This window comes from Triticum urartu, chromosome 7A (genome assembly GCF_056163025.1).
Source record: "Triticum urartu cultivar PI428250 chromosome 7A, HENAU_Tu73, whole genome shotgun sequence".
In the NCBI taxonomy this organism is placed as follows: domain Eukaryota; kingdom Viridiplantae; phylum Streptophyta; class Magnoliopsida; order Poales; family Poaceae; genus Triticum; species Triticum urartu.
In genome coordinates this window covers 195,790,312-195,862,400 of record NC_141879.1, presented here as the reverse complement: position 1 = coordinate 195,862,400, position 72,089 = coordinate 195,790,312, and the positions used below count along the sequence as shown (strand labels likewise).

General features: G+C 45.2%; 2 protein-coding genes, 1 long non-coding RNA gene and 2 pseudogenes across 5 annotated transcripts; 2 read left to right on the top strand and 3 right to left on the bottom strand.

Annotated features, from left to right (window-relative positions):
• The first annotated feature begins 34,310 nt into the window (after positions 1–34,310).
• On the top strand, positions 34,311–36,163 carry LOC125523739 (flavonol 3-O-glucosyltransferase UGT89B1 pseudogene; annotated as a pseudogene).
• A 3,888-nt stretch (positions 36,164–40,051) lies between these two features.
• LOC125524397 (uncharacterized) lies at positions 40,052–42,697 on the bottom strand. Of its 3 annotated transcripts, none has more exons than XR_015611849.1 (5): positions 42,325–42,695; positions 41,994–42,232; positions 41,260–41,422; positions 40,505–41,114; positions 40,052–40,394 (listed from the first exon to the last, which is right to left on the bottom strand). It is a non-coding gene; the product is annotated as an uncharacterized LOC125524397 (long non-coding RNA). The 3 variants fall into 3 exon arrangements; XR_015611850.1 differs by having other exon boundaries at positions 40,505–40,753; positions 42,325–42,685; XR_007290729.2 differs by having other exon boundaries at positions 40,505–41,422; positions 42,325–42,697.
• Positions 42,698–45,098: 2,401 nt separating this feature from the next.
• Positions 45,099–45,743, bottom strand: LOC147958962 (uncharacterized). Its single transcript, XM_087532389.1, has one exon. It carries the CDS (start codon positions 45,672–45,674, stop codon positions 45,099–45,101), a length of 576 nt encoding a protein of 191 aa, XP_087388515.1. The 5' UTR covers positions 45,675–45,743.
• Positions 45,744–47,481: 1,738 nt separating this feature from the next.
• LOC125524689 (BTB/POZ and MATH domain-containing protein 2 pseudogene) lies at positions 47,482–48,854 on the bottom strand (annotated as a pseudogene).
• Positions 48,855–51,161: 2,307 nt separating this feature from the next.
• Positions 51,162–68,643, top strand: LOC125521562 (uncharacterized). Its single transcript, XM_048686627.2, has 21 exons — positions 51,162–51,378; positions 51,932–52,980; positions 53,784–54,438; positions 54,544–54,630; positions 55,838–55,884; positions 56,446–56,555; positions 57,615–57,715; positions 58,920–59,012; positions 60,729–60,812; positions 60,895–60,978; positions 61,115–61,183; positions 61,757–61,816; positions 62,327–62,398; positions 63,080–63,187; positions 66,200–66,276; positions 66,486–66,569; positions 67,132–67,243; positions 67,322–67,411; positions 67,484–67,549; positions 67,622–67,717; positions 67,913–68,643. Exons 1-21 carry the CDS (start codon positions 51,286–51,288, stop codon positions 68,036–68,038), a joined length of 3,363 nt encoding a protein of 1,120 aa, XP_048542584.2. The 5' UTR covers positions 51,162–51,285; the 3' UTR covers positions 68,039–68,643.
• Positions 68,644–72,089: the final 3,446 nt, after the last annotated feature.

Here is a 72,089-nt window from a genome sequence, read left to right as displayed (position 1 = left end):
AAGATTTGAGAACACTTGATGTATGTCTTGCCGTACGTATCTGTGGTGACAATGGGATATCATGTGATTCACTTGATGTATGTTTTGGTGATCAACTTGCGGGTTCCGCCCATGAACCTATGCATAGGGGTTGGCACACGTTTTCGTCGTGATTCTCCGGTAGGAACTTTGGGGCACTCTTTGAGGTTCTATGTGTTAGTTGAATAGATGAATCTGAGATTGTGTGATGCATATCGTATAATCATACCCACGGATACTTGAGGTGACATTGGAGTATCTAGGTGACATTAGGGTTTTGGTTGATTTGTGTCTTAATGTGTTATTCTAGTACGAACTCTAGGGCTGTTTGTGACACTTATAGGAATAGCCCACCGGATTGATTGGAAAGAATAACTTTGAGGTGGTTTCGTACCCTACCATAATCTCTTTGTTTGTTCTCCGCTATTAGTGACTTTGGAGTGACTCTTTGTTGCATGTTGAGGGATAGTTATGTGATCCAATTATGTTATTATTGTTGAGAGGACTTGCACTAGTGAAAGTATGAACCCTAGGCCTTGTTTCAACGCATTGCAATACCGTTTGTGCTCACTTTTACCATTAGTTACCTTGCTGTTTTTATATTTTCAGATTACAAAAACCTATATCCACTATCCATATTGCAATTCTATCACCATCTCTTCGCCGAACTAGTGCACCTATACAATTTACCATTGTATTGGGTGTGTTGGGGACACAAGAGACTCTTTGTTATTTGGTTGCAGGGTTGCTTGAGAGATACCATCTTCATCCTACGCCTCCTACGGATTGATAAACCTTAGGTCATCCACTTGAGGGAAATTTGCTACTGTCCTACAAACCTCTGCACTTGGAGGCCCAACAACGTCTACAAGAAGAAGGTTGTGTAGTAGACATCAACCCTCGTAGACCGAAAGCGGAAGCGTTATATCAACGCGGTTGATGTAGTTGTACATCTTCACAATCCGACCGATCTAAGTACCGAAAGCACGGCACCTCCGATTTATGCACACGTTCAGCTCAGTGACGTCCTCGCCTTCTCGATCCAGCAAGAGGGGCGAAGTAGTAGATGAGTTCCGGCAGCACGACGGCGTGGTGACGGTGTTGGTGAATAACAATCTCCGCAGGGCTTCGCCTAAGCACTACGAAAACTATGACCGAGGATAAACTAGAGGGGACGGGGTAGCCAGCACACGGCTTGGTGTTTCTTGATGTGTCCTGGGTGCTAGCCCTACCCCTCTATTTATATGTTGACCCTTGGGGTCGAAACTTGGAGTAAAAGCCTCCACAAAGTCGGTTTGACCCGAAAGGCAAGAGTCCTTCTCGGACTCCAGGGCCAGACGCCAGGGTTCTCGGCGTCTGGACCCAGACGCCAGGGACCCTGGCGTCTGGCCCCTGGACTCCGCAAAACTTCCTTTTGCGCTTTCCAAAAACCTTGTGGGCTTTCCCCTTTGGCCCAAATAAAGTGTTCTCATACCCAAACATTTCGGGAAACATCTGGAACCCCTTCCGGTGAATTCCAGAACCCTTCCAGTGACCAAACACTATTATCCCATATATCAAACTTTATCTCCGGACCATTCCGGAGTTCCTCATCATGTCCGTGATCTCATCCCGGACTCCGAACAACATTCGGTCACCAACATACATAACTCATATAATACTATATCGTCAACGAACGTTAAGCGTGCGGACCCTATGGGTTCGAGAACTATGTAGACATGGCCAAGACACCTCTCTGGTCAATAACCAATAGCGGGACCTGGATGCCCATATTGGCTCCTACATATTCTACGAAGATCTTTATCGGCCAAACTGCATAACAACATACGTTGTTCCCTTTGTCATCGGTATGTTACTTGCCCGAGATTCGATCATCGGTATCTTAATACCTAGTTTAATCCCGTTACCGGCAAGTCTCTTTACTCGTTCTGTAATACATCATCCCGCAACTAACTCATTAGTTACAATGCTTGCAAGGCTTATAGTGATGTGCATTACCGAGTGTGCCCAGAGATACCTCTCCGATAATCGGAGTGACAAATCCTAATCTCGAAATACGCCAACCCAACAAGTACCTTCGGAGACACCTATAGAGTACCTTTATAATCACCCAGTTACGTTGTGTCGTTTGGTAGCACACAAAGTGTTCCTCCGGTAAATGGGAGTTGTATAATCTCATAGTCATAGGAACATGTATAAGTCATGAAGAAAGCAATAATAGAATACTAAACAATCGTGTGCTAAGCTAACGGAATAGGTCAAGTCAATCACATCATTCTCCTAATGATGTGATCCCCTTAATCAAATGACAACTCATGTCTCTGGCTAGGAAATATAACCATCTTTGATTAACGAGCTAGTCTAGTAGAGGCATACTAGTGACACTCTATTTGTCTATGTATTCACACATGTATTATGTTTCCGGTTAATACAATTCTAGCATGAATAATAAACATTTATCATGAAATAAGGAAATAAATAATAACTTTATTATTTCCTCTAGGGCATATTTCCTTCACAATGAACTAATCATATTTACAAAAACAAGAGAGGTCGATTTCATACCAGCTTTTCTCATCTCAGTCAGTCCATCATATATCGTCATAATTGCCTTTCACTTGCACGACCGAACGATGTTAATAATAATAATAATAATAATAATAATAATAATAATAGTGCGCGTGCATTGGACTAAGCTGGAATCTGCAAGCATTCAATAAACAGGAGAAGAAAAGGCAATATGGGCTCTTTTGTCAGATCAACCATAATGCATATAAGAGCCACTTCAACAATTTAATTATGGTCTTCTCCTATCGACCCCCAAAGAAAAGAAAAGAAATAAAACTATTTACACGGGAAAGCTCCCAACAAGCAAAAGAAGAACAGGAAATCTTGTTGGGTTTTCTTTTTAATTACTACTACAAGCATGGAAATTAAAACTAGCTAAAAGTTACAACTATTTTTTTTTGTTTTTCTTAAGGTTTATTAAACACACAAGAAGAAAGCATAAAAAGGAAAATAAACTAGCATGGATGATACAATGAAAAAGTATGAGCACCGACATCTAGCAATGAGTGTGTGAACATGAATGTAATGTCGGTGAGAAATACGTACTCCCCCAAGCTTAGGCTTTTGGCCTAAGTTGTTCTAGGGCCACGATTGGCCTAGCGGATATCCATAGTAATAGTTGGGGTCGTACTGCGAATAAGAAGACTCTGATTGCCACTGGTTGGCAATCATCTCCGGATCTCACTGGTAATTAGACTGTCATGGAGGATCAACTTGTAGTTCCGACTCTGGCTCTGTGGCTGATGTAGGGTTCCGATAGGCGTGAATAGCCTCTAACGGAACAAGGTACTTGCCTGCAGATAAATCAAATAAGGAAGGAGCAGGCAGGGTAATAGTCTCAGGATGATATTTATCAAAGAACAATTTGTATTTAAGCTCCCCTTCCCTATTCTTAACAATAAAATCGTGTGCCACCATACTCTTATAATCTAAATAAACAAGAGGCAGCATTTTTTCTTCCTTCTCATAATGCCAAATAGGTATGTTAAAATGTGCGGCTAGGCGTGAAGCATAGATGCCTCCAAAGATGGGGCCCTTTGTACGGTTCAGACTTAACTGTTTAGCAATAATACCGCCCATACTAACAGAGTTATCACAGAATAAACTGTGCAACAAAATAATAATATTAGGAACACTAAGGTTTCCACAGTTTCCGCGACCAATTAAGCAATGACTAGCAAATATTGCAAAGTAGCGTAAAACAGGAAAATGTATGCTAGTGATTCGTGCATCGAAACCTTCCTCGTTTCCCCTACAGTGATGGTATCAATAAACCCATCCACATCGCCGCGATATGGTTCCTCTATTGTGCCCTCGAAAGAGATCAAACAAACCCGACAAAAATCATAAAGTGACATCTCCTTATGCTCATCATATAAAGAAAACTCCACCGTAGGTGGTGAACTCCTAGCATGGAAATGAAAGTTTTGCACAAAGATATTGGTGAGTAAGATATACTGTTCGCTTTGGTCGTGGAGGAAGGCGGCGAGGCCTGCATTCTCAGCCAATTCATAAAAATCATCATAAATCCCGGCTGCTCTCAAGAAATCATTGGAAGGCCATTCACACGGCCGAACCTCCGCGGTGCGAGGCAGATTATATTTGGGCCTCTCTGCTTTTTCATTTTGCTTTTCCTTCGAGCTTTGGCTCGATGAGCCCCTCAAAATCTCTTCATTCTTTTCTGAAAAATTCTAAAAATTTTAGTAACTTCAAATAAAAGTGAGCCAAGCTTAACAAAATTGATAGCAACTACTCCTACAAGTGCCTAGAGCCTATATCATGCATCAAAACTACTTGGAACCACATAAATTTGACATGCAAGCTCAATAACAGGGTCACCTAAGCAGCAAAAATATGCAATGAATAAAGCACTAGAACAAAAACTAATTGGACCAATGGAGGAGTCACATACCAAGGAACAATCCCCCCAAGCAGTTTTGTGAGAGGTGCTTTGAGCAAGGAGATCGAAAATGGCAGCAAAATGAGCTTGGACTCGGGTTTGAGCTGGATAATCATGTTTGTGGGAGGAAGAAGGAGTGTGTGGGTGCAGGAATAAGTGGAGGAGGGCCACCGTGGGCCCAAGAGGCAGGGGCGCCCAGGGGGGTTGGGCGCGCCCTCCACCCTCGTGGCCAGGTGGATGCCCCCCGTGCTGTGTTCTCAGTGCCAAATATTCTCAAATATTCTCAAATATTCTCAAATCATATTTAAATTTCAGGGCATTTGAAGAACTTTTATTTTCGGGGTATTTTTATATTGCATGGATAATTCAGATAACAGACAGAAAATACTATTTTTATTTTATTTAATATAAATAACAGAAAGTAAAAGGAGGGTACAGAGAGTTTTGTTTTCTAAATTCATCCATCTCATGATCATCAAAAGGAATCTATTAACAAGGTTGATCAAGTCTTGTTAACAAACTCATTCCAAATAACATGGAACCAAAGAATTTTCGAATAACACTAGGTTACCTCAACGGGGATATGCACATCCCCAACAATAAGAATATCATATCTCTTCTTGACAGTAGGAAGAGGAAATTCAAAACCTCCAAAAATAATCGATGGAATTTTTCCAATAGAATTGATACTCTGGACTTGAGGTTGTTTCCTTGGAAAGTGTACCGTATGCTCATTACCATTAACATGAAAAGTGACATTGCCTTTGTTGCAATCCATAACAGCCCCTACAGTATTCAAAAAGGGTCTTCCAAGAATAATAGATATACTATCGTCCTCGGGAATATCAAGAATAACAAAGTCCGTTAAAATAGTAACTTTTGCAACCACAACAGGCACATCCTCACAAATACCGACAGGTATAGCAGTTGATTTATCAGCCATTTGCAAAGATATTTCAGTAGGTGTCAACTTATTCAAATCAAGTCTACGATATAAAGAGAGAGGCATAACACTAACACCGGCTCCAAGATCACATAAAGCAGTTTTAACATAGTTTCTTTTAATGGAGTATGGTATAGTGGGTACTCCCGGATCTCCAAGTTTCTTTGGTATTCCACCCTTAAAAGTATAATTAGCAAGCATGGTGGAAATTTCAGCTTTCGGTATCTTTCTCTTATTAGTAACAATATCTTTCATATACTTAGCATAAGGATTCATTTTGATCATATCAGTTAATCGCATACGCAAAAAGATAGGTCTAATCATTTCAACAAAGCACTCAAAATCCTCATCATCCTTTTTATTGGATGGTTTGGGAGGAAAAGGCATGGGTTTCTGAACCCAAGGCTCTCTTTCCTTTCCGTGATTCCTAGCAACAAAGTCTTTCTTATCATAACGTTGATTCTTTGATTGTGGGTTATCGAGATCAACAACAGGTTCAATTTATGTATCATTATCATTGCTAGGTGAGCATCAACATGAACATTATCATTAACATTATCACTAGTTTCAGGTTCATTACCAGATTGTGTTTCAGCATCAGAAATAGAAATATCATTTGGATTCTCAGGTGTTTCAGTAATAGGTTCACTAGAAGCATGCAAAGTCCTATCATTTTTCTTTTTCTTCCTTTTAGAAGGACTAGGTGCATCTATATTATTTCTCTGAGAATCTTGCTCAATTCTCTTAGGGTGGCCTTCAGGATACAAAGGTTCCTGAGTCATCTTACCAGTTCTATTAGCCACTCTAACAGCATAATCATTATTCTTACTATTCAATTCATCAAGAAAATCATTTTGAGCTTTAAGTACTTGTTCTACTTGAGTGGTAACCATAGAAGCATGTTTACTAATAAGTTTAAGTTCACCTTTGACATTAGCCATATAGTCACCCAAGTGTTCAAGCATACCAACACTTCGTTTTAATTCTCTACCAAAATAAGCATTGAAGTCTTCTTGCTTAACCATAAATTTATCAAACTCATCTAAGCATGGGCTAGCAAACTTAGTAAATGGGATTTCAGCTTTATCATATCTATAGAGAGAATTTACCTTTACTACCTGTGTCGGGTTATCAAGACCATGTATTTCTTCAATAGGAGATGGATTAAAATTATGCATTTCTTCAACAGGCGGTAAATTAAGACCATGTATTTCTTCAATAGGAGGTAAATTCTTAACATCTTCAGTTTTAATACCCTTTTCTTTCATGGATTTCTTTGCCTCTTGCATATCTTCAGGACTGAGAAATAGAACACCTCTCTTCTTCGGAGTTGGTTTAGGAATAGGCTCAGGAAGTGTCCAATTATTTTCATTTTTCAACATATTATTCAATAGAATTTCAGCTTCATCCGGTGTTCTTTCCCTGAAAACAGAACCAACACAACTATCCAGGTAATCTCTGGAAGCATCGGTTAGTCCATTATAAAAGATATCAAGTATTTCATTTTTCTTAAGAGGATGATCAGGAAAAGCATTAAGTAATTGGAGAGGCCTCCCCCAAGCTTGTGGGAGACTCTCTTCTTCAATTTGCACAAAATTATATATATCCCTTAAGGCAGCTTGTTTCTTATGAGCAGGGAAATGTTTAGCAGACAAGTAATAAATCATATCTTGTGGACTACACACACAACCAGGATCAAGAGAATTAAATCATATCTTAGCATCACCCTTTATTGAGAACGGAAATATTTTAAGGATATAAAAGTAGTGAGTTCTCTCGTCATTAGTGAATAGGGTAGCTATATCATTTAATTTAGTAAGATGTGCCACAACAGTCTCAGATTCATAGCCATAAAAAGGATCAGATTCAACCAAAGTAATTATATCAGGATCAACAGAGAATTCATAATCCTTATCAGTAACACAGATAGGTGAACTAGCAAAAGTAGGGTCGGGTTTCATTCTAGCATTAAGGGATTGCTGCTTCCATTTAGCTAATAACCTCTTTAGATCATATCTATCATTGCAAGCTAAAATAGCTCTAGCAGATTCTTCATCCAGAACATAACCCTCAGGAACAACAGAAAATTCATATTTATTAAGGGGAGAGTCTTCATCATCACTTTCATCAATATTATCAGTTTCAATAATTTCATTCTCTCTAACCCTATCAAGTTGTTCATCAAGAAATTCACCAAGTGGCACAGTAGTATCAAACATAGAAGCAGTTTCATCATAAGTATCATGCATAGCAGAAGTGGCATCATCAATAACATGCGACATATCAGAATCAATAGCAGAAGCAGGTTTAGGTGTCGCAAGCTTACTCAAAACAGAAGGTGAATCAAGTGCAGAACTAGATGGCAGTTCCTTACCTCCCCTCATAGTTGAGAGATAAATCTTGGTTTTTGGATCTCTCAAGTTCTTTATAATGATAAGCAGATATAAATCCCAAGTGACTCAAAGAATAGAGCTATGCTCCCCGACAACGGCGCCAGAAAATAGTCTTGATAACCCACAAGTATAGGGGATCGCAACAGTTTTCGACGGTAGAGTATTCAACCCAAATTTATTGATTCAACACAAGGGGAGCCAAAGAATATTCTCAACTATTAGCAGCCGAATTGTTAATTCAACCACACCTAGAAACTTAATATCTGCAGCAAAGTATTTAGTAGCAAAGTAATATGATAGTAGTGGTAACGGTAGGAAAAGGTAATGATAGCAAAAGTAATGTTTTTGGTATTTTGTAGTGATTGTAACAATAGTAACGGAAAAGTAAATAAGCGAAGAACAATATATGTAAAGCTCGTAGGCAATGGATCTGTAACACCCCCAGTGTCATGCTATAGTAACCCTCTATGATTAAACTAATCATTTTTCCAAACAGTGCTTCATCACCTTTGATCAATATCCCATTTGAAATTCCAGTCAATTCAAATTCAAGTGACGTTTCAAGTTGCTCAAAAGTTTCTGGAAAAATTTTCATCATTTGTCAAAAATTCCATAACAATTATTTGTTAAGGAACACAACATCACTTTTGTGCAAAGATGAGCATTAGCAATTATAACAGCACCAATTCAGCATTTTTAAATGTTATCCTATTTATGAAAAAATACCAAATGAATTCTTCTGGTCTCCAAAATATTTGTGGCACTGTCTATAATCACCAGGGATTTAATGGGACACATCCCAAATTTTTCTTAAGTGAATCAGTTGACCAAATAATTCCCTTTCTCTCTGTGTTAATAAATTAAGGCAGAATATAAAAATATAAAAAAGGCCTACCTAGCCTCTGGCCTAAGACCCAGCGCGGCCCAGCCCACTAGGTGCCCCTGTCTCCCTCCTCTGTTCACACGGGTGCCATGGATGCCCTGCGGCCGCACATGGCCGGGATGGCCACGTGCCGGCCATCCGCTGCCGTCCCGCGCGGATAAGGTCGCCGGCGACGCCCCTGCCAACCCTAGATCGGCTACTTCCCCTTCGCGCCCCCTCCCTGGTCCTCTCCGCCTCGCCCCCCTCACCAGATCCCTCCTCCCGTGCGCGCCCATGGCCGCGGCACCGTGCTGACCGCGGCCACCGCTGTCCCCGCCCCTCTCTGACGAGTCCCCGGGCGAGCCACCACTACCTCCTCGATGCGCCTCGACACGCTCGTCTGTTCGGCCCCAAACACACAGCGAACGAAGCCCCGTTGCGCAATCCCCATCTGTGCCCGAACCCCGTCGGCGCCTCCACTCGTCGTCGGCGCAGTTTCGGCCAGCCGCAAGCCCAACCGACCTCACCACGCGACGCGGCGAGCTCTCCTCGTTCGAAGGCGCCAAGTCCCGCGCCTAAAGACCGCCCTGTGGCGCGATTCCGGTGAAGTCCGGCGAGCCCCACCGTTGTTTTGGTCGCCGGCGGCGAAACCCCGACGCTGCCGACGTGGCGCACCTAGGCCCGCCTCTGGGTCACTGCCCGTGGGCCCCATGGCCCCAGTTGACCATGTTGACCGTGGTCAACTATGGTGACTGGGCACACGGTGTCACTGACACGCGGGCCCCACCGCGTAATTAAACTAATTAAAACATTTTCATAATTAAAACTAATTAGTTAAGCTAATCAGTCACTAGCATGTGGATCCCTACTGCTAATTAACTCTGTTTAATTAAAATAACCCACTGTTAGCCCTCTGTGTGTGACATGTGGGACCCACAGGTCAGTTTGACCTGGTCAGCAGTCCTGTTGACTGTTGACATCATCAACTGTTGGGTAACGTAGTAATTTCAAAAAAAATCCTACGCACACGCAAGATCATGGTGATGCATAGCAACGAGAGGGGACAGTGTTGTCTACGTACCCTCATAGACCGGCAACGGAAGCGTTGACACAACATAGAGGAAGTAGTCGTACATATTCCCGATCCGACCGATCCAAGTACCGAACGTACGGCACCTTCGAGTTCTGCACACGTTCAACTCGGTGACGTCCCTCGAGCTCCGATCCAGCAAAACATTGAGGGAGAGTTTCGTCAGCACGACGGCGTGATGACGGTGATGATGTTCTACCGACGCAGGGCTTCGCCTAAGCACCGCTACGATATGACCGAGGTGGAATATGGTGGAAGGGGGCACCACACACGGCTAAGGAACGATCACGAGGATCAACTTGTGTGTCCTGGGGTGCCCCCTTGCCTCAGTATATAAAGGAGGGAGAGGGGGAGGTGCGGCCGGCCCTAGGGGTGCGCCTGGAGGAGTCCTACTCCAACCGGGAGTAGGACTCCCCCTTCTTGCCTTGTTGGAAAAGGAAGGAGGAAGGGAGAAAGAGGAAAGCCCCCCCCCCTTCCTTGTCCTATTCGGACTAGGGGGGAGGGGGTGCGCGGCCGGCCCTGGCCGGCCCTCCTCTTCTCCCTTATGGCCCATGTAGGCCCAATAACCCCTGGGGGGGTTCTGGTAACCCCCTCGTACTCCGGTAAAATCCCGATTTCACCCGGAACATTTCCGATATCCAAATATAGGCTTCCAATATATCAATCTTTATGTCTCGACCATTTCTAGACTCCTCGTCATGTCCGTGATCACATCCGGGACTCTGAACAACCTTCGGTACATCAAAACACAAAAACCCTAATTACGACCGTCACCGAACTTTAAGCGTGCGGACCCTACGGGTTCGAGAACTATGTAGACATGACCGAGACATGTCTCCGGTCAATAACCAATAGCGGAACCTGGATGCTCATATTGGCTCCCACATATTCTACGAAGATCTTTATCGGTCAGACCGCATAACAACATACGTTGTTCCCTTTGTCATCGGTATGTTACTTTCCCGAGATTCGATCGTCGGTATCTCAATACCTAGTTCAATCTCGTTACCGGCAAGTCTCTTTACTCGTTCCGTAATACATCATCCCGCAACTAACTTATTAGTTTCAATGCTTGCAAGGCTTGAGTGATGTGCATTACCGAGAGGGCCCAGAGATACCTCTTCGACAATCGGAGTGACAAATCCTAATCTCGAAATACGCCAACCCAACAAGTACCTTCGGAGACACCTGTAGAGCACCTTTATAATCACCCAGTTACGTTGTGACATTTGGTAGCACACAAAGTGTTCCTCCGGTAAACAGGAGTTGCATAATCTCATAGTCATAGGAACATGTATAAGTCATGAAGAAAGCAATAGCAACAAACTAAACGATCAAGTGCTATGCTAACAGAATGGGTCAAGTCAATCACATCATTCTCCTAATTATGTGATCCCGTTAATCAAATGACAACTCTTTGTCTATGGCTAGGAAACATAACCATCTTTGATCAACGAGCTAGTCGAGTAGAGGCATACTAGTGACACTCTGTTTGTCTATGTATTCACACATGTATCATGTTTCCGGTTAATACAATTCTAGCATGAATAATAAACATTTATCATGATATAAGGAAATAAATAATAACTTTATTATTGCCTCTAGGGCATATTTCCTTCAGTCTCCCACTTGCACTAGAGTCAATAATCTAGTTCACATCTCCATGTGATTTAACACCAATAGTTCACATCACCATGTGATTAACACCCATAGTTCACATCGTCATGTGACCAACACCCAAAGGGTTTACTAGAGTCAATAATCTAGTTCACATCGCTATGTGATTAACACCCAAAGGGTACTAAGGTGTGATCATGTTTTGCTTGTGAGAGAAGTTTAGTCAACGGGTCTGCCACATTCAGATCCGTAAGTATTTTGCAAATTTCTATGTCAACAATGCTCTGCATGGAGCTACTCTAGCTAATTGCTCCCACTTTCAATATGTATCCAGATTGAGATTTAGAGTCATCTGGATCAGTGTCAAAATTTGCATCGATGTAACCCTTAACGACAAACCTTTTTGTCACCTCCATAATCGAGAAACATATCCTTATTCCACTAAGGATAATTTTGACCGCTGTCCAGTGATCTACTCCTAGATCACTATTGTACTCCCTTGCCAAAAACAGGGTAGGGTATACAATAGATCTGGTACACAGCATGGCATATTTTATAGAACCTATGGCCAAGGCATAGGGAATGAGTTTCATTCTCTTTCTATCTTCTGCCGTGGTCTGGCTTTGAGTCTTACTCAGTTTCACACCTTGTAACACAGGCAAGAACTCTTTCTTTGACTGTTCCATTTTGAACTACTTCAAAATCTTGTCAAGGTATGTACTCATTGAAAAACTTATCAAGCGTCTTGATCTATCTCTATAGATCTTGATGCTCAATATGTAAGCAGCTTCACCGAGGTCTTTCTTTGAAAAACTCCTTTCAAACACTCCTTTATGCTTTGCAGAATAATTCTACATTATCTCCGATCAACAATATGTCATTCACATATACTTATCAGAAATGATGTAGTGCTCCCACTCACTTTCTTGTAAATGCAGGCTTCACCTCAAGTCTGTATAAAACTATATGCTTTGATCAACTTATCAAAGCATATATTCCAACTCTGAGATGCTTGCACCAGTCCATAGATGGATCGATGGAGCTTGCATATTTTGTTAGCACCTTTAGGATTGACAAAACTTTCTGGTTGCATCATATACAACTCTTCTTTAATAAATCCATTAAGGAATGCAATTTTGTTTATCCATTTGCCAGATTTCATAAAATGTGGCAATTTCTAACATGATTCGGACAGACTTAAGCATAGATACGAGTGAGAAACTCTCATCGTAGTCAACACCTTGAACTTGTCGAAAACCTTTTGCGACAATTCTAGCTTTGTAGATAGTAACACTACTATCAACGTCCGTCTTCCTCTTGCAGATCCATTTAATCTCAATGGCTCGCCGATCTTTGGGCAAGTCAATCAAAGTCCATACTTTGTTCTCATACATGGATCTCATCTCAGATTTCATGGCCTCAAGCCATTTCGTGGAATCTGGGCTCATCATCGCTTCCTCATAGTTCGTAGGCTCGTCATGGCCAAGTAACATGACCTCCAGAACAGGACTATCGTACCACTCTGGTGCGGATCTCACTCTAGTTTACCTACGAGGTTCGGTAGTAACTTGATCTGAAGTTACATGATCATCATCATTAGCTTCCTCACTAATTGGTGTAGTAGTCACAGGAACAGATTTCTATGATGAACTACTTTCCAATAAGGGAGCAGGTACAGTTACCTCATCAAGTTCTACTTTCCTCCCACTCACTTCTTTCGAGAGAAACTCCTTCTCTAGAAAGGATCCATTCTCAGCAACGAATATCTTGCCTTCGGATCTGTGATAGAAGGTGTACCCAACATTTTCTTTTGGGTATCCTATGAAGACGCACTTCTCCGATTTGGGTTTGAGCTTATCAGGTTGAAACTTTTTCACATAAGCATTGCAACCTCAAACTTTAAGAAACGACAGCTTAGGTTTCTTGCCAAACCATAGTTCATACGGTGTCATCTCAACGGATTTAGATGGTGCCCTATTTAACGTGAATGCAGCTGTCTCTAATGCATAACCCCAAAACGATAGTGGTAGATCGGTAAGAGACATCATAGATCGCACCATATCTAATAAAGTACAGTTATGACGTTCGGACAAACCATCACACTGTGGTGTTCTAGGTGGCGTGAGTAGTGAAACTATTTCACATTGTTTTAACTGAAGGCCAAACTCTTAACTCAAATATTTTACCTCTGCGATCATATCGTAGAAACTTTTATTTTCTTGTTACGATGATTCTCCACTTCACTCTGAAATTCTTTGAACTTTTCAAATGTTTCAGACTTGTGTTTCATTAAGTAGATATACCCATATCTGCTCAAATCATCTGTGAAGGTCAGAAAATAATGATACTTGCCGTGAGCCTTAACACTCATTGGACCGCATACATCAGTATGTATTATTTCCAATAAGTCAGTTGCTCGCTCCATTGTTCCGGAGAACGGAGTCTTAGTCATCTTGCCCATGAGGCATGGTTCGCAAGCATCAAGTGATTCATAATCAAGTGATTCCAAAAGTCCATCAGCATGGAGTTTCTTCATGCGCTTTACACCAATATGACCTAAACGGTAGTGCCACAAATAAGTTGCACTATCATTATTAACTTTGCATCTTTTGGTTTCAATATTATGAATATGTGTATCACTATGATCGAGATCCAACGAACCATTTTCATTGGGTGTGTAACCATATAAGGTTTTATTCATGTAAACAGAACAACAATTTATTCTCTTACTTAAATGAATAACCGTATTGCAATAAACATGATAAAATCATATTCATGCTCAACGCAAACACCAAATAACACTTATTTAGGTTCAACACTAATCCCGAAAGTATAGGGAGTGTGCGATGATGATCATATCAATCTTGGAACCACTTCCAACACACATCGTCACTTCACCCTTAACTAGTCTTTGTTCATTCTGCAACTCCCGTTTCGAGTTACTACTCTTAGCAACTGAATCAGTATCAAATACCGAGGGGTTGCTATGAACATTAGTAAAATACACATCAATAATCTGTATATCAAATATACCTTTGTTCACTTTGCCATCCTTCTTATCCGCCAAATACTTGGGGCAGTTCCGCTTCCAGTGATCAGTCCATTTGTAGTAGAATCACTTAGTATCGGGCTTAGGACCAGACTTGGGCTTCTTCACTTGAGCAGCAACTTGCTTGTCGTTCTTCTTGAAGTTCCCCTTCTTCCCTTTGCCCTTTTCTTGAAACTAGTGGTCTTGTCTACCATCAACACTTGATATTTTCTTGATTTCTACCTTTGTTGATTTCAGCATTACGAAGAGCTTGGGAATCGTTTCCGTTATCCCTTGCATATCATAGTTCATCATGAAGTTCTACTAACTTGGTGATGATGACTAGAGAGTTCTGTCAATCACTATCTTATCTGGAAGATTAACTCCCACTTGATTCAAGCAATTGTAGTACCCAGACAATCTGAGCACATGCTCACTGCTTGAGCTATTCTCCTCCATCTTTTTAGCTATAGAACTTGTTGGAGACTTCATATCTCTCAACTCGGGTGTCGGTGTCAAAACCGGCGGATCTCGGGTAGGGGGTCCCGAACTGTGCGTCTAGGCCGGATGGTAACAGGAGGCAAGGAACACGATGTTTTACCCAGGTTCGGGCCCTCTTGATGGAGGTAAAACCCTACGTCCTGCTTGATTAATATTGATGATATGGGTAGTACAAGAGTAGATCTACCACGAGATCAAGGAGGCTAAACCCTAAAAGCTAGCCTATGGTATGATTGTTGTATGATGAAGTTGTCCTACGGACTAAAACCCTCCGGTTTATATAGACACCGGTGAGGGTTAGGGTTACACAAAGTCGGTTACAATGGTAGGAGATCTTGAATATCCGCGTCGCCAAGCTTGCCTTCCACGCCAAGGAAAGTCCCATCTGGACACGGGACGAAGTCTTCAATCTTGTATCTTCATAGTCCTGGAGTCTGGCTGAAGGTATAGTCCAGCTACCCGAACACCCCCTAATCCAGGACTCCCTCAGTAGCCCCTGAACCAGGCTTCAATGACGACGAGTCCGGCGCGTAGATTGTCTTCGGCATTGCAAGGCGGGTTCCTCCTCCAAATTCTTCATAAAAGTTTGTAAACACCAAGAGTAGTGTCCGGCTCTGCAAAATAAGTTTCCACGTATTGCCACAGAGAGAATAATATTAACACAAATCTAATCCACTGACGTATTCCGCAGCGTGACATCACACTACGGCCAAGCCTTTATTCGAATCGTTTTCACTTTTCCACCTCAGCGTGTTTTGCGAGGCGGTTTCCTTGGCACGTCTTGTCAAAGCAGAGATCGTGTCCCCTTTATTTACGGGATTCTCATCAATACGGACGTGGGTAACCCAATCGTGCCTGTTAGCATGTCTTCTCGATTAAAGGCGAGTCCCAAACGGTTACGGGGAGGGCTCCTGGTATTCAACCTCTTATAAAGAGACCAAGGCCTTACTCCTTTTCTCCAATCTCAAAACAAGTTCGCCTGTCGCCTCGAGTTCCAACACCCTAGGCTCCAGATTCCCGCTTCGGAACTTCGACAATGTCCGGTTCCGACCTTCAAGGCCGATGGATGCGCTCCTCCGTCCCGGAGGAGGATGTGCTAAAGTTGAGAGAGGCTAAGTTCTTGACCGCCGAAATTTTGCATAGGTTTCCTGCTCAAAGACAGGCTATTCCCAGTCCCCAGCCCGGTGAGAGCGTAGTGTTCATGTCTCACTTCCTTTGGGGGTTAGGCTTCCCGATGGATCCCTTCGTGAGGGGGCTGATGTTCTATTATGGGATGGAATTTCATGACTTAGCTCCGGAGTCCATCCTCCACATTTCCTCATTCATCGTTGTGTGCGAAGCGTTCCTCCGTGTTACTCCTCACTTCGGATTATGGCTCAAGACTTTTGGAGTGGAGCCGAAGATGATCGAGGGACGACACGCAGAGTGCGGAGGCGCTGTCATAAGTAAGAATGCTGATGCTCCATGGCCCGAGGGCTCCTTTCAAGAGGAGCTCGGCTTGTGGCAACGAGAGTGGTTCTATATCACCGCTCCCAGGAGCGCCAAGTGGGTGGCGCCTCCTGCCTTTCGCTCGGGTCCCCCACCACGGCTAGCGTCATGGGTCAACAAAGGATTAGATTGGGGGTTATCCAAAGACGTGCCCTTGTTGCAGGGCCACATTAGGGATCTCTTAGAAAGAGACCTCAACCTGGTCAAGGTGACGCAGGTCATGCTGATTCGCCGAACACTGCCCGGCAAACATCGCTCCCTTCATCTGTGGGAGTTTAATTCGGAGGGACCACGAGCTCTCTAGCATTTTATGGGCGCAACGCCCGTGGAGATGTATAAAATGTTCATCGGATCACAAGCAATGTGTCCGGATTTGACCGAGGACGCAGGTTTAAGCTGCAATCGCCCGGATACTCAAGTAAGTAACCTTGTGCCCGGACTCGCTATCCATAAAATTGTCATAAATTTGCCCCTAAAAGAGTTGTCCTTTTAAACAGGAGTGGATAGCAAAGGCAAAGCTGATCAGGTGTCCGGCTCCCCTTCCTGAGACCAGACCGGATCCCGTGCTAGTCAGGATGTTGAAGATCATGCCTTTGGAGGGAAGTGAGGGGGAGGACAAGGAAACTATGGCCTCCTCGAAGGAGGCTGCTCCGAAGGGAAGAACCGACAATTCCACTCCTAAGGGGAAGAAGAGGGCCGCCTCTGACGACCCGGAGACCATGGCCTCAAAGCGGGGGGAAAAGTCCTCGTCAGAGGGTCCGACGCCGGGGGGATCCTCAGCTGAAGTACGCCCTCAAAGGGATCAGCCCTCCAGCGAGCCGTAAGTAGAGAAAGATTTTCCTTTAGAGGGATGAGAGAAATCCTTGCTTTTTATCTGAGAAGATTAACCGAAATTTTACTTTGTAGTTCGGACCTCAGCCCTTCTCAGCAGAGCTCGTCTTCGGGGGATCTTCTTCCGGAGATGATGGAGAGTGGAATGCCTCCCCCTGCCGTACCGCCTGGCGAGGCGGGCGACCCTGAGGTGTCGTCGCGGAGGGTTTCTCCGAATCCGGTAGGGGTGGAAGGTAGCCATATGTCCCCCCAAGGTTCTCCGCGTCCGGCCTTCGATGGAGGTCACAGGACGAGTCCGGCACCGTCCGATGCGCGGTCGGAGGAGCTGATGATTCTGCTGGGGCGAGCTTCTATCTCAGAGGAGCATCGTGCATTGATGGGTACGGTGATTGGAAGGATTTCGTCCGCGGAAAGCGGATTGCATGAGGCCGTCAGAAGTTTGCTGACGGGTTTTGAGGTACGTTTGATAATGTACTTCTTTGTCAGTTGCGCATAAACAAGATGCGCCCTGTGTAGATAGTAGCCCCTGAGACTCTGTGCGTTGTCAAAATTGACGGCACGCAGAGGATCATAATCCCAGGTCTAAAATGTCACTTTTGTATACAGGTGGAGAAGTCTCCGGAATCGAGCCGAACTGATGATTTTGCCGAACTAAAGCGGCAACTTGACGTGGCAGATGCCGACATCGCGCTCGTCAACGAGCGGCTTGATGAGGCTCAAGGTATGCAATTCCTCGGGCGGCATCTGTTAAGAGGAGCTTTATGCCAGTATCTTACAATGTGTGTGCTTGACACGGATGGTGCGGCCGCCGTGGAGAGTCTTCGGGCGGAACTTGCCCGAGCTAAGGAACAAGCCAGGAAAAGTGATGCGGCTGCCGAGAAGGCCCTTGAAGAGCTGAGAGCCGAACAGGCTGCTCACTGCCGAAGCAAGAAGGAGATGGCCGTGATGGCCGTGAAGTTAAAAAGTGCTGCTGACCATTGCAAGTTTCTTGAGAAAGAAGACCGGGCGAGACAGACGGACTTAGAGAAGGCCATTGCTGATGCCAAGGATGCTCGCTCTGCGATGAGAGCTGCGAAGGAGGAGCTGCATCAGGCCGGACAGATTGCGGCTGGAAAGCCCTTTATGCTGCGGAGGAAGTTTTGCGATCCGAAGTTTGCTCCGTTGGACCGGATGTGGAGTGCGGAGGACACCTATCTGGATTTGGCAGCGAGTGCTGCTGATGCGACCAAATACTTCCGAGATCAAGAAGATTGCGAAGTGGAAAGGCTTTTCTGGTCGCAGTTCCAGAATCCAGAGCATCCACTGGCAGTGGACGATCGTCTGGCTCAATGGGCCGAACTGAATAGATTGTCCGGACTCGCCATGAAGTACGTCATGGGTCATCTGTGGCCGGGGAGATCGGAGCCGAAGAGTTATTTCAGTTTGGTGCAGCAATTCCTTGACGCGGTGCCACGTATCAATGCGATGAAGAGGTCAGCATGCATAGAGGGCGCATGGATGGCTCTTGCCCGTGTCAAGACATACTGGGCAGAGATGGATACCACCGTTGTTGCATCCCGAGATTCGTACAAAAGCCGAGTACCCTTCGAGCACTATTTTCAGGAAGTCCTTGAAGGCGCTCGTGTAATAGAGACGCAGTGCTCGAAGGATGCTATGTTCTGATAGCATATGTAATTATAAATCAATATTTTGATGAATTGTAGTAGCCTTTTATACTTGTGCCTTCAAGTATTTGGAACACCTCCTGTGCGGCCGTTTTAAGATATATGTACAAAATCTGAAAGATTGCAGTCGTTGGCTTCAGCCCCCACGAACATAGTGCGGGGGTGCTCGCAGAAGGCGCATTTTCACACTTAATCCAACGTCTTGGTCCTACAAAGGAGGTGATAGCGCAGCGAGCTAGGTAACCGGACTATAATGCTTTAACACTTTCACTTAGCCATAGGAGCTTGACAATGGGACTATTTAGGTAGCCCCTGGTGGCGACTGCGCTCGCCCGAATTCGGGGCGCGTATGTGCCTGGCCGGGAAACGGCCCTTCGTTAATGCGGAGGAATCCTACAGATTTCGGAGAGTCATCGAGTGGTTGACCAGTCTCACGCCATATCATGACAGTCGGTTTTTGGCTTTCTCTACTGAGGTGCTCGCCTGGCCGAACCAGGGCACAATCGCAGTAGTTCTCCTGGTGCCGCCTTAGCCGATAGAGCGGGACATAAGGCGGCCGAACAAAGGAGCCGGGCAACCCAACATTTGACCAAAATCATGACTCGGAGTTGATGCATATAAGGCCAAATTCGCGACGCCGAACACTCCCTAAGGTACTTGGTCTTTATGAGAGCGGGCGAGGTAACGCTCTGAGGTATAAGCCCCTAGTGTCCAGGTACGCGCAAGAATTCTGACGTGGCCACATGCCAAGACGCCAGCCTCCTCCTTGGTCATAGAACCAGGGGATGTGTATCAACAAGAGACAGTAAAAAAGGTTTACGCGGGGTCTTAATCTGAAAAGAATCCTTGGAACGGGTCCCTACTGCACGTCTGCGCCTGTGTCTCCGTTGTGCCGTATCCTGGACGGGCGCAGCACGACGTTCATCTGTAAAAAGAGAGCAACTAAGTTGAAAAGGGGGTGTGCCGAACAAAAGTTATATGAAATAAACAAAGTGTAAAGTAAAATATGAAAAATTGAGCTTTATTGTCTCTTATTTTATACGTGTGAAGCCCCTAGTGCAGGGGTATATGGCCACTAAGCCTTTATCAACGATACTTTTGTGCCGGACTCGTCTATCCGTGTCCGTGGTCTTAATGACCTGTTCTGATGTTCTGGCTGGTGAAGCCATTGTATTGTGGGGCTGTTAAAGCGGCCGCACAATCCTCCGCTTGGGGGAGGTGTTCTCACTGCTTCCCCTTTAAGGAGATGATGCCGCGTGGACCGGGCATCTTAAGCGTAAGGGATGCATAATGCGGTATTGCGTTAAAGCGGGCGAAGGCTTCACGTCCCAGTAGTGCTTGATAGCGACTTGAGAATGGGACGATGTGGAAAGTCAGCTTTTCGCGATGGAAGTTATCGGCAGAGCCGAAAATAACCTCGAGCCGGAGAAAACCCATGCAATGGGTGTCCGAACCTGGTGTTACTCCTTGAAAGGAGGTTTTGCTGTGGCGAATTCTTTTTGGGTCGATCCCCATGTGGCGGATTGAGTCCTGATATATCAGGTTGAGTCTGCTGCCACCGTCCATAAGGACATTTGAAAACTGGAGTCTGCCAATTATTGGATCGAGTACCAGGGCAGTCCATCCTAGGTTCCTGACACTTCTAGAATAATCCAGATGATCGAAGATGATTGGTTTTGACAACCAGTGGCGGGATTCCTTTGGGATAGGCCGTGGGGCGCGTACCTTTATGGGCGCCACGCGTTTTGTTATGTGGAGTAAGTTTACTGTTTTTACTTCTTGTGGGAAATTCTTTTGTTTCCTGGTACTCTGCTTTTGGGGTTCGTCCTCGTCTTCGCTTGGTGTGTCGAGCCCCTTGTGTTCGGCGTTGAGTCTGTCGGATTGTTTGAAAACCCAACAATCTCTATGGGTATGGTTAGCAGGCTTTCTGGGAGTGTTGTGTATTTGACATACCCTATCCAAGATTTTGTTTAGGTTGGATAGGTTGTCCCTATTATCTTCGAGGGGCGGCTTTTCTGATTCTGTCATGAGCTTTTGAATCCGGCGTTGACTGCCGTGCTCTTCGGACTTTTTTCCTTAGTCCGGCGACGGTCCTTATTGCGTCACAGTTTTCCGTTTCCATCCCTAGTTTCAGATGTACTTGGGTCACTGGTGCTGCATCTTGCCAACCAGTTGTCCTCTCCTGCGCAAAAGCGGGTCATGAGGCTTGTTAGTGCGGCCATTGTTCTTGGCTTTTCTTGGCCGAGGTGTCTGGCAAGCCATTCGTCTCGGACATTATGCCTGAAAGCCGCTAAGGCTTCAGCGTCCGGACAGTCGACTATCTGATTCTTTTTAGTAAGAAATCTATTCCAGAATTGTCGAGCTGACTCTCCGGGCTGTTGAGTTATGTGACTAAGATCGTCTGCATCCGGAGGGCGGACATAGGTCCCTTGAAAATTTGCTCGGAAAGCGTCCTCGAGCTCTTCCCAACTTCCGATTGTGTTTTCAGGAAGGCTTTTGAGCCAATGCCGGGCTGGCCCTTTAAGCTTGAGGGGTAAGTATTTTATGGCGTGGAGGTCATCTCCTCTAGCCATATGTATGTGGAGGATATAATCCTCGATCCAGACTCCAGGGTCTGTTGTTCCATCATATGCCTCTATGTTTACGGGTTTGAATCCCGCTGGAAATTCATAATCCAGGACCTCATCGGTGAAACATAGGGGGTGTGCGGCACCCCTGTATTTGGGTGTGCCGGATTCTGATGATGGCTTTACTGCATTGCTTACGAGAGCTTGCTTTCTTGGCCCGTAAATGGACCTTGCTGGGCCATGATGCGAATCCTTAAGTGGGTCACATGCCGGCTTAAGTGCGGCGCTGCTTGCCGCTTTATGTTGGCCATGGGGTCGTCTATCCGACCGTGTGGCTTTCTCACTTTTGGAATGCGAGGGCTCTAAGGCCTCCTCGTCGAATTCAGGCAGTAGCTTTCTCTTCGGATAGCTTTTAGTGCGGCGACTGTCGCCGTATTTGTCTGCGGTATTGATTACTTTACTCCATCTGATCCTGAGCGCATCTTCCGCAGTTTTTAGCTTCCGCTTCTGCTTTTTCAGGCTGCGTGCGGTTGCAACGAGCCGTTTGTGGAGGTTCTTCTGCTTCGTGGGCTTGTCCGGCGTAAGGTCGTCCGGAATGCCATTTTCGTCGGGGGAGGGATGTTCGGTTTCTCTATTCGGGTTGTCCTGTTGGGACGGTTGCTCTAAGGCATGCTCGTCGTCTACCGGCTCATCCTGCTCTATGGCTGGGTCTTTATCGAGGCGGGGCTTGGGTCGGCGTTTACGCCGACGCTTTGATTGTTTTTCGAGAGATCGGTCCCTCTTTCCATCCCTGTTTTCCTCGTTGTTGCTTCCTTTAGGGGTATCCACCATGTACACATCGTGAGATGAGGTGGCTGTCCAATGCCCTATAGGCGTTGGTTCTTGGTTGTCTCCTGCATCGTCGTCCATACCGTCGATGTCTTCGGAGTCGATGTCGAGCATGTCGGTTAAGTCGTCGACAGTGGCTACGAAGTGGGTGGTGGGTGGGTTTTGAATTTCTTCATCATCCGAATCCCATCCTTGCTGACCGTAGTTCGGCCAGGGCTCTCCTGATAAAGAGAGAGACTTTAGCGCATTCAGGACATCACCGAAGGGCGAGTGCTGAAAGATGTCTGCGGTGGTGAACTCCATTATCGGCGCCCAATCGGATTCGATCGGCAGGGGCGCGGGGGGCTCGGAGTTCGGAAAGGAATCCGGCTCCTCGGAGTCACGGGCCATGCGGAGTGCGGGGCTGGAGTTCGTCTTAATCGCCTCTGAGATCGCAGCCCCTGAGGCAACGTCCAACCGCTGATCCTCGATCGGCGCAGTAGGCTCCGAATCAATGGTCGGAACCGATGCATGTGCAGCCTCCAAGTGCTGCTCGGCGGCAGAGCTATATCATGCCCATCGAGACAGTGCGGCGCGCTTGGCTGTGGCTCGAATCCGTCGAAGATCAAGTCCCCGCGGATGTCAGCCGTGTAGTTTAGGCTTCCAAACCTGACCTGATGGCCAGGGGCGTAGCTTTCGATCTGCTCAAGGTGGCCAAGCAAATTGGCCCGCAGTGCGAAGCCGCCAAAGACGAAGATCTGTCCGGGGAGAAAAGTCTCACCCTGGACTGCATCATTGTTAATGATCGAAGGAGCCATCTGGCCTAAAAGCGACGACACAGAGGAACTCTCAATGAAAGCACCAATGTCGGTGTCAAAACCGGCGGACCTCGGGTAGGGGGTCCCGAACTATGCGTCTAGGCCGGATGGTAACAGGAGGCAAGGAACACGATGTTTTACCCAGGTTCGGGCCCTCTTGATGGAGGTAAAACCCAACGTCCTGCTTGATTAATATTGATGATATGGGTAGTACAAGAGTAGATCTACCACGAGATCAAGGAGGCTAAACCCTAAAAGCTAGCCTATGGTATGATTGTTGTATGATGAAGTTGTCCTATGGACTAAACCCTCCGGTTTATATAGACACCGGAGAGGGTTAGGGTTACACAAAGTCGGTTACAATGGTAGGAGATCTTGAATATCCGCATCGCCAAGCTTGCCTTCCATGCCAAGGAAAGTCCCATCCGGACATGGGACGAAGTATTCAATCTTGTATCTTCATAGTCCTGGAGTCCGGCTGAAGGTATAGTCCGGCTACCCGAACACCCCCTAATCCAGGACTCCCTCATCGGGTATTTTCTTGAAATATTAACTTCAACTCCTGGAACATCTCATATGGTCCATGACATTCAAAACATCATTGAAGTCCCGATTCTAAGCCGTTAAGCATGGTGCACTAAACTATCAAGTAGTCATCATATTGAGATAGCCAAACATTCATAACATCTGCATCTACTCCTGCAATAGGTCTATCACCTAGCGGTGCATCAAGGACATAATTCTTCTGTGCAGCAATGAGGATAAACCTCAGATCACGGATCCAATCTGCATCATTGCTACTAACATCTTTCAACTTAGTTTTCTCTAGGAACATATCAAAAATAAAACAGGGGAGCTAAACGTGAGCTATTGATCTAGAACATAGATATGCTAATACTACAAGGACTAAGTTCATGATAAATTTAAGTTCAATTAATCATATTACTTAAGAACTCCCACTTAGATAGACATCCCTCTAATCCTCTAAGTGATCACGTGATCCATATCAACTAAACCATGTCCGATCATCACGTGAGATGGAGTAGTTTCAATGGTGAACATCACTATGTTGATCATATCTACTATATGATTCACGCTCGACCTTTTGGTCTCCGCGTTCCGAGGCCATATCTGTTATATGCTAGGCTCGTCAAGTTTAACCTGAGTATTCCGCGTGTGCAACTGTTTTGCACCCATTGTATTTGAACGTAGAGCCTATCACACCTGATCATCACGTGGTGTCTCAGCACGAAGAACTTTCGCAACGGTGCATACTCAGGGAGAACACTTATACCTTGATAATTTATTGAGAGATTATCTTATAAAGCTACCGCCGAACTAAGCAAAATAAGATGTATAAAAGATAAACATCACATGCAATCATAATATGTGACATGATATGGCCATCATCATCTTGTGCCTGTGATCTCCATCTCCAAAGCATCGTCATGATCTCCATCGTCACCGGCATGACACCATGATCTCCATCATCTTGATCTATATCAATGTGTCGTCACATGGTTGTCTCGCCAACAATTGCTCTTGCAACTATTGCTATCGCATAGCGATAAAGTAAAGCAATTATTTGGCACTTGCATCTTATGCAATAGAGAGATAACCATAAGGCTTTTGTCTATTGTCGATAACTTCAAAAAAACATGATCATCTCATACAACAACTTATATCTCATCACGTCTTGACCATATCACATCACAACATCCCTGCAAAAATAAGTTAGACGTCCTCTACTTTGTTGTTGCAAGTTTTACGTGGCTGCTACGGGCTGAGCAAGAACCGTTCTTACCTACGCATCAAAACCACAACGATAGTTTGTCAAGTTGGTGTTGTTTTAACCTTCGCAAGGACCGGGCGTAGACACACTCGGTTCAACTAAAGTTGGAGAAACTGACACCCGCTAGCCACCTGTGTGCAAAGCACGTCGGTAGAACCACTCTCGCGTAAGCGTACGCGTAATGTCGGTCTGGGCCGCTTCATCCAACAATACCGCTGAACCAAAGTATGACATGCTGGTAAGCAGTATGACTTGTATCGCCCACAACTCACTTGTGTTCTACTCGTGCATATGACATCTACGCATAAAACTTGGCTCGGATGCCACTGTTGGGTAACGTAGTAATTTCAAGAAAAATTCCTACGCACACGCAAGATCATGGTGATGCATAGCAACGAGAGGGGAGAGTGTTGTCTACGTACCCTCGTAGACCGGCAACGGAAGCGTTGACACAACGTAGAGGAAGTAGTCGTACGTCTTCCCGATCCGACCGATCCAAGTACCGAACGTACGGCACCTCCGAGTTCTGCACATGTTCAACTCGGTGACGTCCCTCGAGCTCCGATCCAGCAAAACATTGAGGGAGAGTTTCGTCAGCATGACGGCGTGATGACGGTGATGATGTTCTACCGACGCAGGGCTTCGCCTAAGCACCGCTACGATATGACTGAGGTGGAATATGGTGGAAGGGGGCACCGCACACGGCTAAGGAACGATCACGAGGATCAACTTGTGTGTCCTTGGGTGCCCCCTTGCCTCAGTATATAAAGGAGGGAGAGGGGGAGGTGCGGCCGGCCCTAGGGGTGCGCCTGGAGGAGTCCTACTCCAACCGGGAGTAGGACTCCCCCCTCTTGCCTTGTTGGAAAAGGAAGGAGGAAGGGAGAAAGAGGAAAGGGGGGCGCCCCCCTTCCTTGTCCTATTCGGACTAGGGGGAGGGGGCGCGCGGCCGGCCCTGGCCGGCCCTCCTCTTCTCCCTTATGGCCCATGTAGGCCCAATAACCCCCGGGGGGGTTCCCATAACCCCCCGGTACTCCTGTAAAATCCCGATTTCACCCGGAACGTTTCCGATATCCAAATATAGGCTTCCAATATATCAATCTTTATGTATCGACCATTTCGAGACTCCTCGTCATGTCCGTGATCACATTCGGGACTCCGAACAACCTTCGGTACATCAAAACACAAAAACCCTAATTACGATCGTCACCGAACTTTAAGCGTGCGGACCCTACGGGTTCGAGAACTATGTAGACATGACCGAGACATGTCTCCGGTCAATAACCAATAGCGGAACCTGGATGCTCATATTGGCTCCTACATATTCTACGAAGATCTTTATCGGTCAGACCGCATAACAACATACGTTGTTCCCTTTGTCATCGGTATGTTACTTGCCCGAGATTCGATCGTCGGTATCTCAATACCTAGTTCAATCTCGTTACCGGCAAGTATCTTTACTCGTTCCGTAATACATCATCCCGCAACTAACTTATTAGTTGCAATGCTTGCAAGGCTTGAGTGATGTGCATTACCGAGAGGGCCCAGAGATACCTCTCCGACAATCAGAGTGACAAATCCTAATCTCGAAATACGCCAACCCAACAAGTACCTTTGGAGACACCTGTAGAGCACCTTTATAATCACCCAGTTACCTTGTGATGTTTGGTAGCACACAAAGTGTTCCTCCGGTAAAAGGGAGTTGCATAATCTCATAGTCATAGGAACATGTATAAGTCATGAAGAAAGCAATAGCAACAAACTAAACGATCAAGTGCTATGCTAACGGAATGGGTCAAGTCAATTACATCATTCTCTTTGTCTATGGCTAGGAAACATAATCATCTTTGATCAATGAGCTAGTCGAGTAGAGGCATACTAGTGACACTCTGTTTGTCTATGTATTCACACATGTATCATGTTTCCGGTTAATACAATTCTAGCATGAATAATAAACATTTATCATGATATAAGGAAATAAATAATAACTTTATTATTGCCCTAGGGCATATTTCCTTCATCAACATGTCGTGCTGACATCATATTTTCTTTTCTGTCAATTTAAATAATTTCTGGAAATGCTTTAATCTTTGAAAAATCATAGAAAATAATCCGTAGCTCGGATGAAAATGTTTTCTATATGAAAGTTGCTCAGAAAAATACAACGAATCCAAATACGCGGTCCTTTCATCAGTCACATGCCCCTATCATGCTGAACATGGAACCGTTCTCCCTCTTCCACCTGTCGGGATTTCGTCTAACGCCGGGAATTCATCCTCGAATGTTTATCCCCTCCGTCTGCAACGTGTAGTACTACGTTAGGACAACCCTAGCTCTGCCTATCGTCATGTTATGATTTATGATGCTTTGTTTGCTTTATATTCATTGTTTCTTCCCCCTCTTCTCTTCGGTAGACCCCGAGACCGATGATGCCCCTGTGATCGACTACGTCGACGACGACACTTCCTCCTTTTCAACAGAGCTTCCAGGCAAGCAAACCCCCCTTGAGCATTCTGATATCGCCCATTTCTTCCGTCTCATGCTTGCATTAGAACTGCTACTGCTTTCTGTATGATCCTACTCTGATGCATAGCCTGTTGTTGTTACCTGCTTTCATACCTTACCTACTTATCCTAAACTGCTTAGTATAGGTTGGTTAGAGATCCATCAGTGACCCCACCTTGTCCCAGTTGCCTCGCTTTATGTTTGATGACTCGATCAACGTGATCGACGTCCAGGCCCCGACACCGCACATCACCCCCTAGTTGTACGACACTACAGAGTTACTATCGAGTGCCGAGGGTGAACCTCATACATCACTCCTGATGAGATCTTTGTAGTGTAGCTATTCGGTCATGATCATCGAGGGTGATTTCCTCCTTAACCACTTCCGTTATGGCTCTGTCGTGCAACCCCTCAAGTGTGAACCTCGAGGGTGGATCCTCTTACGTTTACCTTGATGACAACATCGAGTGGAATTCACCGGGGGTGATTCCTTGGGTTTTCCCCTTGGTGTTAGACACACAGTTACTATGGTTACTGTGACTTTGCACTGAGCCATGTTACTAAAGACGGGTCGGCCCTGAGGGGTACCCGCGCGAGCTTAATAGCAAGTGATGTGGAGTCGGGTTGACCTAGAAGGTGCCCGCGAGATACTTACAAGGCGTGACCGGGCATTCTTAGCCCTTGTCGCAAGTACTCGAGACGGGGCAATGAGGTCACATCGATCGTGAGTCTCTGCTCGTTACCGCGTGCTCCTAATCCACTACGATTTGGATATTTGATCCGAGGGGCCTCTGGCCTGATAGTACTAACCATCACGTGGGCATAGTATGGGCGTTCTGCGTCATATACATCAGCCGAAGCTTAATAGACGTCAGTAACTGAGAGGCGCGCGTCGGGTTGGACTGCGTAAGCACCTGCCTTTTTGAAGGAGGTAGCTAGGTCTGCTCACCGGCCACCCACGCAACATGCAGGAGTTCCTGGGGAGATGGCCCATGACCCCTGGGGGCATAGGTTTAGTCCGGCGTGCTGGCCTCTCTATTAAGCTTAGGTCGGGTTGCGGCGTATTGTTTGGCCGAGGCCAGGCATGACCCAGGAAAGTGTGTCCGGCCGGAGTTAATCGAGCGTGGTGGGTAAGTTGGTGCACCCCTGTAGGGAAGAAAACATCTATCGATAGCCTGTCCTACGGTAACGGACACTTGGAGTTGTATCCCGATCGATACAACTAGAACTAGATACTTGAGATGAGAAATGGATATGAGACATGGTTATGATGAATGGATAGTATGGCTCTGGGATGCTTTCTCGCAGAGAGTCGAGAAAGGATCTCTGGCCGAGGTTGATAACACTACTACTACTTTACTTTATGCTACTCTTAACTCTTCTAATGCTGCAAGACCGCTGAAGATGCTGAAGATGCTAGTCTTCGATAGGACTAGGCTCTCCCCTCTATTCTGGCATGCTGCAGTTCAGTCCACAGATACAACCCATTTCATTGATACCAATGCATATGTAGTGTAGATCCTTGCTTGTGAGTACTTTGGGTGAGTACTCACGGTTGCTTAGCTACCCCTTTTCCCCCTTTCTTCTTCTTTCCGGTTGATGCAACCAGATGTCGGAGCCCAGGAGCCAGATGCCACCGTCGATGCCTACTACTACGTGGAGACCGCCGACGACCAGGAGTAGTTAGGAGGCTCCCAGGCAGGAGGCCTTGCCTTTTCGATCATTGTTGCTTTTGTGCTAGCCTTCTTAAGGCAGACTTGTTTAACTTATGTCTATACTCAGATATTGTTGCTTCCGCTGACTCTTGTGTTTTCAAGCTTATGTATTCGAGCCCTCGAGACCCCTGGCTTGTAATATAAAGCTTGTATTATTTTAATTTCTGTCTAGAGTTGTGTTGTGATATCTTCCCATGAGTCCTTGATCTTGGTCGTACACATTTGCGTGTATGATTAGTGTACGATTGAATCGAGGGCGTCACAGGATCAGTGGTGGAGAATTATGCCGGATGCGGTTCATCATGTAACATTCATAACCTAGGGTGACACAGAACTAGCTCCAATTCATCAATGTAATGTAGGCATGTATTCCGAATATAGTCATACGTGCTTATGGAAAAGAACTTGCATGACATCTTTTGTCCTACCCTCCCGTGGCAGCGGGGTCCTAGCAGAAACTAAGGGATATTAAGGCCTCCTTTTAATAGAGTACCGGACCAAAGCATTAACACATAGTGAATACATGAACTCCTCAAACTACGGTCATCACCGGGAGTGGTTCCGATTATTGTCACTTCGGGGTTGCCGGATCATAACACATAGTAGGTGACTATAGACTTGCAAGATAGGATCAAGAACTCTCATATATTGATGAAAACATAATAGGTTCAGATCTGAAATCATGGCACTCGGGCCCTAGTGACAAGCATTAAGCATAGCAAAGTCATAGCAACATCAATCTCAGAACATAGTGGATACTAGGGATCAAACCCTAACAAAACTAACTCGATTATATGATAAATCTCATCCAACCCATCACCGTCCAGCAAGCCTACGATGGAATTACTCACGCACGGCGGTGAGCATCATGAAATTGGTGATGGAGGAAGGTTGATGATGACGATGGCGACGGATTCCCCTCTCCGGAGCCCCGAACGGACTCCAGATCAGCCCTCCCGAGAGGTTTTAGGGCTTGGCGGCGGTTCTTTATCGTAAAACGCGATGAATCCTTCTTCTTGATTTTTTTTCTCTCCTAAACCAAATATATAGAGTTGGAGTTGAGGTCGGAGGAGCTCCAGGGGGCCCACGAGGTAGGGGGGCGCGCCCCCCACCCTCGTGGCTAGGGTGTGGGCCCCCTAGCCTTCATCTTTTGCAAGGATTTTTTTTATTATTTCCAAAAAGACGTTCCATGAAGTTTCAGGTCATTCCGAGAATTTTTGTTTCTGCACGTAAATAACATCATGGCAACTCTACTGAAAACAGCGTCAGTCCCGGTTAGTTCCATTCAAATCATGCAAGTTAGAGTCTAAAACAAGGGCAAAAGTGTTTGGAAAGTAGATACGACGGAGACGTATCAACCCGCGCAAGCGAGAGCTACGTGCACCGGACTGCCCTTTTTCATGAACTTTTTCAAAACTCAAAGAAAAAATTCCAAGTCCGTGGACCTTTTCATTTTCCATGAACTTTTCTGCAAATTCGCAAACTTTTTCCATTTTTTTGTGAATTTTTTCCTCAAATTTGCTTTTTAAATCTCAAATATGTGAACTTTTTCAAATTCTTGAACATTTTTGTACAGTTGTGAACTTATTTCCTCAAATTCATTACTCCTTCCGTCCCATAATATAAGAATGTTTTTGACATTAGTGTAGTGTAAAAAACGTTTTAATATTATGAGACGGAGGAAGTAACTTTTTTATCTTAATACATGAAATTTATTCTCCACGAACTTTTTTCCAAATTCGTGTTTTCTTTAGCCGTGAATTTTTTTATAGTTGTGAACCTTTTTCAAATTCATGAAATAATTTTCAAATTAATGATTTTTTCCAAAATAGTGAATTTTTAATCCTGAACATGTTTTTCAAATGTGTGAACTTTTAGCTAGCAAATTTTCCCCAAGTTTCATGAACGTTTTCAGAATTTTATGAATTTTTTAAATTTTGTATGAATACTTTAAAATTCATGAACTTTTCTGAATTCGCAAACTTTCTTATTTCATATGAACATTTTTCAATTCTTTTGAACTTTTCCCAAATTCATGGATTTTTTCAAAAAAACCCTTTTTATATTTTACATTTTCTTTTTAAAAAATAATTTATACTGAGGTATATAATATATACTAGCAAGATGTTCATGCGTTGCACGGAACATCAAGATGCATTTGTATGAGTAGTTTATCTTGTGGGAGAAAATGATGAACGAGGGAGTGCCTTATTTGCAAATGTGGAGAGGAGTGTGGGTATCTTTTAAAAAAATTATCATACTTTTCTTCCTATCCGTTAGATATAAATCGGACAGTCTATATTGCAGGACGGCGGGCACACCATCATCACCAACTCTGTTTTTCTACAAAAATAGAGATTAATTGTGATACTAAAAAAAGGGCCAAACAGTACTACTTCCTCAAAGCAGACAACAAAGTGAGCTCGGTCTAGTGGTTATTGCGCCAATGTCTAGCTACGCCCATTGATATATGAGAGAATTCCTTATTTAACACTGTGTCTAAATTTTATGCCCTATTTGACATCGACAAATAATTTCTTCCCTATTTGACAGCGAGTCTAAATTTTATGCCTTTTATAACACTTGTGTCCATTTTAAGCCTGAATGATACCTGAAAAGACCATTTTGCCCTCATGTAGTATGTTTGTGTGCGTGTGTGCGCGCGTGTACATGTGTGCTACTGCCGCGGGTGTGCGTGTGTGCTACTGCATGTGGGTTTGCTATTGCATGTGTGCGTGTGTGCGCGCTGTTGCATGCCCATGTGCTACGCATTAGGATTAATCTTGTTATATGTTATACAATGCAAGTGTGGATCATGGGTGTGTTGCATGTCACTTGAGCACTAGAGATAAGGTGAGTTAGTTAGTCTGTTAGTGCTTGACCACGTTTGTACACATTGCATGCAGGCCAGATTGTGTGGCCATAAGGGGAAAAAAGGTTATGGGATGTTGCACAAGTTCTAGACTTGGGCATGCATGTAGACAGGGATTAGCTAGTGGCCAGGTTATGGGTTTTTTTTATCTAAGGCCAGGTTATGGGTTAGTGGGCAAGAGTGCCGGATAGTTGGTGCATGCGTGAGTCCAACCCTATATATGTTGCATATTACACATAGTGGGCGAGAGTGACGGTCGTCTCTCGTGTGAACCAAGGAGCTGACCTCTTGGCAAAGCCATTGTTCCTCTTCCTTGGTGCTAGTGTGTGTGGGTGTGTTTCCCTGGTCATACGTGTTCTTTGTGTTGAGAGAGAAAGCAAAAAAGAGACTTGTATGAGGCAACGGAGGAAGAAGAAGAGGTGTTGCGAGAGGCAGCGCCAACACTGTGTGCATCCGTGCTGCTGCTACTATTGCGTGTGTGTTGCTGCCTGTGAGTGTGTTGTGTGCGTGTGTGCTACTGCTGTGTGTGCGTGTACATGTGTATGTGCTGCTACGTGTGTGCTACTGCTCGCACATTGATGCTGCGTATGTGCGCTACTGCCCTGCACACACACATAACATGAGGGACAAAAGGGTCTTTTCAAGTGCTATTTAGGCTCAAAATGAACAAAAGTGTTATAAAAGACATAAAATTTAAACTCGTTGTTAGATAGGGAAAAAAAGTTTATCAGTGTCAAATAAGGAAACGAAATTTAAGATAGTGTTAAATAAGGAATTCTTTCTTAATATATAGATGTGTGAGTTTGGATCCCACCTCACATAGAATTTGTCAACTCTTTTTCTTTGCATTTGATTTTTTAGCACGTTGCTGGACCAACCCGCTACGTGTCGCGTGCGAGTGCCAGCAACCCTAACTGGCACTGACAGCGCCGAATAGGAGCTCTCTCGGCTTAGCACTTCTCGCCTAAAGGTAGCCTTCGGGTCCTAAATACGAAGCTTTAACGGCCCAAAAGCCAGGTACGTGAGATAATGACGTCAGCACTAGACACCAACTGCCTGTAGAGAATGGGAAATCAGTCGGCCCAACCGTTAGATGTGATATGTGTACACCCTCGATCCATCGTGTATCTCTTCCCCGATGCAGCAACACTCACATGAAAGTTGCACCCTTCTCGTTGCACTCGTCGTCTGGCTCGCAATGGCCATCGTCGTCTCATCGCGCCACTCGTAAAATCACATAGCAGCAGCCTTCGGTCTCCCGTTCTCCACTTGCAGGAAGCCGTCGCCTCATTGCAACAACATTTGTCGTTCCGCGTCCACCGCCAGAGCATCATCATGGCAACCACCTCGACAACGCAATTGTCTTGCAACATTCGACAGCCTCCCGTCGCGACCCACAGCTAGCACGCAATAGCGAGAGATGGTGGTGTCCACCCCTTTCAGCATCGGCAGCGCCATGCAACAACCCCCTACAACATCTTTGACACCCCTTGCAGCAGGTCGCCTGCAGCACCTTCGGTGTCATATGTCGTTTGATGATACCAGGTCGAGGAAAGGCATTAGAAAAGTGAAAAAACAACTGGCCTGGGCCCGGCCAGGCCATCAGGCTCAAAATCTAGGCTCGAACTTGGCCCGGAAGCAGCGTCGGGCCAGGCCGGGCCGGGCTTCCCATGACCAGGACTAGCAAAAGCCCGTCCGGAGGGGGCCAACCATGTGGCAAATTTGACAAAATTGACCTGTGGACGAAATCAAATCACAGAATGAACTGTTTGTGAAACTATTTCACGCGGCTGACCTTTTTGTGTGACGCCCGACACGAAGGCGCCACACTACACTGTGCAACGCCTCACAGATAGGCGCTACACGCCAGGCCAGCGTTGCACCCCAGACTGCCTAAAAATTGCTAAGTCATTGTGCAGAGCCTAAGAGCTAGGCGATGCACTGTATAGTGTGGCGCCTAGCTCTCAGGCGCTGCACTAGCGGTTGCACTACAAAATGAAGCAACCACTAGTGCAACGCCTAGGAGCTAGGCGTTACACTGTATAATGTGGCGCCTAGCTCTCAGGCACTGCACACTGACTTAGTAATTTTTGGATCACACGAGTGCGACGCTGGCCAGGCGTGTAGCGCCTATCTGTGAGGCGTTGCACAGTGTAGTGTGGCGACTTCGTGTCGGACGTCACACAAAAAGGTCAGCCGCGTGAAATAGTTTCACGGACAGTTTATTCTCTGATTTGATTTTGTCCTTAGATTAAATTTTCCCGCAAAAAAAAGGAACGAATCTAACGATATCTCGATCAAACGTGACAAAAAAGGATTAAGTACAATATTTCGGCCGAGATTGGACCTAGACTTTTTTTGAGAGAGAGGGAGAAGTGCGACCAAACACCGCAGACGTCGCACCCCACCCCAGGTCGCAATTCACCGCGACACCACCACCACTGCCACCATAGCAATGGCCGCCGGCGCCACCACCGATGGCTCCACCGCTCCGGCGCCCCACGTCCTGGTCGTCCCGTACCCGGCGCAGGGCCACACGATCCCGCTGCTCGACCTGGTCGGCCTCCTCGCCGCCCGCGGGCTCCGCCTCACCGTCGTCGCCACGCCCGGCACCGCCCCGCTCCTCGCGCCCCTCCTCGCCGCGCACCCGGGCGGCGCCGTCCGCGCGCTCACCCTCCCCTTCCCCTCCCACCCGGCCTTCCCCGCCGGCGTCGAGAGCGCCAAGGGGTGCCCGCCCGTGCTCTTCGGCGCGCTCATCGTCGCCTTCGCGGGGCTCCGCGCCCCGCTCGGCTCCTGGGTGCGCGCCCGTTCGGGCACCCCCGACCGCGTCGTCGCCGTACTCTCCGACTTCTTCTGCGGGTGGACGCAGCCGCTCGCCGCCGAGCTCGGCCTCCCTCGCGTCGCGTTCTCGTCGTCTGCTGCTTACGCCACCGCCGTGCTCCACTCGCTCCTGCGCCGGCTGCCCAGGCGCGAGAACGAGAGCGACGAGGAGTGCCCGATCGCCTTCCCGGATCTCCCGGGCGCCCCGGCGTACCCGTGGCGGCAGCTCAGCTTGCTCTACCGAACGTACAAGGAGGGCGACGAGGTTACGGAGGGGGTCAGGAGGAACTTCCTCTGGAACCTGGATTGCTCGGCGTTCGTGTCGAACACGTTCCGGCGGCTCGAGGGGCGGTACCTGGAGGCGCCTCTCGCCGACCTGGGCTTCCGGCGCGTGCGCGCGGTGGGTCCGCTGGCGCCGGAGGCCGACGCTGCGGGCAACCGCGGCGGCGAGACGGCGGTGGCCGCGGCCGACCTGTGCGCCTGGCTCGACAAGTTCGAGGACAAGTCCGTCGTGTACATCAGCTTCGGGAGCATGGCGGTGCTGCAGCCGGCTCACGCGGCGGCCCTGGCCACCGCCCTGGAGAAGACCGGCGCGGCGTTCGTGTGGGCGGTCGGGCCGGCGGTGACGCTCCCGGGCGGGTTCGAGGAGCGCGCGGCGGCGGGCGGCAGGGGCACGGTGATCCGCGGGTGGGCGCCGCAGGTGGCCGCGCTGCGGCACCGGGCGGTGGGCTGGTTCGTGACGCACTGCGGGTGGAACTCGGTGCTGGAGTCCGCGGCGGCCGGGGTGACCATCCTGGCGTGGCCGATGACGTCCGACCAGTTCGTGAACGCGCGGCTTCTCGTGGACGAGCTGCGCGCCGCCGTGCCGCTCTGCTGGGGCGGCGTCGCCACGGCGCCGTGCGCCGACGAGCTGGTGCGCGTGCTCGAGTCGACCGTCGTGGAGAAGGGGCAGGAGTGGACCGAGGTGGCCACGCGGGCCAAGGAGCTGGCCGAGGAGGCGGCGGCCGCGGTGCGCGAAGGCGGCAGCTCGTGGCGGGAGGTGGAGGAGCTGGCGCGGGAGCTTCGTGAGCTCGGAGCCTGACTGAAGATCTACAGAGGATCCATGAAGCAGTTCGCGCAAAATTTACGACGGCGACACAATTTCGGTTTCATTTCGACATAGAAATCACCGGTGTCCGCTGTAAAATGTACAGAAAGTTCGGTTGCCATACATCATTTCGACCACTTGTACAATGTCGCTGTAAAATGTAGAGAAAGTTCACTTGTTCTTTGCATTCCGACCAGCTAGACATAGCATATCTGAAATGTCGCTGTAAAATGTAGAGAAAGTTCACTTGTTCTCTCTGCAACTGATTTTTCCTCCAGCATTTGTTGCTCATTTTCTTCTTTTGAATTCATGCAGCGGTGCAAGAACCTTCGCAGGCCCATGGCCATGGGTCGCCCCCGCACTCGTTGCTCCAGCGGTGGTTTTGGGCAGCACGGGTTTCCTTGAGTTTGTTGTAAGCGGCTATGAACAGATTCCGCCTTGTGCCGGTCATTAACATCTCTGGCTTTGCACGCAGTAGGTACATCATGTAGTTGGATATTTCTCTGCATCCCATTGCGCCTGCATGATACACTGATTTTGTACACCAGGTAGGGCATTCCGCATTCCTAGAAATCTCTTCATCATATTGAACGGTGCCTCATGCGGGAAGTCCTATTATGAGCCAGAGCTGAGATGGTCTCGTTATCCTTCCCGTCCAAGCGCTTCCAGATTCGCATTGCACCAGATATACGGCAGTGTATTCGAAATAAGAGTGAATTCTGGTTTTTACCCCCTATTTTGACAGTAATGACCTCATTTATCCCGATTTCATCCATTTTACCCCATTTAGCAAAAGTGTTACCACAATTTATCCTAATCTAATTTTTGTGTGCGTTCTGACTGGCTGGCATGCCACCTCAACAGTTTTTTTTCTAACTATTTTTCTTGCTACTCAGCTCGTTTCCTGTTTGAAGTATTATGATGGGACGACTATACTTGATCAGTGTGGCATATTACCATTAAATAAATTATCGAAGAATTTTTTACTGATATAATTTAAAATCATGTATGTTTTTCTTCATTTATCATATAGGGCCTTAAGTATGCATGGTTCTATGGATTAGATGTGTTGAAATATACTACTTTACTTACTCTGATACATCTACAAATCTGAATATCTAGGTAGCAAATGTGTTAACAGGAAGAGTGTTAATACATGTATAAGTGATAGCATCTGTTGCTACTTGCTAGCTGTAAAAGAACTTTGGATCTTTGTATCTTATGATGCATGCTGAAACATGTTTATTTACCTTATTAGAGTAGATTATGATTTATTATGATTGCAGCCACTAATTCATTTATATTCTTCCTGCACAAAGCGGATGGCAACCAAGATGTGGAGTGTTAGGGCATCTCCAGCCGCGCCCTCAGGAAGGCCTCCCCAGGCGTTTTTTTTACGCCGGCGCCGAAAAATCGGCCCAGTCACGTCCCCAGGAGCCCGATTTTCGCCGGCTTGGGCCGAAAACAGCGTCGGCGGACCCAGGCCGAACCCGGCGCGCTGGGGGGCACCCAGGGGCGCCGGGGCGAACTATTTTGGCGCGAAACAGCCGCGGGCCCGCCGCGTCAGCGACTCTACCCTCTTCTCGGCCCTTCGTTGTCCTCATCGCCTCGTTTCCCGCGGCGAATCAATGCCAAAGCTGCCGCGCCGGTCAGCCTGCGCCATTGATGCCTCACGGGCGGCGCAGTGAAGACCGGATGACGCGCGTCCCTCGCCCTCCCTCGCCCGCCACGCGTACTCACGGCTGCTCGCGCACGGGCGGCGCCTCGGCCTATATAAGACGCGTCCCAAAGCACTCGGCGACTCGTACTCTCTCGCCCTCGTCGTTCCTCCCTCGCCTCTCTCTCGCCGTCGTCGTTCCTCCTTCTCCTCTCTCTCGCCGTCTCCAGCACCCATGGCCGAGCGCTTCCCAGGCGACGGCGCGGCGGCGAACGGATTCGGCCGCTGCCATCTTCACGAGAGCGAGGCTCGCCTCCTTTTCGAGGCCGAGTACCCGGTCCCGCCGGACATGCGGGTACCCCAGGCGTGGAGGATCAGCGTCGGCGGCGTGCCGGTGCCCCCGATACCTACCGGCGCGGCGCGGCGTGCGGAGATCGCACGCATCCGCTCGTCCCTGCCACGTGCGGCGAGGGAGGGGCCACGGTACGTCCCCGACAGCCCGCTCTGGGAGCCCTACTTCCGCCGCCGTCATGCCGAGCAGCTCGAGGCCACCAACGGCGTCGAGCCCTCCGGCAGGCTCAACGCCGTCGGCCGGCGTCGGTGGTGGGGCGTGCCCGGGCGCACGTTGGAGGCCGTCCTCGAGTACATCGAGGGCGGCAACACGCCGCGCCTCGAGTACCCCGCCCCCCTTCCTTCTCACGCCGCCGGGGAAGCTCCTGGACCCCGAGGCGCATGGAGACCGGGGGGTCCTCCTCCTTGTCCGGCGGCTCGCCCTGCCTCCGCCCCGTCAAGCCGGAGCCCCAGGGCACGCCGGTCAGCGCGCGCACCTGCAGCTCCGGCGTCCGCATCGGCGCCAACGCCTCCCCACCCACCGGCCGCTTCGTCCTCATCGAGCCCAAGCCGGAGCCCGGCCTCCCCGCGGAGTACGAGGAGATAGCCCGGCGCGGCTTCTACGACGAGGACGCCCTGCGGTGGGCGCGGGACGACTACCTCCGCGACGAGATGGTCCGGCAGCGCCGGGCCCTGGAGGAGATCGCCGCCCGCAAGCATGGGCGCGAGGACGAGCACGGCGTCGTGGTCCTCGACAGCGACAACGACGACGACGCCCCCGGACCATCCAACCCGCCGCGCCAAACGGGGGAGGGATGCAGCAGGGACGGCGGAGGCGTAGGCGGGGGCGGCGGCGACGACGACGACGGCGGCGGTGACTACACGCGGTTCTACAACCTCCTCGGCATGTAGAACCGCGTGGGCGGGTGGCGAGGAAGACGGCGGGGTAGCCCGCGGTAGTTTTTTCCTTTTTTGTAAAATATGTTTATGTTTGAACGCACTCGCCGATGTTTGCGTTAAATTTGAGTCGTTTTTGTGCCGTATTTGACTTTTTTGACTAACCGTGGGCGCCGCGACTGGGGGGCATCACGCCCCCAATGCGCGGTTTATTGCCGGTGCGCCCCCAGAGGGCGATTTTTTGCCCCTCCTAGGGGGCCAACGGCTGGAGATGCCCTTAGGCATATTTTACATGTCCGTGTATACAAGAATCCAGAGCTAGAGATGATTGAGAGGGGTTTCATTAGTTATTTAGATATAAAGGATAAGATCAAGGAATTGGGTTCCAACCCTTGGGACAACGTTTATTACCATAAGAAGGTGGCCAATGGGAACTCCATGGTTGAGTTAACAGATGATGCAGGCATGATAAACATGCTAGAGGAATTTGATGCTTATACGGAAATCAGTTTGCATGTTTGATTGGGGCGAGCAACGCAAACGAGAAGTCACTGGAGGTGAGCGTGGCGCACGGCCGACTTGGGCGTTGTGCGTTGGCCGTGATGCGAGCGACCGTCATCGGGCCGAGCCGATCGGGAGAAGCTACGTGGCCCGGTTCAAAAGTGAGAAAAATAGCCAGCAAAAATCACTAATGTGGCATCTGCCAGCTGGACCTAACAATTGTGACTGACCGGTCAGAATGCTCAAAAAAATTTAAACAGGGTAAATTATGGCAACATTTTTGTTAAATGGGGTAAAATGGATGAAATCTCGCTAAATGGGGTAATTAGTGTCAAAAATGTCAAAATAGGGGGTAAAAACCGGAATTCACTCTCGAAATAATATATGCATGGCGTGGCCCACCTACCGACCAGCATTAATGTGACGTCTCCGCTACCCGTTTGCCGGCTTGGACGCTTCTTAACGATACAGGCCGTTACCCTACCGTTCTGAACCAACGGACGCCGTCTTCATCGGCCCATTTACTCCCACCTGTTCTTGCCTGTACACATTGGCAAACTCTGGAAGTGTCAAGTGCGGTGTACACAAATAATTCCTCTGCACCCAAATCCAAATTCAGTAACTCCCAGTTCTGCAGCATGAAAAACAGTTTCACTTCACAATTGTTTTCCATGCAGACATCGCAAAAGCAGACCAAAATGCGGCAGCACAAACAATCTTCAGTAATCCACAGAAGGACCTGTGCACCTCATCACCTCTCAGATTTCCCACACACAGAGATCATGAAAACAAACCACATAGCATTCCCTTGGAGAGTACATGCATAGGAACTCAACGGTGCAACAACAGCAGATCAATACAACACCAAAACAAACACATGTGAAATGGATCATCGTCAGTTACGACTCTAAAAACTGTATCTCGAATTACATAATGAACAGTTCAGATCCGCACTCACAACTTTCCCTTCTCTGCAGTCCAAATCACATTCAGCACCTCTGCATGTACATTCTGATGTGTCAATACGAGAATGGATTCCTATACATTTGATCCTTATGATAATGGGCCAGGTGTGCTGGCAGTAGGCTTCCTTTGTCCACCTCTTCACTATATGTTTGACTGGAATCTGATTTACACGGATAAAATCGATGGCTTACATTTTAGGAATAGGACAGTTCATTGATAAAACTGAACAAAGTTTCAAACCATACGGGGACACATTTTCATGGTACTCACCAAGCATCCGCAGACGATATCCTGCATGCAATATGTCCTCTCTACACTCAATCTGCTCTTCCAATACCTTATGCCAAAATCTTTCTCCCATGAATATATGTTGTAAAAATTGTACGCCTCTCCGAGGGAGTCGAAACTTCTATCTACTGTGGTACAATCACATTCTCTGTAGGGTTCTATGCAAAACCCCTCATGGCTTTTAGGCAGTCACGCGTGACAGGCACAGTGTCCTGCAAGGCTGTGCTGCACCTATGATTGTTCAGAAACAAAAGGCAGTCATGTGCGACGGGCATGGTGTCTTTACCCTGCAAGCCAACTGTGTTTTTTTTGGGGGAAGCAATAGCTTATATTACTTGACCAACAACAGCAAGTTCATGCTGTATACAATTGTTCAGAGATGCCGGGACCTAGTAGAACCGCGCACACTCCGGCAAGGAGCTAGAAGCATGTTTGGCAGTTAAATGTGCAGCTAAATTTAACTCAGGCCTTACAAAGATGAACTGGAAAATAAAAAAAGAACCACTGAGCTCTTGGATTTCAAGGAGAATAGGTAGAACAGAAGCACGATTCTTCTTGTGGCTTTTCCATATCTCAATCAAACCCTCACAATCTGTTTTCAGATGAACATTTGTTTAATAATCTCTAATGGGTTTAAACTTTTTACTGTCGACTATACTAAAAAAATCATCATTTGACAGAATAAAAACATGACTCAACCGAATAGCATTTTCATAATGTACATGAACAATACTTACTGGAACATTCGAGACTTTCATGGGGATATAAAGCTACTTTTGGTCATCCATCAAGCGGAGCCGAAAGAGAACAGAGATGGCTTCAAAAGTTCAAATCCTTGACAAAAGGTGCTCCAAGATTCTTCCTGAACTTGTTGTGGCTATCATTGGGACGCCTCTCCACCTTTAGTAAATAAAAAATATGCATATATATGCAGAGTAAGAAGATGGATTTTGTTCATCGATCTTACCTATAAAGCAATCATCAACATACAAAACAAAGGCAAATATAGCATGATTTTTTCTAATCACAGGGAGCAATCAGCCTACCAACACAGGCACATATCTATGAATTTTCAAAATGCATACACCAAACATACTGCAAACACCAGTACATAATTTAGTAATTTCCTTACTGCAGAGATCAACCAGCCTGAAAACATAGGCTCTCATATAGTAAAAAATATCTAAATACAGGGAGCAAACAGTCTGCAACCACCAGTACATAAATCAGAAATCTTTTCACTACAGAGAGTAATTAGCCTGCATCTGTACTTTCAGAGACTACAGGCGCCTGAATTTTGTGAATGCATAGAACAAATCAGTGTGCAAACACAGGCACATACAACAGGAAATTTATTAATGCAGACAGCAACCCGCACTTGCTCTAACTGCATGATATATTCAGTCATTTCTACTTCCATTTTCTAAGTCACAGAATATCGGATGGAAGGCAAAGTTTCTACTTCACCAACCTTTTGTTCCACCCCGGTGCTTGGGGATTCATCTTCCCCGTCGACAGCTCCGACCTTGGTGGCGAGCTCTCCCTTCTGTTTGCCGCCGCCTCCTTTCCCAAGAAGATTTGTGCTTCGCCGCTGTCCACCGCCGTTGCGCTGCGTCCCGCTCCGCCTGCAATGCCACTTGCAGATCCGCCATGGCAGAGACATTGACAACCACAGGAACCGGCTCCCCTACCTCCTGAAGCAGACTAAATCTGAATCTTGCAACAAATCCATCTCTGGATCAGCTAACAAGAGGGCTACAAAATGGAGGCATCATCCCTGGAAAAAGCAAAGATCCACGCACCTGCTAATTAGTTGCACCAGAAACTCCATGGCGGCTCGCCGGCGACGCCAGTTGCCTCCGTCCCCGGGTCTTTAGCTTCCAAATGACACACGCCGTAGCCGAGAAGAATCTCGGTCCTGCCCTCAATTCGTTTCTGCTGCCATCACTACACGGAAAGCCAATTTCCTGGTCCACGGATCAGACGGGGACGCGGGTTCTGATCCACACGGCTCACCACGCGAGACCGACGGCCGTCCGCACTATCCTCAGATCCGTCAACCCTGCTCCGCAGTAATGGCCCACCACCCAGCGCTGCCGCATACGTATTTCGCTACAGCGCTCGATTTTCTCGCGAACCGCCTGCGCGCGTATAGAACTCTGGCACAGATCCACGAGCGCTAACTGACGACGTAGATAACGAGCTCATTTGAGCTTGAGCGCAATTACTCCGCGTCCGCCTCATGCATGATACCCATTTTATAGAAGCACAAGTCCGCTGCGATGTGCGAGAAGGACACTCTCATCAAACGGTCTCTTCATGCTCCACCCAAGGTCTTCACCGCATCCTGATCCTGCTACCTGAAGAGCCCATACCCATTTTTTTAGGAGGTAAAAGGACTCCAGGTACCCTAACTTGCACTGATGTTTTAGTCCTAAACTTGCAAAATGCAACTCCACCATACCTCAACTTGGAGTGGATGTGATGATTTAGTCACCGGTCTATCATAGCTCAACAAGTGGCAGCCAGGTGGTTGGACCGGTCAGCGCCTGCACTTTTGCAAATAACACCCTGGAGTCTTCTCTAATTAACAAACTATTTGTTTGTATATGTCATTGCTGTCGAGAGGAAACGCTGCTGCAGGGCAATCTCACCTCCCGCCGTCGCCCTAGGCAGCCAAGCTCCACCTCAACTCCGACGCGCCGTCCCCGATATTGCACGCCCAACCGGTCGTCCAACTGCCCTCGGCCGCTCTTGCTGCCGCTGTCGCTGCGTTAGTTCGCTTCGTCCATCTAACTCTCGCCATGCTCCTCTTGTAGACCTTCAGGCTCGCGCACCCGTGACCTTGCGGCAGGCCTCGACCGTCTGCTGCCTTGTTATGGAATAGAAGTTCAGTTATCCATGCTTGGCTGTATCTAGTATGATTGCATCTTAGAAACTGAGTGACGTTAAAACTTTCTTCAGATGCTAGGAAATAACCGAGCCATCACTGGAATAGGCAACAGCTTGAACCAATATACAATTTAAAACATGAATTTGCATTGGATATGGCCAACTCTACAAAGGTGAACACTAAACTGTCCATGACCGTGAGCCTTTGTCGTCTACACCCTGCTGCCTGGGAGCCGCGGCGAGGATTACGTATTTCTGTACGACCTTCTTGTCAATGGCGGACAGTTCGCCAGTGGTGTCCGGTGGTTTCGCCACCACCGCCATGAACCAGGCCGCCATGAGCAGCGTAAGCCATTGCTTCACATATGGCCTAGCAAGGAAGAGGACAACGCCACAACGGTGAGACGTCGGCGAGACCTGTGGCATGATGCTGAGCGCCTGGTCTACGAGCCAAGCTGCCCGATGAAGAGACGGGAGATGGGCTTGCGGAAGAAGAGGATGCATGCGGACGGCGAAACCAGATGAAAGGGGTAGCCTTAATCTGTCTGATTGACTGAAAATTAATATCCCCAAATTGCACTCAAATTACATATACCGCTCGTGTTGAACGAGCAGTGCACGCTGTACTGCTAACCAAATTCGAGCAGTATACATCTCTTTGGGTCGTTGGCTCCCTCTTTATGCGTTCTGTCTCTCTTTTAAGGATTCTTTCTGGACGGTCAATGGAGTTTTCGAGTGGAAGAGACCTGTTGAATAATTTGCTCCCGGGTCCAATAGTACCTTTTGTCCGTGGAGGAATTTTTTCCCCAAACTCCAACGTTAACATATGCACAGTGTGTGATACTATAGGCATAGGAGAACTAAACTAAATAAATGCAGAGGGCATTAGGAATGAGAAACATAATCAGTTCTGTAGGTTCCGCATATATACGACTGTAGGAGTACCAAACGGCCAACAGGTTGTACTTGTCTGATTTTTCTCCTTGATCCGTGTTGGAGCTGCCAAGTTTATGTCCTTAATTTCATGCTGCTTGCCGTGATTTTCTGCAGATCCAGAGAAGCGGCAGAGAGTTCCCTCGGCATATAGCCGATTCATCAAGTGAGTGATCAGTGGTTCATTCTAGTTCCCCGTTTTAGCTTGAATCTTCTCTCTGGCAAAATTCGTATGCATGATGCATGATTTCCAATGTACGTATGCAGAGACGAGATTCAGCGTATCAAGGCCAACAATCCGGACATCACCCACAGGGAGGCTTTCAGCGCAGCTGCCAAGAATGTAATTAACTTCATCTTCTCTATTTCTCAACACACATTTTGATCCGACCGGGTTCAATCTTTGATTTGTTCAATACTTTGTGTATTTATCACCGATCGTCTGCATGCATCAGTGGGCTCATTTTCCACACATCCATTTCGGTATTTACCACCTCCATGCTCCCTCCTGAAAAGGTTATACTGCGGGTTAATTAGAGAAGACTGCAAGGTGTTATTTGCAAAAAGTGCGGGCGATGACCGGTCCAACCACCTTGCTGCCACTTGTCGAGCTATGATAGGCCGGGGACTAAATCATCACATCCACTGCAAGTTGGGGTATGATAAAGTTGCACTTTGTAAGTTTAGAATTAAAACTAAAACATCACATTCTGTGCAAGTTAGGATACCTGGGGTGCTTTTACCTCTTTCTTTAACCGCGGCTGTATTCCTCATGGTCCATTTGTGTCGTAGTGTCAGAAGCGCTGACTAGGCTATTAATGCTAGCACTCCTGAGAGCATATGGCTTCTCTAAGCATCTGATGCCCCCGAGGGTGAAGAGCATGATAGCTGCCTGCAACAACTTCTTGTCGCCGCCCTGCCATGATTTACAGAACACGTAGATTGACACTGTGATCTGAGAGACGGCCGTGAGGACGTGCCGCTTCCATAGCTCGTTGCCTTCCATGTTGTAGGCGGTTATGCCGTCCTGTCCGCCCAGGTGCATCAGGAGGACCGGCGCCCACACCACCTCTAGGACGCTTTTGCCATGTGTGAAGCTGGAATTTTCCGGCTTCCTGTGACGATTGAACAGGGCGGCGAGAGCATATATCGCCACCGCGTCGCTGCCTATGTATGCTAACCATATCAAAAGTCGGAAGGAGGCAGAGACGGCAGACTTACGCCGGCGGGCGGAGAAGTAGAGGAGCCATTGAACACATTGGCTGCAGATGACGAGAATTCGCAGCTGCCACTCCTCCCACCAATCCACAGCGGTCGAGAGACCCATCTGCAATTGGCTAGCTCTCAGCCTCTCACTCAATGGTCAGTCTGAACAAAACTCACCCCTTAATCTCTCAATGGACAGTATATATGCACATGGTTAGCAGTAATGCGATGTTAACGTATGCTGTCCGGCTGAATTTCTTATGCTGATCACTTTATTAAGTAGCTCGACGAAGTTGCCGTGCATTAATTTAAGTATGGTCTGCATCTAGCTAGCTAGTCGCCATCTTGTTATACATGTATATGTTAGGATGATCTCCACCGTGTGGGCGCAACGGCCCACCGGGCCCTTAGATCCGCGTCCTGATCGGGGGCGCTCAGCCCATTATGGGTGACGGGCCCCTGTCACCTGCGCTATATAAAAAGGTGGGGGACAGCGGCTCGCATCACGAGGTTCGTCGCAGCGCCGTACATCCCACCTAGTCCCCTACCGATCTAGGGTTAGTGCAGTGCTGACGGGAAGCACCGCCACCACTACTCTCTGCCATCACCGACATCATGGCCGGCTCCGGGGGCTCCTCGAGCCACAAGCAGAAGGTAGGACCACCGATTATCTGACCTACTCGATCCGCAAGGTTTATCAATGGTATCAGATAGGTTTGGTTATAGGATCTTCGGTACAAAGAAAAACAGAGATGAAAAGATCCCCTCTCCTCAAGAACCCTAATCCTAACAGAGAAAAGAGGGAAAAGAAATCTGAAAAGTAGCGCCGCCGCACGGCCGCGCCGTTCCTCTCGATCTCGGATCGCATCGGCATGCCGAGGATTCGAGAAGAAGAACTCCACCCCGACCGGGGCAAAGAGCACAGCAGCCACGCCGTTCGACGGCGGCGCGCTTCCGCTAAGGGAAACACGTCACCGGCGAAGGGGAGGCAACAGCGCCACCGTCGTCGAAGGGGAGCAGAGCAGGACTCGATCCGCAAGGTCTATCAGTATATTCCTATAGGAACCAGTCGGGGATGTTATCTTCCTTTTCGAAAGAAACATATGAACCAGCCGGCACAGTCCATGAGGGGCGGAGCTATTTATGACCTGATGTTTAGTTGGGGTTTTTGAAGGGTATAATAAAAAGCTTTTGGAGTCTGTGGGTGTCGCGGGCTCACGGCAGTGCTGGTGGGAATTCGGAACCTGGACAGCAATGAACATCCTCATTAGCAATCTACATGTATCTTCACAACATTCTAAAACTCTACAGAATTACTTGTTGATACACTGCGAAGTATAGTTCAGTCAGTACAGAAAAACTACCTGCGTCATCAAGCCAAGTACCACTGAAGATTGTTTTGCATAGGTTTACTTCTTACACCTCTATCACCAGTCCAACAAGGAAGCATTATCTTGCAGATTTAGTTTGACAAAGATAGAGCATCAAGCTTTCCTGGACGTTATTTCTCGAAGCAAGATTTTTCTGGACGTTCCCAAATGCAAAGTTCTGGGACCAGATGGATCAGCTGAGTGAAGATAACTGTAATGATTCATCACCAGTTTTTTGACTGTAATCTTATTACCCTCTATTTATTCTAGCAGCAAGCATGTCAACTCCGGACAATTCTTTTGCAAAAAAGAACTCTGGACGATTCTGATTGAAGCAGTGCAATTACGAACTATGACTTCACATTTGAATTAAACAACATGCACCATGTTGTAACCACCGTAAATTTAAAACTCTAACTAGAATAGATTGTACAAGCTGCTAACTTAAAATTGAGGTTTTTCCTTAGGATTTCTAGAATCCCCCCTAGTTTTTCAGAACTCGGAAAATGATGTCTTCAGATTAAACAGAAGATTTTCACCGTTTTCAGATGTCTAGAAATGACAACTGAGCTCAAACAGATGCATCAATGCTAGTACCCTTGTTTTTTTACAGTAGTGGGATATCATCACTTCTGAAAATAGAAATAGCAGGATAAATAACCAGATCTGGTGAGTTTAAACTCAAAGAGGTCAAGGAGCAAGCATGGCCACCAGTTCGTCCATAACACCTGGGCAACTGCTCCTCAGGTGCTCGTATCCATCAGACGCCATGACTGCCTTCAGGTTACCTGGAGACATCAGGAACTTGAAGCACGCCTTCTTCAGAGCACCACAACCATGCTGCTCAGCCAGTGCCAGCGTTGTCGCCGCCGTGCTCTTGCAGATGTGATCGCACAGCTTCCCCTCGCAGATCACCTTCAGCCTTTCCATGTCATACCTGTCTGCCGCTACCAGCAAATGCTGAGCAAACGCTGCCTCATCGCCCTCGTTCATCACGGGCAGCGAGTCGGTGTAGATGAAGTGGAGCAAAGCCTTGAACACCTTGGGTTCCATATCGTCGATACGTATGTGAGTTGCGGTCTTCTCCTTCATGGTACCAAGCAGCTCCGCCTTGAAGACCGACGACTGAGCTGCGAGTATGCACCTGTGTGCAGCGAATGTCTCCGCACCGACCTCGAAAGTGACATCGGCCACCTCGCCGGCCAAGAGCAGCTGTCCAAAATGCTGGTGCATGTCGGACGGTGGCACCGGCACCACCATAGACGGCAGGATTGGCTCGGTGAAGATCTCCTTTAACACGGTGACATCGCACCTGATGCTGAAAACATCATCCTTGAGGTAAGGGGATTCATCCAAGTCTTTTCTTTTGATGAAATGACCGAAGCCCCATGCAGCTTCTTTGCTGGAGAAGGTGTGTATCAGGGCGCTGAAACTGTACTGCGGCACTGGCTGCCTATCTTGGTCAAGCAAACTTATCTTGAACTCTGCTTTGACTTCAGTACCATCACTTCGGTCAGAGAACAGGAAAATGGATATCCAATCGGCGTCGTCTGAGACAACGCTGTCAGGGTAGTAGTGCACACACCATCGGTGGCCTCCGATGGTGAAAGTCTCGGAGTTGATGCGTTTGCCGTTGCCAAGCCCCTTGGTGCGGGAGTAGCCGTCTACCTTGACGACGTGCGACCCGGACACGGCTGGAGCGACGATGGCCGACGCGGTCAGCGACGGCCCGTCGTCGTTGCCCACGGGAGACGGAGAAGAGGCGGGCATTGGCGAAGCCGTGAAGGCGGGAGGAACAACCGAACTGGTTAAGATACGCCAGGATTACAATCAAAACGAACTGGCAATAAATCTGAATCTGCGTGCTGGGCGCGTGACCTCCTTCCTCTTATCCGGGTCGCGACATGGGAGGAAGAAGGCGGGGAACCTGGTCGATTGGACGGCGGCTAGGGATTTGGGAATGTTTTTTTTTTTGCGAAATAACTCTTTATTACTCAAAAATTAGGGAGTACAATCTCGTAAAGCAACATTAAGGACTTCCTCTGGCCGGACCCTAGCCAAACCATAGTTCGGTCATTAGCTCTACCAAAGTTTGCCATGGAATGACTAGCACTATTGCCACTATGACGTATATGAGTAATAGAAGAGTCACGTTCCTCCATAGTTTGGGAATAGTTGTTTGTCACTGGAAGGGGAAGATGAGATTGGGTGTTCTTTTCTTCTTCTTCTTCTCTTCCTCTTTCGTTCAGGCACACGTACAGAAGAGAATGCGCGCCAAAGTTTTCACCTTCGCACACTGGCTCGCGCCAACTACTCCCTCAGTTTCCAAATATAGGTTTTTTTTAAGATTTCAGCAAGTGACAGGCCTACCGGCGATGTGCCTCGTACCGATCGCTCGTCAGAAGTTAACCTTTCTCTATGTACTTGAATTTGAAGCATAACATAACAGCACATATTAATCTGCTTTAAAGAGGAAACATATAATACTATTTTATTAAAAGAAAAAAATAAGTTAAACACACAGGCATTGTGTAAAATTTCCACTTCTCCGAAGTAGTAGCACACAGCAGAATTTCCACTTCTTGTCCGAAGTAGTAGCACGCAGCAGATTATAAGAGCATAATAATGATTATATTGCCATACATCATTCATTCCACCAACTACTTGATGGACCAAAAATAATTAAAATTGAGGACATGCACGAAGACCTTCCTGTCATTTTGATTTAATCTAGATGCTAAATTAGCTGTAACTAATACACTCATAAGCTTTGTTATTGTTGGTCGCGAGATCTTATGGGTTTCACCTCTAACCTACCCCAACTTGTTGATACTAAAGGCTTTGTTGTTGTTGTTGAAATACACTTATAAGCTCTTCCTGGCATATTTTTTGTTTTCATTTTTTAACTTTCGTTTATACTTTTGAATATTCTAAATAAATGTTGATCATGTATTAAAAATGTAGATATGTTATTTGAAAAATGTTACTCAAGCATTTGAAAAATGTTAAATGTTTATAGAAAAAATGTTGACCATGCACTCCCTCCGTCCATGAATAAATGTACATCTAGGTTTTGTCCTAAATTAAAGTTTTAAAACTTTGACCAATTTTATAGGAAAATGTAGCAGCATTTATGACACTAAATTAGTATCGCTAGATTCGTTTTGAAATGTACTTTCATAATATATCAATTTGATGTCATATATGCTACTACTCTTTTCTATAAAGTTGGTCAAAATTTTAAATCTTTGACTTGAAACAAAAGCTAGATGTACACTTATTCGTGGACGGAGGGAGTATTCAATAAATATTAATCTTGTATTTGACAACTATTAGAAAAATGTATTAGATATATACCGAGAATTAGGGCTGGGCGTTCGGTTAATATGGTTTATACGGTTCAGTTTATTCGGTTTTTAATAATTTTGATTTTGGAGAAAGACAACCGAAATAACCACACAAACTAGCCACCAAACCTTATTAGCCAAAATATATCGGTTTGGTAAAACCGAAGTACATGTACCCATCAGTCTAAGAGACCTGACTAATGAACATCGATTTACATTGTACATAATGTATACAATAATCACACAATCGTTTCATGTAAAACAATAGTAAAATATTTCTCGCAGATCAAACCAGTGGCCAATCTAGCACACAAATGGAGGGTAGTCTCAACTCCAAAGGACGTTGATGTTTTTAGTATGAAGACAACACATAACGCATACACACCGCCAGGCAAGCTAATCCAGGAGGCCCCCCCTTCATCTTTGTATATAATCAAAAGATCGTTAATAAAGAACACTTGATTGATTACTTTTAATCGGCATATGTCTCTCTAGCGTTGGGACGCTCGGTCATGAAAAAACTTTTCTGGTCTCTCTAGTCTATCTTCAAACAGTGCGTAAGACTCGTTTTCTTTAGTAAACGATGTGTATGAGCTGATCCTTCAAAGGTTCACGAAGGAGCGTTTGTTAGCTAGTTGCTCCGTCCGGAAGCTGCGGAAATATTGGGCCTTGGAGAGCACGCACGTTCTCTATCGCCCGTACCACCACACACACACAGGCATTAACCCGCTGGCGGCTGCCCGCGGGCCCAAGACCAAGAGAGGCCCAGGGACAGCCACGAGGCGCCAGAGCCGAAGAGAAAGAAATGGTGGCGTGGCTCGCTCTGTGAGAGGGCCCGAGGGAGAAGCGCTCCTGATTGAAGAGAAGAGGCTTCCGCGGCCATTGGGACTGGAAGCCGCCGCCGCCTCCCCCCCCCACCCCCCTATCCACTCCCACCTAAAACCCTAGCTAGACCCCCTCAGCCAGCCAGCCGCGCATGCTCCTCCTCGCCTGAGCGCCGCCCCCGCCCCTCTCAATGGCGCTCCAGCTCCGCCGCCTCCTCCCGCACGGCTACGCGCACCGCGCCCTCACCCTCGCCACCAAGCCGCTGCCGCCGGCGCCGGCCATGGTAATTAACTCATTTCCATTCCCCTCCTGCTCGTTACTACCAGCACGCTTCTCCGTCTGACGGGGCGTTGGCGGGTGAGCGATGGGTGTTCGACGTTTTGCCTGTGTGACCAGTTTTGCTGCAAGCCTTCGTCTAGAAAAAGTAAATAATTGGAGCAATTTGCATTGTTGGCTCCTTAGCGGCACAATGCCAGTGGTGGTTGTTCATTGTCCGTAGTTCATTTGACCGTGTAATGTCATGTTAGTACGCCGGCATTCATGTTGCGAGAAAAAGACATGCTTTACCTACACACCCTGTGTTGGATCACTGTATCGAAACACACAATGCTTTAGTTTTATACTGCTCTAGTTAGACCACTGCTTCTTCTGTAGCGTCATTCGTTTTTGTTGACACGACTAAGATTAATATGACACTGATAGAACGACAATGCTTTTCCCCTTGCACCATGCTTTTCTTTGACAGTTTTTTTTGGCATGATTCTGTCCAATAAGCATGATCAAACACGGATTTTTATGCATGCTCTCTAAGTATTGTGTATGTGTTACCTTTGCAGCTTCACTTTGGGACTTCCCAGAGATACTCATGCTCCTTCATGCCTTATTCGCCTTTCCGTCATTGTCAAATGTGTGGAGTCACAGTACGGAATAGTGCAACGAGGAAAATGTCTCTAAGAAACAGCTCTCAGCTCGCCCTACAGCTCAGAAGCAGTGCCTTTTTGACTACTGGGCTCTCGGGGTACCACAGTTCTGTAAGTTCCAGGACAGCAGCTATCCGTGGAGTTGCTTTAAAGGCTACCAGTAGTGTTAATTCACGGCTCTTCTCGACTGCATATGGTAAAAAGTTAAGGCTTCTCATTAGAAATAAGAGCTCATTTAGCCATCCAAATATAAATAGGGAAGATGGGAGTGCTGCCCATAGTTACGTCCATAGATCTGAGAGACGTAAAAGCACACTAGCTGCGTGTAGCACCATCGCTGATGAGGCTTCCACATCCACTAGCAAGTGCAGCGAGAGTGGTACAGATACTAAAAAGGACATTGCGAAGAAGAAGAATTCTAGAGGCAGCAAAAAAGAAGTTAGTGCAGATGTGAAAGAAAAGAAAGTTTCTACCAAGAAGAAGAGCACTTCTGCTAAAACTAGTAAAACAGCTGCGAAGACAACTGAGAAAGCTAGTGTGATGCAAGAAGAAAAGAAGGTTGACGCATCTAAACCAAAGAAAGGGGTTGGTAGTTCCAAAGAGAAAAAAACAGTAACCAGATCGAAGAAACCTGTGAAAGCAAAGGAGTCAGCTGCTATTGCAGCCGCTGAAGCCAAGAATTGCATGAAGACCACTGTTGATAGTTCTGGTAGCGAGAGGAGGCCACTTGTACCTCTTTACCCCCCAGTAGCTAAATCAGTAGTTGTTGTTGAATCAGCTACAAAAGCAAAAGTTATTCAGAAATACCTTGGGGACATGTATGAAGTATTACCTAGCTATGGTCATGTGAGAGATCTAGCTGGAAGGTCAAAATCTGTCCGCCCTGATGACGACTTCAGCATGGTATGGGAGGTGCCTACTGCTGCCTGGACGCACCTTAAAAGCATTAAAGTTGCATTGAAAGGGTATGTTCTATAGGCTGGTTGTCGCTAACTTCGTTCAAATTTCGTTCTTGACATATATGTTTGCTATGCATTAGTTGCTCGGAAAGTATGACACATTAACATAATTAATTACTTCTACGTTCTATGGGTCATATGTTTGTCTCTAAAAACTTGTATTCCATGCAATACCATATGTCCATATCCTTGTCACTTTCTGCAAGGCTTAACTGAGTGAACACATGATAGTCGTCTTGGTTTCTGTTTTACAACATGTAGTTCATAACCTTTCTTGGATGTAATGTAATGTTGTGAGTACTAATATCTTTTGGGATGCATGAGCCATTCACCTTTGAGCATAAATTAGATTGTCCGTGAAGTGTGCACAGAGTGATAAACAGTATCATGTCTTAAATCTCCTAGATTTATTATGCTCTGTCTAAACTTGAGCCTTTCGAGGACACATGGATAGAAACTATAACAACAATATGGCGTTGGTGATGGTTGATTCGTCTCATATGCAGATTTTTTACTGTTAAACAGTTCCTGCAGATAGTTTTGTGTTCAAGTATTTATGCCTATATTCTTCATTGCCACATCTAAGTATAAGCTAATTAGTTAAACCTTTTTTTCTCTAGATCTGCCTTCAGCTTATAGTAAGTGTCATACATGTGTCTGAGTTAATTCTTACTTAAAACTAGGGCTAACTGTATATATTACATAAATTTGCTAAACTTGTCTTGTGCAAGTTTCCATGTTGAGTTCCCCTGCTTTATGAAGCTGTTGCTGATTGTCTTCTGTTATTATTGCTTATTTCTTATCTCCAGAGCAGAAAATTTGATTCTCGCTTCTGACCCTGACCGTGAAGGTGAAGCAATTGCTTGGCACATAAAGGAAATGCTTGAACAGCAGCAGGATGTGTTGGGTTCCCATGTTACTGTTGCAAGAGTTGTCTTCCATGAAATTACGGAGGATGCTATTAAAAACGCTTTAATGTCTCCAAGATATATTGATATGGACTTAGTTAATGCTTACCTTGCACGTCGTTCCCTTGATTATTTGATTGGGTTTGGCATATCACCACTTTTATGGAGGAAGTTGCCTGGTTGTCAGTCAGCTGGACGAGTCCAATCTGCAGCTTTGGCTCTTGTATGTGATCGGGAGACTGAAATAGAACGGTTTACCCCGCTGGAATATTGGACTGTTGATACTGAATTCGAAACCCAGTGTTCGGATTCTTCAAAAGGCCTATGTCTTACATCCCGGATAAAGCTTCTCAATTCAAAAAAGTTGGATCAGCTTTCTATAAGCTCTCAAGAAGAAGCACGAGCAATAGAAAAGAGGATTTATTCTTGCCAATTCGAAGTAAGAGGTGTTAAGAGAAGCAAAATCTGCAAGAATCCTCCAATGCCATATATAACATCCAGCCTTCAGCAGGATGCAGCAAACAAACTACACTTTGGTGCAGGGCGTACCATGAAGGTTGTTTCTACTTAATAAGAACTTAGATGCATAGCTTTACTATTATAATACTGTCATTTACATGTAGTGATCTTTTGACTCATGTGGTTCACTGTCTGAATGCAGGTAGCCCAGAAGCTTTATGAAGGGATCAGTCTTTCGTCAGAACAAACAACAGGGTTAATAACGTACCTCAGAACAGATGGGTTTCATGTACGTACCATCCTACTTTAGTTGATTGCCAAAGTAGTACTCCCTCCTTCCATCTATATAGGGCCTAATGCGTTTTTCGAGGCTAACTTTGACCAAATATTAGAGCAATAATATATGACATGCAACTTACACAAAGCACACCGTTAAATTCGTATGTGATAGGAGCTTTCAATGGTATAATTTTCACATTGTGCATGTCATGTACTATTAATCTTGTCAATAGTCAAAGGCGGTCTTAAAAAACGCATTAGGCCCTATATAGATGGAAGGAGGGAGTATTTGTTTGTAAATGTCTCAAGTTGATTGCCAAAGTAGTCTTTCTGTTTATAAATGTATCATGTTGGTAGGGTAAAACAATCTCTCGGTCTCTTTTCTGTGATCTGTGGTTGTTGGTTAAAATTGGCGCATTCACACAAAAAACCATCAGATTGGTCACTCTATATACAAGTGACTGTAGATAAAGATTCCACATGGCTCTGTCTTTAAGGGGAGTGACACTTGGATAAAGGAGGGAGATTATAGAGTGGGGTCATCTTGTTTCTTGCTTGAATCTGATGCTGACACAGTGACAATACTCATCCTTGGATAGGAAGCCGATAAGTTTTTCAAGTAGAAATGCCAGCTTGATGCTACGGCCAAAATACGGATGCTTTTGCTTAGTAGATGAAAAAACTTAGTTATCAGCTCAAACATCTGATCAGGAAAATGGAGTTCTATAGGTCCTTACTGCTATTCCAAATAAACTGTCTGCTCTATTATTTCTTGACTTGCTTTTCTCATTATTTAGTTCCATTCATGTATATTTCTAGTACCCTGGGTAGCTACAGTAGTAATAATATCACAAACGAACAAGTAGGAGGAACTCATGTGCATTTTAATGAAGAAATATATGCATGAGTTTTTCAAGCAGTGATGATTTGAACTTAGGTGGTGAGATTGTGCATCCACTCCCGCCCAAGTGAGTTAACTTTTACGCCAACTTCAATTACATGAAACACATAATGGTTTATATATGAACATTATTAACTCAAATACTCGATTTGGCTACAAAATCTTAGTTGTGATGTGTGCATGAAAGATACTACTTTCTATCCTTCGATTTGAGAATTTCTTGTCAGTTATCAATGATAGTTGATTGTTATGCTGTACTTGTTTTAATGGCCCGAAACTGTTACCTTATTTGTTTATTCTGTCCTTCCCATTGAAGATTTCTGATGGAGCCGCAGAAGATATTCGTTCGTTAGTGAAAGAAAGGTAATACTCTATTGGAATATTTTGTGAAGCTTGTTTACTTAAGTTTGTTCTGGGTTGCTAATCTATCTTGTTTCATGTTTAGTTGATCAATTACGTTGTGCCCAATAATCTGATTTGTGCTTGAGTGACCAATTTCAACATTTCTTGTTGTCAGGATATATGGGATTGATATTGTGAGACATAATATTTGATACTATATTACTAAATATTTATAACCTTCCAACTGTTTTGCATATTTGATGGAATGGCTGGAGAGCTTTCTGGTATCATTTTTATGAGTTTATTTCTTTTCTTGTCTAATCTTGTTCTTTAGAAGCTATTCCCTCCGTTCACTATGTTTTGGATATTTCAATATGGATCACATACAAACTGAAATGAGTGAGCAAACACACTAAAACATGTCTACATACATCTGATTTAGAAAAAAGTTAAAACATCTTATTATAGTGAACGGAGGCAGTAGTTTGAGAGATCAGTATCTTGGGAGTTCAACATATTACCTTCCTGTTTATCAGTATGTCACCTGGGGTTTCCATTCTTGCTAACAAGTATTTGTTCTAGGTATGGAGAGCAGTATGCACCAGAGGATATTAGGAAGTACTTGAATAAGGTGAAAAATGCTCAAGAGGCCCATGAAGCCATAAGGCCCACCAGCATAAGGAGGTTGCCATGTAATAAACCCTCCTGTAGTTCTGTGTTTACTTAATTATCGATGCTGCACTACCGTAAATCATTTTTAGTGTGTTTTTTGTTGGTGGTTTGCGGGGGGTGGGGTGGGGTGGGGTGGGGTGGTGGTGGTGGTGGTGGTGGTGGTGGTTCCGATAAACATACTTGGTATGCGCTAGTGGTTCGTGAGTTGCAGATTTCATCTATATACTCTATTTGACAGTTCAAGCCCATTGCAATCTTTGGTTGCTAAAGTTTTTATTGAGTATCAACTAAAGGTGTTTCCTTTACTTATTGTCCTTTCTCTGCCTGTTACATTTCTCATTTGTTCCGATGGAGAGAATTGGGACAAGGGGACTTGAAGTACAATGGCGTTGGGTGACGGAGAGCCGCTGTTGGGTCAGAAATACATCCAAAAGAGACTATCGAAAATAGACAATCAATGGCAAGACAATCGTAGGATTTTAGGACCATCTGGCTAGACACTTGCACCCTCTCTCCACTCCGTATTGATGACACCGACAGCCCAAACCTTAGCTCCTTCAACCCACCCTTCTCTCTTCCCTATGGTGGGTGTTGTTTACTACTCCCTCCGTTCCAAAATAAGTGTTGTCGTTTTAGTTCTTATTTTGGAACGAAGGGAGTAGTTCATTACGAATCAAGAGGTGATATATGTTGTGTGTTTGAATGGCATGCTTGGTGTTGTTTACTAGTTCATGTAAGTTCTCATGTACTCGCTGTTCCACATCTACCATAACCTTCTCTATATCACCTCTTGATTTGTAATCAGCAGGGTTTTGCCATCTGTTGTGAACATGCTTTATAATTGACCCATTCATAATGAATGATGGTTATGCTTGAAGTCTGCATGCGCTGTAGGGCTGAAAGAGTACCTGAAGCGTGCGTTTTCCATTTTCAGAATTAAAAGTTGCTAATGTTTCTTTGTTTTGCCAAATCTTCTGTAGCATCTCTTGTTCTTACTTGCGTATATATATTTGAGCATTATAGTTTTGGTTTATTGTTTTCGATTTTTAGTTCTATGACTATCATGGTATCTCTTTCAGCATCTTTGATTGGAATACTTGATGAGGATTCTTTGAAACTGTACACTCTAATATGGAGAAGAACAATGGCTTGCCAAATGGAAGCTTCAAGGACTGAGCTGGTTGGTTACTGTCTTCATTTTTATCTGTTGTTTATTACTCCATTCTTTGGGATGACTGGCCACTATGTGCATTTTTACAAAGCCATATTGTCTCCAGTAATGTTTTTCTGAACCTTGGCTCAGCTAGACCAAAGAATCTCACTGTACACATGTTTTTGAGATTCGAGATTGCAAATAATTTGGCGATCAGCCCCCTACTCTTTCCTCATTAAAAACCACGAATAACATATGCTTCCAATTTGAAAGAAATATGAATTCAACAAGTTTGCAGTGCATTGGTAGCTTGCTGCTCATATTTCTATGTTATATCGTTGGTTCAGTTGACCGTAGGTTTAGAAAACTCCTCTCATCCGTCTATGGAAATCATGACAGGTATAGAATTAAGAGGGATTTGTAAGTTGATGTCTAATCAAGCTAACCTATGTTCAGCTCCTTTCTGTCGATAAATGAGGCGGCTGTGTTTATGACAGAGCATTGTGCCTAAATGTATCGATATTTCTTTGTTGTGTCAGTCTGTTTTTTCATTACCAGCTAAGCCATCTGTTTCACGACTTTCACCAAGTCATCTTATGTACAGAACCAAGTCAGTATAGATAGCTGTCCGATGGCCATATGAAGTGAAATGCTTTACCCGTGAACCTCCCCCCCCCCCCCCCCCCCCCCCTCTTTAAATAACGGTAAAAACCGGAGAGAATGCAGCTATTTTAACATTCTGAATTTGTATTTCTCAATAAAATGGACAAGTGTGGTGAAACAGTGAGGAATGAGTTGAGGCAAAACCTCCAGCTCCTTTTGAGAGTCAGGGGCAAGTCCGCCCAGCGCTTTAAAAAGGGATGTCTGCATTCTAAAGGAATCTATGCAAAGTGCAAGAATAAATGTGTGGTCATCTTTTGAGATTAGTTGTATATGATATGATTGAGTATTTGAGTACAAGAACATCATGATGAGGCATCTACCTATTAAAATTTGTTATAACTTAAGGGGGGGGGGGATTTCATCCAATTTATTGTGGCTCTTCAAACAGATTTCTGATTGTTGTGCTAAATATATACATTTTGATGCTGTGTCAGTTAATGAAAATGACATCCATTTTCTTTGATATGCAACTTAAAGACATGCTAAATTCTTACATTTTTGTTTTAGATTTTCATTATTTCCATGCTTAGTTTCTTATTCTGTGTGCGCGTTAATAATTACATTGTAGATTCAAGTTGACATTAGTAATCCTGAAGGCGACATGATTTTTCATTCATCTGCATCAAGGCTTGACTTCAAGGGGTACCAAGCCGTCTATGAGGTAAGTTATAATTTTAATCCATCTAGGCTTCTTGATCTTCCGTTACTTATGTTTGCCCAGGTAAGAAAATATGTTGATTGTCTTCTAATGTAGCCTTCTCCACTTTCCTTTATGCTACTTTGGCCAGCCTATGAGTAGATTCAGTAGAAAATATGCTGTATTCATCTCACTCACGACAACATTTCATGTTTCAAGGGATGAGGATGATTGCATAATTGGGTTGGTCTTTATCATCTCCGTAACCTTAATTTGGTTTGTATGTGTTACGACGTGAGCTGGTCCACACCAACATCAAAGGAGGTGCTCAGCGCCTGCTGCTAGATGTAGCCGTGATTAAGTTCCTTTCAGTTAATTTCATAGGCCTTGAGCGAATTGTTTAAGATATGAACAGATTCCTTTCTCTCTGTTACTTGGAGTTGTCAGGGCCTCCCACCCTGTTCGAAACAGGAGGCAATCCATTGAGTTGAATTAAGCAAGAATTAGGGAGTTTCTACCTTTAGCCTTGTCCCAAATACGACGAGTGTCCCTCTCTTTCCTCGACAAACCCTACTTCATAACACCGCATATATATTTATGTGTGCATTAGGGGTGATGGCTCAAATACAATCTTTCCGATCCACTGCTTTATTCTTTTGGATATAAACATAGATGACAAATGTATTCTCAGTTAGATGTGGATATAATTTAGGATACAGGGGCCAAAATAAAAATTGATATATGACTAGTCCATCCCATAGTTCTTTCTGATTTTTCCTCTGTATGTTTCCCATTCATAGAAATCTTACTTTTGGCAATACTTGTGGAGTACATGAATTATAGTACCTATGTTCCTCCTTTTCTATAAACTCTTATGTGGCATCAGGGTTTGATTTCCAGAGACTGGCTATAAATCTCCCAGTTGGATGTTTCCGGTTTTCTGGGAAATTTTTGCTGGCGTAAACGGACCATTTTATTTTTTTTGTAAAACCTAAGGATCATTGTATGCAACAATGATAATACTAATACACATATTCTTCATAAGATGCATATCAGGAGGGTGTGCTTAATGGTCTCAGCTCCCAACTGTCTTGTTTTTGAAAAAATGGCCTTTGGCCTGTTATGAAAACCGACCATTTTCAGCAGGTTCTTCCTGGTTAGTTTGGCATCATCTACAAATTTAACATGTCCTGACACATTTTTTGTGGGGAAGTTTTGACTCATTTATGGTGTGAATCTGTGAAGTATACACACAACTACTGTACATTGCTAAGTATGATCATTAACTTGCTAGTCTGTTATTGATTTTTTACTGAACTTGCTTGAATGTTTATCTTCCACTGATGCAATTTTTGATCTTTTTTGCATTCCTATTCTTATATTATGTATGTGAATAAAATATGCCCTGTTTTTCACCAGTAAATCTACCGAATAGCTTATTTGAATTTTCTTTATAGTGTTTTGTGCTGTGCCGTTTCCGTAATCATGTAATCCCCCGCAGAGTTTTATCTATTTTTCTCCACAGGATGTCTTATTTCCTACTTTTGCTTAAATGCGCGAATTTCTGCCAATTTATCAGCATCTAGTTTTCCTTTAAGGAGTTGATGGTTAAGCTTTTGCATGGATAGAATGGGAATGTGAATGTGTTCCTTAAAGGTTGTGTTTTATAAAATGTCCGTGTGCCCGGTGTTCAGTTTTATGAGCTTAGTGAACCCATTAATGAGAATGTGTTGCTTATAGGACATTGAAGCAAGTGGGTCCAGTGAAAGCCCTGAAGGAGAAGCTGCACATCAGGATAATTTTGAGGCCTTGTCCAAATTAAAGGTTAGCAGCTACTGGTTACACATTTGACCACATATTGCTGGCCATCATTGAACTAAGTCATAGCATATATCCTTTTTCTCAGATGAAAGATTTGGCGTCTCCCGTTAACGTGAATCTTGGGCAGCACTTTACTAAACCTCCATCCCGTTATTCTGAGGGTGCATTGGTCAGTAATAACCTACGGTTTGGATTTTTCATGTGTTGTTCCTCTTATAATTGTACTTGCCTGAAATAAGAAGGTTTCCTTAGTATTGGTTTGTTCTGTAACCTAAGATTTTCACCGCGTGCCTTGTAATCTCCAGATTAAAAAGATGGAGGAACTTGGAATTGGAAGGCCGTCTACGTACGCCTCTATAATGAGGGTGTTGCAGGTAGCGCAACGTGCTACTTATTGTTATGCCCAAAATACATCCCATTCCCTTTCTTCAATGTCTGTTTAGCTCTTTCTAGTATATCTGATGATTTCCGAGTCAAGGCTCTGAATGACATGTTTGGGTTAGTTGGCTCATGTAGTTGCCCCTCAACTGCTGCATATATCCTCATGCCATAAAACTCACACATGCCATGCGGTAACTTAGCAATGCATGTCACAGTAGACTTTTAGGTTGCTGCAAAAGTGACTTTTTTAGTGGTCTGCAACATGGGTTCGATTTTCTAGAACTGGCCTACTCTTTTGAGTTCTGGCACAGACTAACAGGTCCCCTCGGCGGTTACCAGTATGCACAAATGATTAGTTTTCAGTTTTATCCAGGCTAGATATACAAGTATCATGTTTTGATAACAATAACACATGGCCAAGACCAGCAGTTTTGAAGGCCTATGGATTCACCATATGCCAATTTGTAGTTTCATTCATTACAATCGGCGGTACTTTCTTAATTCATTATCATTATCAACTACTTGTGCGAATGGATAAGAGTTTTTGCCATACTTGTGCCATCCAGGACCGGAAATACGTAACAATAAAAAGTCGAGTTCTGCACCCTGAGTTTCGTGGTCGAATGGTATGTTCTTGTTCCTGATGCCATCTTCATCCTTCTACAAAGATCCTGTTCTGATTGCCATCTGAAACCATTATGTTGATTTGCATAGATATAATGTCTGACAGTTAAGTGCATTGTTTTTGTATCATATTATCTCCACTTCCAGTGCATTTGTATGCATTTTACCAACGCGTCTTCTACTCATCTTGTCATTGTATCTTTATTACTCTTTCTTGTGTCTCTAAGATGACAAAGATGGATTAACTCACTAAAACCTACACATATTGCTCTGCAAACCATTTGTTCCTTACAACGTTATACATTTCATGGTTCTGCAAATGCTCAAGTACACTTCACCTGTTATTTCATTTTTCTGCTGTTTAATTTTGTTGCATATTGTTTTAGACTGTGTTTTAGGTTATTCTTTCAGTTCACCTAGCTGAGGTTGCACTATTTCAGTTTTCTTGTGTCTGATATTTCAGCTTTCTTGTGTCTTTTAATTTTAAATATGCTCAACCATATGTTTTCCAGGTCTCAGCATTTCTTTCACATCTTTTCTCTGAGATTGCCGATTACAGCTTTACTGCTAACATGGAGACGGAGGTACTAAACACTTTTCAACCTATAGCTTATCTGCACGTTTTGTATGTGCTTGTTCTTTACCATGGTTTCAGAAACCAGCTTATCTAGCGGTTTAGGCAAATATGAAATTCTAGGAAATCTGCAGGTTGATTTCAGTAGAAAGTGAGATCCACATACTTTTAAAGAAAGGTTACACCATGCTGAAACTTCTATTTGTCTCCCTGTTGCTGTATTCATGTCTGAGCTCACTTAGTTCCGTGTTTAACTCGGGATTCCCATTTACAAGCGAACTAAATACCTTGTATCAAAACAACATTTACAAGGGCAAAGGAATACAAATGTATACACTAGTTTTTGTTGGTGTTCAGTAAAATACTGGGGCATGTGATTTACAGGTTTGCAAGTTTTATGGTTTCCCAAATGGAGCCTAACCGGATAGCCTTTTTCCTTAAAGAGGATTATAATCATAAATTCATAATGGAACCGAGGGTACAGAGTCAAGATGGAATTCTACCTTAAGGCTATGATTCTTAACTGGATTGCCCTTTTCCTTAAAGATGAGTACGTGGATGATTTTTGCTGAATAGGAGATGTGGGAATATGAAGTTTTTTCTTTCTGTTGTTAACAGTAAGTAACTAAGCATATGGGAATTCAGTTGTTGTAATAATCCTATTACTTTTTCTTTTTCTGCACATTAACAGCTAGACAATGTCTCTGCTGGGTCAACTGAATGGAAGGGCCTCCTGACAGATTACTGGGAACGATTCAGCAAATACTGCGCAGATGCTAGTCAATGGGATGTTAGAAAGGTAATTTTATTTGTGGTTTCTGGGAAAATCTGTACCCAAGCACCAGAAGTTTTTTCACCTATCATAACTACTTGCATGGTGCTATTGCTCGATGTTTTTCTATCTCGTAGCCAAACCAGCTTTTGTTTGACATAGCAACTGAAATCTGTGTTTCAGACCCATTTCTTAAATTGAAGTGCTGGTACTCTCTCCTCTCGTTACATTTCCTGAATGTAGCAAATTTTGCGTTTCTTCCAGGGATATACTCCCTCCTTTCTGGTTTATAGGGCTTATCTCAAATTTTTAGTTTTCCCATTTTATAAGTCTCAATTTGGTTGTTCCCCATCACATGTTCAGATTTCAAGGTGCAATAAATCATTGCATGCAAGTATTAAGAGAAAATTGACCAATGCATGTACTTTATGCATGCATGCATTGCAATTAATGCATTGGTAAACACAATTTTTTGAAGAAAACAGGCGCATTAATTGAGTGGTTTTGCAAACTACAAAAATTGTTTCACCACTCACCATCTACCTTGGTTGGTGAGATTTTTGAATTGAGCCCTATAAACCGGAAAGGAGGTGGTATAAATGATAAGTTTTGGGCCAAGATCATTCTCTATGCCTATGGGTGCATCTTGTTTCGGATGGATAGTTTTCATTACCGGATGAAATGCTTTCTATCATGGACGTGGCTGTTCTAATCCCGAGCTGTAAAATAAAAAAAAAGATTTTTTTTGTACCAAACATTGACAAATGTTTTGATTGCTTACAAAGTTTCATCACCAGATGACATTTGTGGAAAACGTGGCAAAAAAAAACGATGCTCGGGATCAGAACAGCACTTTCGTTTCTATCACCCAAGTAAATCACAGTCAGAGTATTCTTGTCCAAACAAAATTTCATTTGTATTTATGTAATTGCCGAAGGAAGGTGAAAGGGACATCTATAAGATGGCCAAGATCCGAGAGAGGAAGACGAGGGATATTGGCCAAGTCAAATGCATCAAGGACGGAGCAGGCCAACTCTTGGTGAAGGACGAGGAGATTAAGCATAGATGGCAGGAGTACTTCGACAAGCTGTTCAATGGGGAGAATGAGAGTTCTACCATTGAACTGGACGACTCCTTTGGTGAGACCAGCATGCGTTTTGTGCGGCGAATTCAGGAGTCTGAGGTCAAGGAGGCTTTAAAAAGGATGAAAGGAGGCAAGGCGATGGGCCCTGATTGTATCCCCATTGAGGTGTGGAAAGGTCTCGGGGACATAGCGATAGTATGGCTAACCAAGCTTTTCAACCTCATTTTTCGGGCAAACAAGATGCCAGAAGAATGGAGACGGAGTATATTAGTACCAATCTTCAAGAACAAGGGGGATGTTCAGAGTTGTACTAATTACCGTGGAATTAAGCTGATGAGGCATACAATGAAGCTATGGGAGAGAGTCATTGAACACCGCTTAAGAAGAATGACAAGCGTGACCAAAAATCAGTTTGGTTTCATGCCTGGGAGGTCGACCATGGAAGCCATTTTCTTGGTACGACAACTTATGGAGAGATATAGGGAGCAAAAAGAAGGACTTGCATATGGTGTTCATTGACTTGGAGAAGGCCTATGATAAGATACCGCGGAATGTCATGTGGTGGGCCTTGGAGAAACATTAAGTCCCAGCAAAGTACATTACCCTCATCATGGACATGTACGATAATGTTGTGACAAGTGTTCGAACAAGTGATGTCGACACTGATGACTTCCCGATTAAGATAGGACTGCATCAGGGGTCAGCTTTGAGCCCTTATCTTTTTGCATTGGTGATAGATGAGGTCACAAGGGATATACAAGGAGATATCCCATGGTGTATGCTCTTTGCGGATGATGTGGTGCTAGTTGACGATAGTCGGAAGGGGGTAAATAGGAAGTTAGAGTTATGGAGACAAACCTTGGAATCGAAAGGGTTTAGGCTTAGTAGAACTAAAACCGAGTACATGATGTGCGGTTTCAGTACTACTAGGTGTGAGGAGGAGGTTAGCCTTGATGGCCAGGTGGTACCTCAGAAGGACACCTTTCGGTATTTGGGGTCAATGCTGCAGGAGGATGGGGGTATTGATGAAGATGTGAACCATCGAATCAAAGCCGGATGGATGAAGTGGCGCCAAGCTTCTGGCATTCTTTGTGACAAGAGAGTGCCACAAAAGCTAAAAGGCAAGTTCTACAGGACGGCGGTTCGACCCGCAATGTTGTATGGCGCTGAGTGTTGGCCGACTAAAAGGCGACATGTTCAACAGTTAGGTGTGGCGGAGATGCGTATGTTGAGATGGATGTGTGGCTACACGAGGAAGGATCGAGTCCGGAATGATGATATACGAGATAGAGTTGGGGTAGCACCAATTGAAGAGAAGCTTGTCCAACATCGTCTGAGATGGTTTGGGCATATTCAGCGCAGGCCTCTAGAAGCTCCGGTGCATAGTGGACGGCTAAAGCGTGCGGAGAATGTCAAGAGAGGGCGGGGTAGACCGAATTTGACATGGGAGGAGTCCGTTAAGAGAGACCTGAAGGATTGGAGTATCACCAAAGAGCTAGCTATGGACAGGGGTGCGTGGAAGCTTGCTATCCATGTGCCAGAGCCATGAGTTGGTTGCGAGATCTTATGGGTTTCACCTCTAGCCTACCCCAACTTGTTTGGGACTAAAGGCTTTGTTGTTGTTGTTGTTGTTGTTGTTGTTGTTGTTATGTAATTGCCATTTTTCCAGTGCTCGTTATAATATTATGGTAACAGGCTTATAGATGTACAAAGTAAGATGTAGTCAGCTCACTGACCACCCCAGGTAAATGGCATACTGGTCCTAGCTGGGATCGCTGAACCCCCAGTAGGTTGCTGAATCCCACCTGACATCATCCTACCCATTTTAGCATGTCTAATCCTTTTGATAGAGGTCATTGCCAGTGTTTAGCAAATAATATGTTACCATATTATCTTACAGTTACTTATAAGTATTGAAATTTGAATCTGGATTTGAATTACCGACCTCGTTGCAGGTAGAGAGAATGCTTGAAGAGAAATTCCTTCCTATCCTCTTTCCTGACCTTGACACCGATAGTAGGATTTGCCCTAGGTAATGCATACCATCATCATACCTTGAATGTATTTTATGCTGTTTAGGAAGTTAAAATTTTAATGCTGGCCATTTCCCAAACATAAATGTTTGCACAATTCGTACAGGTTCATTTGGCACGGGAAATAGGATGTTACCCTATTACGCAATGTATTAACCATGTTTCTTCCTTAATACGAGTACTTAACATGTTTGCTGAATATCTGCAGTTGTTCTGAAGGAACCCTGAGATTCAAAGTTAGTAGGTACGGCGAAGGCTATTTTATAGGCTGTGATCGACATCCGAAATGCAAGTATGATCTTTTTATCCCTACTAATGAATTAAATGCCTTGAAGTTGGAGTTCAGTACCTGCTGCAATTCTTGTTTTCTCTTGTTACAAGTTGTAATTCCCACTGCAGTTTCTTGATTATAATAGAGTTTCGTCATATCTTTTGTATGAGGATAATAGAGTTTCGTCATATCTTTTGTATGAGGATGATAGAGTTTCGTCATATCTTTTCTATGAGGATAAGGGCATGGCCAATGCATAGCCCTAGGGTGATGCTCCGCAGGCCATGTAGGATCGGATATCAGAAAAAGAAGGTTCGGATGGTGTAGCGGGATCCTCGGCAGGAGTCGGGTGCTTGGGGAGAAAAAGTGTGGTCCGGTGCATAAATCTGAAAAAGTTGAAGTGGAGAGTAGGGATGCATGTGTAGTGGTAGTCTACTTTCTATTCTTTGATGAGGCCCATTAGTAGTAGCTTCTGTTGGGTAGAAAAAATCAATATAGATGCCTCAAGCTACTTTTTGTCATGGGGCATCTGTATCCATATGCCACCATTGTACATGCCTAATGACTAAACTAACTATGATAGGTACATCGCCCGCACATTATCAGATGAAGATGACGAAAATGAAACCTCCGAGGAAACTCCGAAGTCTTTTGAACCTCGGTTACTTGGTGTCAAGCCTGATACAAATGAAAAGGTTTTTTCAGTCTGTATGGTATCTGGCTTTATTTATTTCTCGGGAACCAAGTGTATAACATTTTTGCTTGTTCTGCAGGTCTTCTTAAAACAAGGTCCTTATGGTTACTACATCCAGGTTGGAGAGGATAGGAAAGGAGCGTCCCAGAAAAGAGCTCCTATTTCCGAGGTAATTATTACGGTACTTTGAAAATTGTCCTTCCATGAACTTACTGCAAATATCTTTTGAACTACTTTTCAGGTCAAAGATATTAACTCTATCACCATCGAAGATGCAATTGAGCTATTGCAGTATCCAAAAGTTCTGGTATGCTTTTCTGTAATTTTAGTATTCTGTACGCGTTGCTCAGTTGAATCATGACAATATCGTTGTTAACAGGGGAAACATCCTGATGATGAGCATCCTGTACTTATGACACATTCTAAAGCTGGGTTTAGCGTCCGGCACAGGAGAAGCCTTGCTCCAGTGCCAAAGGTATGTGTTGTTGTATTATTATAGGGTTTTTATCATTTATGCCAGAAACAATATGAAATAGGATTCCCATGTTGGTGGCATTGCTGTCAACTGGTTACAATTTTTCATAATAAAAATCATATGCAGTTACATTTATACAGTTCTCAATTTGTACTTTCTCATTGCAAGTCTAACAATGAAAATGACTGATGGCAGACTCACGACCCAAAGAAGGTTACACTTGAGCGTGCACTGAAGTATCTGACGGGTAAAAATGTCAAAAAGTTTGGTCGACCAAAGGGAAAAACTAACAAAAATGCAGAACCCATTGAATGGCATTAGGTGATCAGCTGTCACAGATGCAATGTGGAAACTTGCACAGGCTCCGAGTAACAAAGGTCAATGTCAAGCTCGTGCACAAAATTCAGAGTGGTTCAGTGGTAAGAATGAGCAGCCAGTATTTATTGAAGTGGTTATGTGTGCCTAGCTGCTGCCGATAATTCCCGGCAATGCTTTTTGATGATGATGGGCCTCCATGCGTGAAAGGACAGCTGGTCAACTAATAAGCATATAAAACATGCGAGCAAGTGCTCATGTCTTCTGAGTTGTATTTCTTGCTGGATTTCTCCATAATCCCTCATAAAAAAGGGAGAAGATATACACGCAGATGAGCAACATCTCTCTGCGCTTCATTCTTTTATGGGTCACCGTCAGCAGCTGTATAGAAAACACAGATGACGGGCAACTTACCAGATTATATACTCCCATAGTTTTTTTGTGGCACTTTTTGTAGCATTCTTAAGCTGCTAATGTCACCATAAAAACCTGTGGTCGATTCAAGTGGCCACCCTTTTGTTTGTTTGCAAATATATTCCGCCGCAGCAAATAATGTAAAATTTTAAGAGAGTTTTGGTGGCTTAGTTTAGAGGTCACTGATTGTTGGTTCATACTGCCTGACTTGCCATTGTACTAGGATATTCTTGGGCAAAGGGAGAAAGGACTATTGAGTGATCGCCGCATTTGATGCCAATTGGTGACATGGTAGCTAGTAAATCACTACACCATTTTTTCACATTGGTGCATCATTTGCATGGTTGTTGGATACTTGGATTGGACCAAATTCGCTTAAAGACTGCTTTTATGTAAAGATGACAGAGAGCTGGTGGTTCAACCCGCCGATAGAAATTAACCTTACCTCGACTTTGTCATTGAAGAGGTGCATATTCATGTATACCATACCAATCAATCATCTTTACAAGTTCATGTACATTGTCTTTTTCATGGTTGTGACTTGTGAGGTTGAGCAGCCATGGTGTGGCAGTAGAGAACATTTCATGTCTTATGTTTGGGAGGCATCGAGGAATACGGGAACACTAACCGCTCATCGTACACGAGGCAATGCTTGGCCTGTTCATGTTGCTCGCTGCTTCTGCCCTCTTGTTGGTGTGGTGCGAGGAAATATAGTTCTATGGGGACTAAAATGCAAGCTGAGAGAGGAGGCAGGCAACATACCATAGGGATGCTCCCAAATGTTCTTCGTGTCTCTCCTCTCAAATCCTAGCACCAATATCCTCAAGTCTCACAAAATGGCATTAGAGCAGGTGCAATGTTACTACAACCTGAGTGAGCATGGTGCTGTGTCACTGTGCGCTGCGAGTGGTGGAGTCATCTCAGTTACGTTGTGATAGGGTCAGGGGGAGAGCATCCATCGTCATCGACCCCCAACTGCACATATACAAAAAATAACAAAGTTTCAGATTCTGCTCAAACAGTGCACATACATTTTAAGTAATTATGTTTTCTTTGTACATAGCTTCTTCGATGTCATTTGACCATTACACTTTGCAAACATCTATAACACTAGATGAAACGGCGCGCTCTACCGTGCCCCGCTATAGCCGAATTCTTCGCATGCGGTTTTAGGTGCACTTAGGCCATTCGTCATTGATTTCCACTGGAAGACTGGCTTATTCGTGTCCTAGTCGTGACTGCAGGCGAAGCACCAGACCGGACCGGCCGACACTTCGAAAATAGAGGAAAGCTAGAGTAATGCAGAAACCAATTTCATTGGTCGAAACAAACAGTTCAAATGGTTCCTAGTCAGACTCTGACAATTGATATCAGGTACAGTTGACAACACGCCAATGTCAGAAAAGGCCCTGAGCAAACGGGTCATTAGTCGGGTGTAAGCTTAGAAGTGATTTGCTACTACCTCCGTTCCAATTTATAAGACTTATCTTAAAATTTTCATGTTTCTGTTTTATAAGTCTTATTTCTATTGCTCCTCATCACGAGCTCATATATCAAGGTGCATTAAATCGCTGCATGCAAGGATTAAGAAAACGAAATATGTATGTGGCAATCATGTGGCAGATTGTAAAACTGCCACCCGATCTCGTCAACACCCTTCGATCGTGATCCCGATCCAATCGCGCCTCTTCTCTAATTTTTCTCTGCGAGCGACCTCGCTCTGCAGACGACCCACCCGCCTCCCTCGCCTTCCTTTCCCCTCATCCCGTCCCCAAGATCACGCCCTCACCGGATCCAGGTGAGACCTGAGGGTGAGCTCCACCCCCAGCCTGTGGGGCGTCGGGATCCAGTCTGTGGTGCCCTTGGGACTTCACCGTCAAGCCTCCTCGTCCTTATCATCCTCGGCAATGGCTACCCCGGTATCCCATCTCGCCGTGCCTCTCAACTCCACGTCGGCGGCTCCGTCCATCGACGTGTTGGCGCCACAACCTGAGGCAACTCTCCGGCCGTGCAACTCCCCACCATCAACGGCCGCAGTGTACACCGCCGACGGTCACGCCCCCGACATGCAACTTCATCGCCGCGGCATACGGCTGGCCGAGCACCTGCACATCACCCCTTTCTCCATGGATTCGCAGCGTCGCCTAACCATCTCCGACATACTGTTGCCATATTAGTGCCAAAGTTAGTGCTCTGCACTGCTGCCATATTCCTTTTAGCATTTGGATACCATCTAGCATGCATAAGTGCATAACTGATTTGGAGTTCGCTACTGGTGATGTAATACTTACACTTGGCAATAGGCTAGAGCTGTTCTTTGTTGCTAATCTAGTCATGAACCATGCTATATTCTGTTTTATCAAACCAACTGTTCTGATGATGACATTGGCTCATTATCATCTAGGCATGGAAGTATGGTACGGTTGTTGTGTGCCAATCAACAAGGCCTTATCATCATCGCCATTTATTAGGTGTTATGAGATTGATATGTTAATCAAGGTTTCTCCATGTTAGGTGTTACGAACCTGCTCCTGGCCATAGACAAAATATTGAGGATGGAGGAAAGTCAAAATACTGATGAAATTGAGAGTGCATTGGAGACCCTAAGTCTAATTGGTACAAGTTACGTTTCTATGACTTTCTAGTAATTTTCTGTTGTACTAAAACATGCATCTTTCGGGAGTGGTCTCATTAACCATAATACTTCATTTCACTATCTGGCATACCCTTTGTTTATCTTGCTCACTTAATGAAATAGCAACTCAAGGAGCATGGTTGTTGTTCTCTAATCGACCAAATATTGCCAAACATGTGCTAGAAATATCCTTTGATACGAAGGGCAGAGCTAAATAGTTGGTAAGTTCATCTACTACTACTACTACTACTCTGTTGGTCATTGGCAAAGTCTCCAGAAACTATTCCTCTTAGAGTAATGCTATGAAACTTTCAGGCGGTTTTACATGCATTTTTGGAATATCACGTGATGTTGATTGACAACAAGACCAGATGAAACTGGATGATTATCAAGCAAAAGAGTGCCTGAAGCACTTAGTCTACACCGCAACATCAAAGAGTTCAAAATTAAGTCCTTCAGTTAGTGCAACACAATTCCCCTAGTTTTATCTTTCTCGGAAATGAAAACCTTTCATTGTTTAGTCAACTACATCAATATTTTCTTCCTTTGTTATCTGCAAGGAAAGAAATATTTCAGTTCTAACCTATCTCTTGGCTAGAAAATGGCATCTCCGAAATTTATTGTTTAAGGTATATGCATAATATAACTTATGTTGGTCTTATGGAAAATCAGATAGTTTTTATGATATCCTTATGAGCAAGATATTCTTATGAGAATCATATAATTCTTATGAACATATGATATAAAAGAAAAATGTAGTATTGTTAAGGCGACTGGTACATAATAGAGCAATGCCGGGGCTTGCCCCCCTTTTCGGAAAAAACATAATAGAGCAATGGCATTACAGAAAACGAAATACGTATGTGTAAACATTGTTTTAGCTGATGATGGTAACTTTGACCCGTTGAATAAATTGTTGAAACATTCCACTGGTAACCGTTGTGTAAATAACATGTTAATTTATGCACCGCAGACCCGATAACATATGAGCACACATGTACACCATGG

Bases quoted from the DNA above. Each gene is read 5' to 3' on its own strand.
- LOC147958962 (XM_087532389.1), bottom strand. From the start codon at position 45,674: ATGGGTCTCTCGACCGCTGTGGATTGGTGGGAGGAGTGGCAGCTGCGA.
- LOC125521562 (XM_048686627.2), top strand. From the start codon at position 51,286: ATGGCGCTCCAGCTCCGCCGCCTCCTCCCGCACGGCTACGCGCACCGC. The intron at 56,556-57,614 runs GTAATAAACCCT...TATCTCTTTCAG, and splicing joins CAGCATAAGGAGGTTGCCAT to CATCTTTGATTGGAATACTT. The intron at 61,817-62,326 runs GTATGTTCTTGT...TATGTTTTCCAG, and splicing joins CTGAGTTTCGTGGTCGAATG to GTCTCAGCATTTCTTTCACA.